Genomic DNA, 72,089 nt, shown 5'->3' on the forward strand with positions numbered 1-72,089 from the left:
ATAACACGACTACTCCTTAAGCACGCGTACTTCGTATATTTCCTTTTCTCTCTATTCCCATTCTTATTCCTTTTCATTCCTTTCCCCTAAATTCATCTTGTTTTTTCCCGTTTCATAATCAATTATTTATTCTTCGTATGAGGAACCCTATCCCTAACTGGGTACCGCTTTGTCCTTTAGAATATACTACCTTTGTACAATCCAATCTTTGCTTCCAAAACTTATTCTGTTCATTCTGATTATCCCCTCTCGCCCTTATTGTGTTGATCCTCTTCCTAATAATCGTCCTATTTCGTTATTCATCCTTCTGTAGTCTTGGTCCTTTACGTTCAGCTAAAGATATCACTCATACTTTTTTCTCCGATTTCTTCTTCAAGTTGACCTCCACCTTTTTGCCGGCTATCATTGCTGTCATTGAGGAATCCCTGTGCTGGACTTTCCCCTAACAAGGTCTTTTAAGCTTTCTCATCTACTACCCCATGGCTCGCTTGCTGGTTTCACTCTTGCATTCACTCTTTATTCATATAGAACATGTCACATCTTTAGTCGTTTCCTTGCTATACTTTACTTACTGTGTATCCCAGTTCTCGTTATGTCCTTATTATATCCTGATCATAATTAACTCTATAGAGTGACACTTCTTGGTCTCATTTGCAAATCTTGCTCATAAAATAGATTAAACCTTGTGAAGTGAGCATACTTAAACTGTTACTCTTTCTGATTATCCCTATTTCACTTACCACATACGTCATTTCACCAATGAATTCACACTCATTATAGCGCTTCATATTCGTATCTTTGTCTCCGTGATGCCGTTACTTTATTTTGCTAATAAACTTATCGTATCTTTCTCGTGCTTATCCCTCCAATCAATACTTCAGTATCAAACTTTATTGGAGTTACCCTTTCTCTCCTATGACATGCTTTAGTGCTACCTTATAACTATTGTTACTATCAATCCAATAGTATTTAACTCACCTCGTGTAGTTGTTAATGATACCCCTAACTTAATCTCGTCCTGCCATTACCTTGTTGCACAACATCTCTTCTTGCTAGAACATGTCACAAGCTTATATCTTATCTCCTTTAGATTCTAGGAAAATTTCGGCAGAGTTTCTCTTGTAAACATAACAATCCCGAACCTGCACATAGCCCAGAAAACACGTCTGATGTCTCAATAGGACATAGATCGGAACACGCATAATACGTAACTGAGCAACACAAGATCACTTTCTATTAAAGGATATAAATAATAGGGCTTGCCTCATAAATTGTGCCTGCACACTCGATCTAGAATTCCAATATCCATATACATACGCATATTATTTATATTAACTCACTGTCAATCAACTTACTCGTAAATCACGGTTCTAGCTATCACTAGGTTACTAACAATAATAGTCATTTCAAATTGTCGAATTGGATCAGATTTTCACCTCAACACAATCATCACAACGGGGCTGATACATGACAGCGTAGGATTCGAATCAATCGATGCACACATATATAAGAGGTTACTAACAATATACCTGGAATAATATCAGGGGAAAACTCAAAATCCTGTCGCTCAGCTAACGCATGGATATGATGTTGGGATCCACTTGGACTGGGCGTTCTTCTTTGGTCTCTATCACCACCTACTAACATCTGTGGCCTTGTCCTTGGAGGGTGTACCGATGACGAAGAGCCAGCTACCACTCTCATAGTCCGAACCTTATCTTTATCACGTAGAGATGGGAAGTCGCGCTTTAAATGGCCTGGCTGAGCACAGGCATAACAAACATCCGAGCCAAAGCGGCACGGTCCCCCATGTAACCTGCGACACTGAGTACATCGTGGTACCGAGGATCGCATCTGACTAGAACCACTCCAAATCCGAGAACTCGAAACTCTGAGACTCTGGGGTGACCTACAATAAGTAGACCCATCAAATCTGGGTCTAGGAAACTGCGGAGGAGCACCACTTGTTAAACGAACGGAGTGCCGAGAGAATTGTTGCCTCGGAGCACCCCTAAACTCATGATCAAACCCTGAAGAACTAGCTCCCTTTCTCCAACCCCTATTATCGTGGCCCACATCCTGCCACTGAGCTTGAGCGGCTACCAATTGAGTCAGTAAAAGAATGGCCTATCTCATCTCTTGGCCCGAGGCGTCTGGTGGAGGAACGGGGGGGTGCTGGAGCTAAAGTTTAGGCTCCCCTCTGATCCTCCAAAGTGGGTGAAGTGTGGGAAAACCGAGGTAGGGCCTTATTCTGGGGCTCGCCCTCCACCATATCAAGAGACGGCTCCCGTTCAAGCCCTTCGTCGACCACTATCTTGCCCTTCTAGGCTGTCGTAGCTTTTCTTTTCATCAATTTTGCTAAAATTATAACACACAATTAGGGAGGGAATAATCTTATAATACAGCTCTATCGCACGATCTCTTAAGATGAAAGATGGTCATTTTCTCCTAAATGCGTTGTAGCCTTGTGTTTATTGATGTGACAGGCAACACACCATAAACAAGACTCTACTAGACACGGCTCGTAGACACTTCCTAGGACTGAACTGCTCTGATACCACTTTTGTCACCACCCGGCTAGGGGCCGCGAAGGGTACCCGGGGCTAACCACCGAGCACCTCTCGTTCTACTACTCAACATGTTCATTAACTACTGTTTTATCGATTTTTATACTCACATCATAAGAAAGTCATGTTTCATTCGTGAACATAAATAGTTTAATATACATAAGCCCTTTAGGATATCAAAATAACATACATAATTATACCATATTGACCCTGTAAGACCACATAACCCATACTGTGTATCTACGAGCCTCTACTGGAGTGCTAGACATAGGACGGGACAAGACCCCGTCATGCCCAAAATACATATACATGAATTTACACAAAAGAATAATCATAAGCACCTCCGGAACAATGGAGTGCTCTCTAATCAGCTACTGGCTTCTATGAGTCCAGATCAAGCTCACCTCCCTGTCTACCTGTGGGCATGAACACAACGTCCAAAGAAAAACGGACGTTAGTAAGAACATTATACTGAGTATGTAAGACAGGAATAAAATAAATATAATAGAAGAATCATAAACCGCAGGAGAAAGATATAACTTGCATGAATTGTATAGGTGAATACATCTCATACATATATCGTACATTTATATAATCATAGTGCAGGTATCATCATAGCATATGTGTGTCATCGCATCATCATCAGGTGTCATCATAGCATCTATTTATATATATATAAATATATCGTCGCATCATCATCATCATCGTTAACCCACGTCCAGGTAACCATCATAAGCAGCCCGCATTAGCGGTGACATTTCCGGCCATTTAGGCATTGTGGAATCATAAGCAGCCCGCATTAGCAGTGACATGTCCGGCCATTTAGGCGCGGTGGAATCATATCGTCATATAATCAATCATAGCCCATCATTATTACACATCTCATGAACATATCACAATCTTATCATAGCTCGGCATTTTCATACTTAACATAAGCATTTTATAAGCTAGCATTATTAATCACCTTGTAGACATATCGTGACTTAGCATCACTTCACATTTATCATTAGGAGCATACATTAGACTTTGAAGGCAACCATGGCTATGTCGGGGTGACGTAAGGTCGTGAACCCCCGATTATATTATGAGCATTTAAGAGTATTCTGTCCCACCTTGAAGGAAATAATGTATAAGGTGAGTGTTAATAATAATGACATCATTAACGTTATAGGATCATCACATCATGAACCCTAGAATCTCTATACTTCAACTCATCATCATCGTTATCATGCTCGTATGTAGTTTGGTATATCTACGGACTCATAAGCTCCATCATACTGGAGAATCATGGAAAACTTGAAAGATTCATGCCTTTGAAGGAAGGGATTAGCCTTACATACCTTTGACTTTTAACTAAGCTATCGCTTGCTTGTTCTTCTTTAATGCACACGTTCTACCTTCAAGAGAATTTATATCGTCATTAGCTAAGAAATTATTAGAACGGGCTTTCTAAAGCTAGGGAAAATTGGGCAGCATTTCCTTTGTTTATACTACTTTTCCCATGTTCTATTTCAACTCCCAAACGCTCACAACAACATTCACAATATTGCAATCAACAATCATCATTTATATACATTGACCACAATCCATCGTTTCTCTTCAATTTCTCCACATTTATGGTTATAGCTTACTATCGCGTTTCCTCGTATATAATACTTTTTTCATGGTCTAAATGTCATTTATAATGTATTCATAATCACAACACCCCAACATTTATGATTCAATCCAACTACCATCCAAACATGACACTATTTACTCATTACTGACCCACTTCTTATGTCTTTCTACAATTCAAGTATCTTAACCTTCCAATAACTTAAACAACATGTTTTAGTCATGAAACTTACCTTAGATAATGGTTGAACAAGTTTTGAGGGGAGTTTCTCCTCTAGCACCAAAACCCTACTTCACCTCCCTTGGGTTTTTCTTGATTTGGATGACTTTAGTGTGATTCTTACACTTGATTTCGTGGGTCTCATGTAGTTGACCACTAATTTCCTTTGAATTCTTGTAGTTTAAGAGTAGAAAGGGTTCTAGATGTTTCTTGAGGTGTGGAGAGTGGAAGTGAATGGGAAATGAAATGAAAAAGGTCCTTTAAACTTAAACATAAAAAGCTGGCCGACCATGTTATACGGACCAACATACGGTCCGTACTATTTATACGAACCGTATGTGTGGCTGTATGTTTGGTCCAGCAGCTGCTTCCCTCCTTGGCCAATTATACGGTCCAACATACGGCTGGTACAATTTATACGGTCCGTAGATTGGGCCGTATAATGCCCAGTGGTTCCGTTTTCGTTCTCGTCGACTCGTTTGTTCTCTGATCCTTATGGAACCTTCTCAACACTCATTTAGCACCTCAATACAAATATAAGGGATGTTATCACATGTCTCTAAGACATCATTATGCCATCATTAACTCGTCGTCCAAAATTCCTACCCGATACATAACATATCCCTTACTTCCTTCGTCAAACTTCTTTCTTTGCGTCTATTATCTTCGAGTCTCGATTAAGATCATCAAATGCTATCTCTTACTTATCGAATAATCGTGACCCTTCACTAGCTTATTCACTGTACGCTAACGGGGAAAATTTCCAAGGTGTAACAATTAATTGATGAACCAAGTTCATAATTCTGACGCATTCTCAAATTTCAAACCAGTCATTGTGGCAAAAATAATCTATTGATTTTGTGAGACAATGAAACTATCATCGCATAAGGACATGCAACTTAATGTGTGAGACTAAATAGAATATTATTCAACTAATGCAACATGTATTGTTTAAACAAATGTTCTGGCTAATCATTGATGGATACTTATGTAATCTTAATTTCTATCATGTTCCTTTCATAGTTATCTATTCCCAGGGCTTTTATGAAAATGTCAGCAATTTGTTTTTAAGTTGCACAAAACTTTATCGAAATAAGACCTTTTTCAACATTATCTCTCTAGAAACAATGTCTTTTATAAATGTTTTTCGTTCGTTCAATATCAATGGTACTTGTAATATCTCAAAAAATGGGAACACATTCAATATCCATACCAAAATCTTTTAAATGTTTCTTGATCCATAATAGTTGAGCACAACATGAACCAGCTACCACATACTCAGCTTTCGCAGTAGATAGTGTAACGATCTGTTCGGTCACTATGATCCTTTTGACCATTTTACCCCTTCAACCCCGTTCCCTAAGTTATCGATCGAGTTTTAGTAAGATTTGAGAAATTAGAACATTTAAATGAAAGCTTTTGACTAATAGTTGACTTTTGGATAAATGGACTTTTTTGGAATTTCATCACATCCGTAAGGTTAAGATTGTATTTTATGACTTGGTGGGGCAATTGGTTCAATTTTCGAGGTACCCGAGAGCATTTTGGGTTCTTGGTTGGAAACTTGACTTGGGGCTTTGGGGGTTGACCGGGTCAAAATGACCTCCGTTTGGAATTCTTAGGCCACAATTGAGTTAGTAGCATGTTTTTACTTGTGTCTGCATGCTTGGTTTGTATCCAAGGGGTCTCGGATGGATGTTAGGATTTTGGGTTGAAATTTGTGAAAATCAGGATTTTCTAGTTTTCTGAAGTCCTGCTTCTGGGGCAGTCGGTTCGCTTCTGCGAGTCCGCCCATGCAGGACATGGCCCGCAGAAGTGAGAGGTGACATGTTTAAGTGGTTCCGTAGAGGCGAAGCCCTCTTCGCCTCAGCGAGTCCGCATCAACGGACAAGGTGTCCGCGGATGCAGAAATCGTTGAACCAAAACATCCTTTTATTCCAACTTTGAATTATTCACTCCATTTACTAAAATCTTAACCCTAAGGAATATTGTGGGCAATATTTGAAGAGTGTTGAGTGAAATCATCTTGGGGTAAGCTCTTATATTCTCTCTTATTATTTAATCATGCTTAAGAATGGTATCCATGGTAGTTTGATGAACCATTCAGGAAGATAGGTTTATGAACCCTAGGTTGTTGATTTTAAACCTCTTTTAAACTATTAGAGTATTGTTGAGTTATTTACTAATTTCTATCATCTAATCATTGGGAAATTAGCTTCTAGGCTTGAATCCTCCTTTATTCCAAGAATCATGTTATGGAAATTAGGGTTTACCTAAATTGGGGGTTTTCTTTTGTTGATAAAACTCCGGCTTATTGGGAACTAATTGGTATTGTTTATGAGTAATTAGACTTTGGATTGACATTTTCCAACCTATAATTTCCCATTTTACCCTTGTAAAGTCGTAGTCACCTTTGGGGTTATTTTGGGGTTTTCTAAAGTATAGCAATATTTACATCGTTGGATTCGTAGTCTAATGTAGAACGTTAAATTGTTAGACTTCGAGCTTTCCGAAGCACTCCGGAAGGGGAAGGCCTAAGTTTGACGATTTGAGGCTCGTGCTCGGCATCGAGGTAGGTTATGACTTAGTCTAGTTTGACTTTGATTAACGATTCGTATATGATTGGGTAGTATTGACGGGGAACGCATGATAGGTCTTCGGACATGATGTTGGGATGGATATCCAATTAGGTTTTGTATGATTTCTGATTATATGGGCTTTTAGCCAATATTTATGCATTGATTGACATGTGGTGTATTTCATTACGTGATTTGGAGTTGTGGGATATGTTATAGTCATATGTAGTAACTGAGACTCGATATTGATACGTTCCCATGACGACTGATGATTTATGCAAGAATTATTGGTTTATGGTTCTTTGTGATCTCCATAGTATATTCATTGGTATTGATTGCAGTGATTTTTCATTTTTGCATATATTAATTCATACATGATGGAAATATTGTGGAAAAAGAGTTGTGGCAAGGAATTGTGGATTAATTTAACGGAAAGAGTTTATGGAAACATTTGAAAAGAAAGAAAGAGAAATATGAAAGTTTATCGATATTGATATCGTTTCGAGGTAAATACGGACGAATAGTGGTAAGGTGTCACGACCCAACCGGAGGGCAGCGACGGGCAGCCGGTGCTAGCCCACCCGGGCACCCCTTAACGTACGTTTACACTTACATCTAGGTGAGCCACATATTTAAACATACATTTCTATTCATCCATCATGCTAGTCCCATTGGACGATAACACCTTTATATCAACATTGGCATCTATGCCATATCAATGTACATAAGCCGACAAGGCTAACAAAATGTTGTACAAAATATAAGACGACAAGGCCAAACATATCTAACCATATACACATGTCTACGAGCCTCTAAGGAGAGTATGTCATATCATATAGGCGGGACAGGACCCCGTTATGCCCATAATTATGTACACAAAAGAATAAGTACCCAAAAGCTATAGCTCTGAATGAAATGGAGCTCCGCTATGTAGTCCTTGAGAATGTAGCTATAGATCAAGTCTGTCTCCCTGTGCACCTGCGGGCATGACGCAGCGTCAACAACAAAAGGACGTCAGTACGAAGAATTTACTGAGTATTTAAAGCATGGTCAATATCAACATAGAGGCATAATATACAACATAAGGAATAGAATAGGATGGGAGATCATAATATCATCGTCATAAGCACTTACTTGCCTTTCATAGGAACTTTCCGTTTCTAATGCGTATTTGTGTACATACATCCTTATCTGTATCTGTACCCATATCTGTACCTATTTACGTTGCGTTCGTCGCCGTATTCATATACCTAATCTTATTCATATTTGTATTTATACTTATATCTATATCATACACATAATCATATCATATACATAGCATTTGCATAGCATACCCGACCATGAAGGATCGGTGTTTCATACTTACTTGGCCAACCAAGGCTCAAGGTTGCACATACCTGGCCCTACCAAGGCTTCAGGGTTACATCTACCAGGCCCTACCAAGGCTTCAGGGTTATCTGTACCATCTGCAGAGGTGTGCGCGCGTTCCGTAAATAGATACATATACTACCCGGCCTCATAAGTTTGGGGTTCCATAATAGTCATACATAGATACACATACAAAATATCTCATAAACATCTTACTATTATCATCACTATCATTATCATCATCGTTATCGTCATTGCCATTATCATCGTTATCACTATCATCGTCGTTCATTACATATATCCTTATAGGATCCCTCGTCATATGAGGAACTTAGTACAATCGTAATACATATCGAGAATTATAAGGTTAGTAGCTTTGAAGATAGAATCATTTGGAATACGTCATAGACTTATAGAGGATTTAGATGATTGGCCAAAGAACCATGCCTTATGAAAGAAGGGTTAGCCTTACATGCCTTTCCGTTCAACTATTCTATCACTTGCACGTTATCCTCTGAAGCTCACGTTTCTACCTTCATTAAAGTCATACTATCATTAGAAATCAATAGCTAGCGTATAGGACTTAAGCTAGAGAAAATCGGACAGCATCTCCTTTATTTATACGACATTCCTCCATACCGTAAATCAACTGTTACACCTTGGAAATCCTCCGTACATGTACAGTGAATGGGTGAGCGAAGGAGTAACATATGCGATGTTTTGACGAGAAAGGAATGATATAAATGGCCCTAATTAATATTCTCAAGACATTCGAGGTGAGGAAAGAAAGTTAGTAAGGAAAAGCAAACCATATGTTGTGTATCAGATGAAAATAATGGGAAACAATTCTGTGATGGCATAATGATGGTTAGAGACATGTTATAACGTCCCCAAGATTGGTATTGACGTGTTAAGCAAGTACTACGAAGGTTCCATAAGGATCGGAGATCAAACGAGTCGACGAGAACAAGTCTCGAAAAACTGGGCAAACATACGGCCAGACATACTGGCCGTATAAAATCCACGGACCGTATGTCCAACCGTGGATTTGACCCAGCACAATATAGCTCACTGGACCAAACATACGGTCCAACATACGGTCAGTAAAAATTATACGGACCGTATGTTGGTCCGTATAAAGTAGGTCGTCTAGATTTTAATTTTAAATATAAGGGACCCTTCCCATTTTATTTTCATTTCGACTCTTCATTTCAAGAACCCTCTAGAGAATACTCTAACATTCATCCATAAGAAAAATTCAAGGGGAATTAATGATCAACAACATGAAATTCATGGACAAAGCATATGAAACTCAAGTAGGATTCATCTTCTTCAAGAAAACCCTAAGGAGGCGAAGTGAAACTTTGGTGCAAGAGGAAGAATTCCATTCAAAGCTTGTGCCACCATAATCTAAGGTATGTTTCATGATTTTACTATGTTGCTTAAGGTATTGGAAGGCTAAGATGCTTGAATTGTAGAAAAACATGGAAAATGAGTTTTTAAAAGGATGAGTAGTGTCACAATTGAATGGTAGTTGGATGGAAATCATGAATGTTGATATGTTGTGGTCATGAATACATTATAAATAACGTTTAGACCATGGGATAAGTATGATGTATGAGGAGATTTGATGATAGGCTAAAACCACTAAATGTTGAGAAATTGGAGGAAATTGGTGGGTTTTGCTAAATGTATATAAACGATGATTGTTGGTTTCTATATTGTAATTATTGTTGTGAATGTTTGGGAGCTGAAATAGAATGTGGGAAACGTAGTAGAAACAAAGGAAATGCTGCCCAATTTTCCCTAGAAATAGAAGCCCGTTTTTATAATTGCTTAACTAACGACAGCATGAACTCTCTTAAAGGTATATACGAGTGCATCATAAGGGAAGCGAGCAAGCGATAAGAATGGTAAATGTCCAAGGTATGTGAGGCTAGTCCATCCTAGGACACGATTCTTCTTTCATACTCATGATTCTCCTACATTCCTAAAAGCTAAGAGTCTAAGATCATGAATAATTATACGAGATAAGATCAATGTTATGAGTTTAGTAGTGATATGATGTCATTCTTTGCTTATACGCACCTCATACATTAATCCCTTCGAGGTGAGGCAGAATGGTTATAAATGTTCATAATGGAATCGAGGGTTCACGACCTTCTGTCACCTCGATAAAGTATAGTTGTTCTAGAGTCTTCATGCATATATTACGATGAGCATATATGATGAGCATGTTATGATGAGAACGATTTTTATGTTTAAAGGTTCCAATGTTACGATTTCAAAGACGACATGAGAATGTTGAGCCATCTATTGACTTCTCGATTGTATTCATGAATGATGACTACATTTTCTCTAAGATACCAAAAACCTATGGATTGACTTCTTATAAGATTATAACCCTATCTTATGTTTCCCTCTTGATGTTATTATTCATATCTGTATTCTTCATTGATAGTCCCACCTTACAATAATTGTTCCTTCAAGGTGAGACATAACGATCATGATTAACCCATAATATAGTAGGAGGCTACCGACCTTATGTCACTCCGATAGAGCCATAGCTTTTTCTCGGGCTCTCATGCATGCTATGTATGTTATATAAGTATATGATATGTATATGTATTCACGGGATATGGGTAAAGGTGAGGCGCTATAGACACATAGCCACCTGGTCAGCTGGCATATTATGATCTCATCCCGGACGCGGGATATATGGGTGATGGATCGGGCCGTATGTTCCACGGCATTATATTGATATATGATGATATATGGATCGGGCTACTCGTTCCGCAGCAATATATGATACGATGTTTTATGAGTATGCATGCATGAATCCGCCTTAAGAGGCAACCAGTTACTGGTAATCTTCTTGCACCTACTTTATCTTCTTATTCTCTCCTTTATTTTTTTGATGTATGTCTTACATACTCATTACAATGTTCGTACTGACATCCTGTTCTCTTTGGATGCTGTGCTCATGCCCACAGGTAGACAGGGAGACGCTGCAGATCCGTAGGAGCCATCTACAGATTTACAGGAGCCCTCCATTATTCCGGAGGTGCTATTCGGTTGATCCTTTTGTGTATATTGGTACATGTCATCCAATAGAGGCTCGTAGATACTCGATGTAGGTTATGTGGTCCCACGACGTGGATAGTACGTATGTGTATAAGTATATTAAAATATGTTCTTGTATTAGAGCACTATATCCTGTAATGAAAACCAGATCCTTTTTTTTTTTAAGTAACAGGGAATCGATGAATGATTGTTAAATGGGTTAAGGAAATGATAGCACAAGCGGTGCTCGGTTGTTAGCCCCGTGTCACACCCCGACCTTACTAGGGTGTGATGGGCACCCGACCCCGTATTCGGAGCCGAACGAACCTGCTGACTCTTAATACATACACAATCCTTTGGACTTTTTAAATCAAATAAAGGTGAAATGCATAGTAAAATTTTCAGAAATATTCTTTTTCGTTACTTTCAAATCAAACAAAATCTGTGATCATATGAAACTTAGATCATAACATGAATGACGCATCGGCTAATAGAGCCGCTTACTGAACTGACAACCACTACCCACAACTCTGTCTGCAAAGTCTCTAACTTCGAACAAGACATCATAGCATAGTACGCTGACTCGGCTACACTCCAGGGCCAAATGGAGCTTGCCAACTTCGTTGGAACATCTTCTATAATAGCTTCAACTCATCTGGTGTACCTGCGCGGCATGAAATGCAGCCCCCGAAGAAAAGGGGTCAGTACGAGCAATGTACTGAGTATGTAAGGCATGAATAATACCATAAGATCATAGTAAAAGAAGTAAAGTACAACATAGAGTAAGGAAATAATATGTACCTCTGTTTGCCTCTTAAGGCGGATTTCTTACAAGCTAACTTTACTTTTTTGAAACAACATGTAGGTATTTACAAGTAAACTGCCCGACCATATAGGTACGGTGTGACGCTGCCTGAGCATTCATGAGATAAAAGAGTAATCTGTACATCTGAGTGCCCCTTAGGGCGGATGCCATGCATGCTAGCTTTCTTTAAAAAAAACATATAAATATCTGTAAGTAAACTGCCCGACCATATAGGTACAGTGTAATGCTGCCCGTCCAAGTAGGAACGGTGTGTAAACTGCCCGTCCATATAGGATCGGTGTGTAAGCCCGCGTCCGGGGTATAAACTGCCCACTATAGTGGTGTGTCTGCCCGGCCGCCCATTGGACGACACGGTGTTATACTGCCCGGCCATGTAGGCACGGTGTTGTAAAAAAAATACATACATGATTATAAAGCATGAATGAGAGCCCAAGTGAAAGCTACAACTCTATCGGAGTGACGTAAGGTCAGTAACCTCCGATTACATTATGGAATAATCATCATCGATATATCTCACCTCGAAGGAACAATTTATGAGATGAGACCAACAACCATGATCAATTCAAGGAAATCATGAAATAAACTCGATAATCTTATAATAGCATTAAAATCATAAGCTTTGGAACTTCTAGAATCAAAATCATCGTCATCATGTGCATCATAAAAAAAAACATCTCATCTTTCTTATTCTTATAAAACATACTTATCTTCAACGTCATAGGAAACTCTTGGAATTGTGAAACTTTAACTTTTGAGGATAAAAACATTATGGAAAATATCTCATCTTTAGCATCATAGGAAACTTTCAAGAATCATGATAAAACCTGTCCATCCTTGTTGTCATAAGAGCTCACAAAAACATAAACCTCTGTTTTGGAAAAAGTATAGGCATTTTGGAAAACATTTACAGGTTACTAGGAAGAGAATGATGCCAAAGATTCATAAACATCCAACTTTTGAGAATGAGGAAAATATGGAAACACTTATGAACTCATAACATCGGGATCATGCCTTTGAAAGAAAGGGACGAGCCTTAACATACCTGCTCCATATCCTATTGGCTACGCTTAATTGTCCAAGCTCGCTACCGCTAGTCTACATTCAAGAAGGTCGACGCGATCATTAGATTCATTACCATATACTTGTCTTAATTCTTCAAATAAATTCACTTATAACCTGCCGAAATTTCGGCAGCATCTCCCCTGTAAATACACCATCCCCGAGATTCTAACTCGGCCAACAATACCACAACAAACCCGAGAATTTAACTCGGCCAAGTCAACAACAATACCAACAATTATTCTAGCAATACTACAATATTCAAAATGACCCAATCAACATACAATGCCACCCGAACCTCTTCAACTTCAATAAAAGTATTAACCACACATTTTTCTTGTTCTAGATTCATAAACCATATCAACAACCATGCATTAACAACATCATTCATACAATGTAAGAATCCAAGCTAGTGTCGCATTAACTTTCTTCAACACTTCTATTACGATTACAACTTTATTTCTAAGTCATTAAACCTTCATTCTCTTATGGATTCCACAACAACAACAACTAATATATCACATAGAATCAATTCACCATAACTTGCCAAACCAACCCCTATTTGGCCACAATAACATCATACATGTTTTCATACATTTTGTCCATTTCTTTATATTACAACAACAACCAAAAGACTAAGTAAAATTAATCCATTCTTTCTACACAACACAACAATCAAACTACTAACTAAAATTAATTCATCACTTCTACACACACTACCATATTCGGCCATCACATCAACACATACATGTACCATAAATTTCATCCATTTCCACATTCACAATCATCTCCAACACATAGGAAAAGGAATTAAACCTTACCTTTCTCCACTTGTCTTCTCACTTGGCTAGAGTATCCAACTTGCACAACCAATGCTTTTCTTACTCCAACAACCACTCCATATTAATGAGGGGCTTCCATTTGGTTGAAATGCTAGAAGGAATTAATTTTTCTTGACCAATTTCCATGGCCCTATTTTTTTAAGCTATGGCCGAATGGCCCCTATTTCTTGCTTGGAATTGTTCTTGAATTTTCATGACATTTATGTCTTGCTTGGTGAGCTCTCTCTCTCATATATATAGGTCTTATGAGCATGTGAGGGGCACATGCCCTCTTCTTTTCTTTTTTTTCTACAAATTTCGTCCTTTTTCTTGAATTTTCTAAAATAAGCAAAGATGACTATTAGTCTTATTATGTAAGCTTGGTCTATATATTCATCACATGGCCATAAAAGAGTGGGTCACACACATACATATATATATACATGACTAATCCTCATTAAATAAAATTGTGGACATATACTTATGCCACACGGCCAACATGGCAATTTCAAGAATTTTCTTGAACATTTTGTGAAATTCCCATTTTGCCCCTAGCCTTCCACAATATTACCATCGACCATTTTGCGAATTTCTCTTTTTGCCCTTAACCTTTCTCAATATTTCCATACTACTAATGTTCATAAATAATATCCATAACCAACTTGTACATTAAAATAACTTTGGACAATGGTCTTGCCCTTCACTTACCACGACTTCCTTGAAATATCCGAACGTATAAAATACGGGATATAACACCCCGGGTACCCGTCGCGGCCCCCAGCTGGGTCGTGAAAGAAGTGGTATCAGAGAATTTCGTCCTAGGAAGTGTCTACGAGCCGTGTCTAGTAGAGTCTTGTTTATCGGTGTGCTGTGCACCACATCTATAAACAGGAGGCTACCGGGCATTTAGGAAAGATGACCATCTTTCTTCTTAATAGATCGTGCGATAGAGCTGTGTTATAAGACTATCCCTCCCCTAAAGGTGTGTTATAATTTCAGCAAAGCTGATGAGAGAAAAAGCTACGGCGGCCCAGAAGGGCAAGATGGTGGTTGAAGAAGGGCTTGATCGAGAGTCGTCTATAGATATGGAGGAGGGTGAACCCCAGGATAAGGCCCCACCTCGGTTTTCCCATACTTCGCCCATTTTTGAGGATCGGAGGGGAGCCTTGACCTTAGCTCCAGCACCCCCCGTTCCTTCGCAAGATACCACGGGCCAAGAGATGAGACAGGTTATTCTTTTATTGACTCAGTTGGTAGCCGCTCAGGCTCAGCGACCGGATGCGGGCCACGATAACAGGGGTTAGAGGAAGGGAGCTAATTCTTTAGAGACTGATCATGTGTTTAGAGGTGTTCCTTTGCAGTTTCCTAGACCCGGATTTGATGGACCTACTTATTCAAGGTCACCCCAGAGTCTCAGAGTTTCTAGTCCTCGGATTCGGAGTTGTTCTGGCCAGAAGAGATCCTCGGTGCCGCGATGTACTCAGTGTCGCAGGTTGCATCGGGGACTGTGTCGCTGGGGCACGGATTTTTGTTATGCCTGTGCTTGGCCAGACCATTTAAAGCGTAATTGTCCATCGCTACGTGATAAAGGTGAGGTTCGGACTGCGGGAGTGGTGATTGGCTCTGCATCATCGGCACGCCCTCCATGGTCAGGGTCACAGATGCTAGTAAGCAATGGTAGAGACCGAAGAACGCCCAGTCCAAGTGGATCCCAGCATCATATCCAGGCATTAGTCGAACGACCGGATCCTGAGTCTTCCCCTGATATTGCTCCAGGTATATTGTTAGCACCCTTTTTTTTATTAATGCGAGTATGTGGGCAAATAATCCATACGGTAAATGTAATGTGACGGACTAAAAAGGATAACAGGTTGAGTACGCCTGCTTCATGAGGCTATCCTATGTTATAAGCAGGTTTGCAAACGAGATCAAGAAGTGTTACTCCATAGGGTAGATTATGATTTGGATATAATAAGCACGTAACAAGAATTGTAATGTAAAGTATAGCGAAGAAACGCCTAAGGGTATGTTAAGCTTTATATGAATACAAGAGTGAAACCAGCAAGCGAACTAGGGAGCAGTAGATGAGATAGCTTGAAGGACCTTGTTGGGGAAAGTTTGGCGCAGGAATTTCTCAACGATCGAGATAATAGCCAGTAATAAGGTGGAAGTCAACCCGAAAAGGGGATCAGAGTAAAGTGATATAGCGGAGTAGCAGTAGCCGTGATTGGCATAATTAAGAGCATAGATGATATCTTTAGTTGGGCGTAAAAGATCAAGACTACGGTAAGGATAAATAATGAAAGTAGGACAATTAGTAGGAGGAGGGTCAACGTGATAGGGTGAGAGGGGATGATCAGAACGAACAGAGTCAGTTTTGGCACCAAGGGATGGATTGACAAAGGCGGTATATCCTAAAGGACGAAGCGGTACTAGGTTAAGAATATGGTTCCTCATACGAAGAGTCGAGGATTGAGTATAATACAGGAGGAAATGAGATAAGTCGAGCAGGAAGGAATAAGGGCGAAAATATAGCAAAAAGGAAATATACGAAGTATGCGTACCTGAGGAATAGTTATGTGGTAGTCAAAGGAGAAAGTATTTCCTACGAAGTTCTTATATTAAGCTAGAACGAGTGAAGTATATGAAGTAAAGAGTTGAAGAGGAAAGATGACCATGAGTCATGAGTTTACTGTATGACTATGAATCAATGGAGCAGAGTCATAGTCAATAACGATAGTGGTACAACATGGTTATGAAATCGGTGTCAAGAGTAAATCGGAGAAAAAGAATAAGGAGGCATGGGGCGCATTAGCGACGTAAGAGACCTAACCCCTAGAGAAATGAAGATGGCGATACAAGCAAATTTTGAGTGCCAAAGAAGAGGGCAAGTGACATTAGATGGGTGGCATGGATAGTTAGACCTACTACTAATGTAAGCATCCCTATGGGGCAGGAGGTTGCTAATTGGAGCGGATTTAGATATTTACTCATGATTACTGGATGAGCCAAGTAAAATACATGTTTGCTCGGATTACTATAACGGGTGCATTATTTGGTTACAAAATTGTAAGGTGAGTACGCTAAGGTTTCACACATGAACTATTATTGCCATAGATTGTGGGGACCGGTATGAGTAAGACGTAGTGTAGTCAGGAGTACGTGAACTCAAGATTTATAGGCACGAGTAAAACCCTTAAAGGGGGGAAGCGGATAGAGAGGATACCAGTGTGAAAGTTGAAATAATGAACCCTACGGGAGTGTATTGACTAAAGGCAGTAGAATAAGGTGACACCCAAAAGCAAGAAGAAGAAGAAGGGTCGTGAGTCGGCAAAGATGGTAAAGCATCGACGACAGGTGGGGGTGGACCCACAGTTCTTCAAGATTATACCACCTCCTCGTTCCTTTAAATTACAAATCTCAGATGAATTTTTAGAGAAATATAAGGCCGATCTGTGAGACGTTGTGTCCCTTATGGCCCTAAGTGGCGCCAAATGGGGAGTAAAACTATAAAACTCTGATTGTGTGGCATGGCTGAAGAAGAGCTGGGATCAGTTTAAGGAGTACTATTCAATTAGTTGTGGTTACTTTTACTCTTTCAGTATAATGGAAACTCTCATTTCTCTGTCCTCATATTTGATTTAATTGCTTCCAGGATTAAATACTCTTCTAGCCTAAATGAAGATATGACATCGGAGAAGGTTGTAAATATAGTGGATGATGGTAGTCACAAGAAGAAGGCATGCTGGCCTGAGACACAGAATAATTCATGAGATTAACATGTTTATTATGGGGTTACCCCATTCTTGAGACAAAGACATTGACGGGAAAGTCGTGGTGAATGATATTGATATCTATATAAACATAACCACGGATACATGTATATGGATAGACGTGTATGAATGCGAATCTCGCAAAGATTATGTAACTTGTAGATATTTACGCGTCGCCAATGAAGTCAAGTGAGTACTTAGATGAGGGGTAAGAGGTAAAACAGGGATAATGGAGTCATAATACTCCGGCCAGGAAAACATAAGTTGGAATACGTTGAGTGGGGATTATTGTTAAGGGCAAATAGGACAATCACTTGGAATACGACATCAGTATATGTTGTACGCTTACTACAATAGCCTGGGATATGACAACTTACGAAAGCGATAAGATCACGAGATGAAGAGGAAGCTTATTCCCCGGTATATTAGGTCTTACGAGATCGTATGCAATAGGCAAGGTAGCTTATGAATTAGATCTACCATTTATAACTTGATGCTTCCTAAAAATGTTAGAAATCCTACTAGAATCATGTCAATGAATGGTGCTCAAGAGATAGAGAAGGGGATCTATGAAAAGGTACCCATTACCACATTAGAAGGCAAGTGCGAAGACTTCGAAATAAGGAGGTAGTTTAAGACATGTTTGGTAGAAAAACAAAGACCAGGAAGAAACGACTTGGAGAGCAGAAGAGAATATAGACAGCCAAATACCCGCACCTACTGAAGTCTCCAGGAGGAGTTCATGAAGATACGCCAAGATCTTAAGGTATGCATGCTTACGTTTTGCTCTTTTGGTCGTGTGTGGCCATAGACATGTTGGTATGGTGTTGTAGCCCCGTGAGGCAATGATATTGTGGGCTGTTGGGACAGGTTGGTAGTGCCAGATTACAGGGAAAACTCTGACGAAATGTTTCTAGAATTCCCGAGTATTTTAACATTCGTGGACGAATGTTTTAAAAGGGGGGAGGAATGTTACACCATGGAAATCCTCCGTACATGTACAGTGAATGGGTAGGCAAAGGACGTAACATACGCGATGTTTTGACGAGCAAGGAATGATATAAATGGCCCTAATTAAGATTCTCAAGACATCCGAGGTGAGGAAAGAAAGTTAGTAAGGAAGAACAAACCATATGTTGTGTATTAGATGAAAATAATGGGTAACAATTCTGTGATGGCATAATGATGGTTAGAGACATGTTATAACGTCCCTAAGATTGGTATTGAGGTGTTAAGCAAGTACTAAGAAGGTTCCATAAGGATCGGAGATCAAACGAGTCGACGAGAACAAGTCTCGAAAAACTGGGCAAACATACGGCCAGACATACTGGCCGTATAAAATCCACGGACCGTATGTCAAACTGTGGATTTGACCCAGCACAATATAGCTCACTGGACCAAACATACGGTCTATAAGGGACCCTTCCCATTTTATTTTCATTTCATTTCGACTCTTCACTTCAAGAACCCTCTAGAGAATACTCTAACATTCATCCATAAGAAACATTCAAGGGGAATTAATGATCAACAAAGCATATGAAACTCAAGTAGGATTCATCTTCTTCAAGAAAACCCTAAGGAGGCGAAGTGAAACTTTGGTGCAAGAGGAAGAATTCCATTCAAAGCTTGTGCCACCATAATCTAAGGTATGTTTCATGATTTTACTATGTTGCTTAAGGTATTGGAAGGCTAAGATGCTTGAATTGTAGAAAAACATGGAAAATGAGTTTTTAAAAGGATGAGTAGTGTCACAATTGAATGGTAGTTGAATGGAAATCATGAATGTTGATATGTTGTGGTCATGAATAAATTATAAATAACGTTTAGACCATAGGATAAGTGTGATGTATGAGGAGATATGATGATAGGATAAAACCACTAAATGGTGAGAAATTGGAGGAAATTGGCGGGTTTTGCTAAATGTATATAAACGATGATTGTTTGTTTCTATATTGTGATTATTGTTGTGAATGTTTGGGAGCTGAAATAGAATGTGGGAAATGTAGTAGAAACAAAGGAAATGCTGCCCAATTTTCCCTAGAAATAGAATCCCGTTTTTATAATTGCTTAACTAACGACGACATGAACTCTCTTGAAGGTATATACGAGTGCATCATAAGGGAAGTGAGTAAGCGATAAGAATGGTAAACGTCCAAGGTATGTGAGGCTAGTCCTTTTCGTCCATGGCATGAATCCTAGGACACGATTCTTCTTTATCCTCATGATTCTCCTACATTCCTAAAGGCTAAGAGTCTAAGATCAACAACAACAACAACAACAACAACAACAACAACCCAGTGACCCTTGGCTCCTACCAAGGTAGGACGACTGTTTCCGAAAGACCCTCGGCTCAGCTAAGAGTCTAAGATCATGAATAATTATACGAGATAAGAGCAATGTTATGAGTTTAGTAGTGATATGATGTCATTCTTTGCTTATACTCACCTCATACATTAATCCCTTCGAGGTGAGGCAGAATGGTTATAAATGTTCATAATGGAATCGAGGGTTCACGACCTTCTGTCACCTCGATAAAGTATAGTCATTCTAGAGTCTTCATACATATATTACGATGAGCATATATGACGAGCATGTTACGATGAGAACGATTTTTATGTTTAAAGGTTCCAATGTTACGATTTCAAAGACGACATGAGAATGTTGAGCCATCTATTGACTTCTCGATTGTATTCATGAATGATGACTACATTTTCTCTAAGATTCCAAAAACCTATGGATTGACTTTGTCACGACCCAACCCCGTGGGCCGCGACCAGTGCCCTAGCTGGGCACCTATACGTACCCGATACCCAAATTAGCATATTATCAGAATAATAATATAATAATAACATTAGTGGATGCTACAGAATTTAGCAGAAGAGCAGACTTGGCACACAGAAGCCGATAAGACTGTCATATAACAAAACATCCCAAACATATGTACAGAACCCACACAGATGTATCCACAGACCTCTACAGAACATATCGCAATCATAAGACGGGACAGGGCCCCGTCATACCCTGAACAAAGTACATATCCAGATAGCAGTGACAGACTGTACCAAAAGATGGACTCTGTAGAAGAGAGCGCCCCAAAATAGCAGAAATGGGATCCTAAACGTGCGGATCAGCAAACCTGTCGTCCGTACCTGCGCGGCATGAAAACGCAGCCCCCGAAGAAAGGGGGTCAGTACGAAATATGTACTGAATATGTAAAGCGGAATCACAGAAGTCAAATCATAATGATTACAGAAAATGGGTACAAAATCCAGAGTGTCAAATGCATATTTCCAAATCAGACAGAATGTGTACAGAAACATATGTCATATCATATCATATCCGGTCCCTGCCACGGGACTCGGCAGACAGAATGTGGCCACCCTTCCGTCGCTGGTGCCACTATACAGAGGAATCAGAAAAAGGGGTGTGGCCCCGTATCATATAATGTCATATCAAAATGGCCATAACAGATCAGATCAGAATAGGCGGACATGGCACATCATACTCCACAGACCCATGTACGCGTATACCTGCCCCTCACATCGGGACGCGGCGAACAATGCAGAGAATTACGCTTGACAACATATCCTGGCCCGGGCTCAGTGTGGGAAACATTAGGACATCCACGAATGGAGTAGTGAGAGACTAATGCAATTTAAAAATATCATAAATGGTTTAAAAGACTCGATGAAGCGTATCAAAGCCAAACAAATCCAATGGAGTCGGACGGAATCAGAACTAATACAATTCGGATATCATAATAATTTACAGGAATATAACCTTCCTGAAGTCATTCCGAGTGTCAAAATAATTTATAAGATTTAATAGAATATTTAAAATAATATTCTTTAAGCGATTAGTAAGGTAATCAAAACATTTCTTTCAAAAATCGCTTAAAAAGTAAGCTTTAGCATATTAGGGGCAAAACCGGAAATAGTGGGCCCGCCTCGGGACAAATAAGGCGGCAGACTCAAATTATGCCCTCTAAGCTTATGGTATCACCTAAAAAGGTTATACAGACATTCTATGACTTTCCAAGTAATTTGGAGCAAAGTTGCATAATTTCAAGAAATAGCGTATCAAAGATGGTTCAATTCTACTGAAGGAAAAACTAAAATTTTATCTTGCGGATTCCGAGGGCCAAGAGGTCCTTCGAGGCCCGGATCCGACTCTAACACACTAAGGGAATGCCAAGGGAAGAATTGGGTTTGCTTTACATACCTTTCACGCTCCTTAAGCCTTTCCAAACTCACTTCCCGTTTCGTCGAAAAACTGCAATTGGTCAAGTTTACCAATTGTGAGTTATTAATGCCATTATTACAACTTTAATCATATTTGGCTACCGAAATTTCGGCAGCACTTCCCCTATACATATGGCACCCCGAGAATTCAACTCGGCTAGAAATCATCAACAACAACCCAAACGACGACATTAACATCAACAAAGAACATTAAGAACACAAATATCCTTCAACAAGACATTTTTCTCACAAGTTGACATAACCTTCATTTCAATCCAAACTTTCACTAATATCAATAATTTCACATTCATCAACAATCAAGATCATCACAATATAGTTCTAGATACATTTCATATCGATTGCCTTAAGATATACACTTGATATACATAATATACAATTATCCGCCAAAGTCTTAACTTATGCAAAACATCAAATCTTTGGCATGCAATTCCATAACAAGTTTCCAACTTCCAAATTCATCAATGATTATCACCATTAACAACCAAACAACTTCATTTCCTTAATGTCGGAAAATCATACTAAAACGACATAAGTTTCTACATTCCAATTCAATACAAACTTATATCATTCTAACTTCATTTCTATGCCAAGCATTACAACAACACTCCAATACACTAAACAAACTTAATCAATTCCACTCCATAGCCAACATACCACACGGCCATATGCTTATTTTTCCATATCAACTAAATTCATCCAACTTTCAATTCCCACATGCATTTCATCACAATCATAACTAGAATATAACATAAATTCAATACAATTTGGCTATACAACATGCATATACACACGGCTACAAGCCATATACCAAACCCACATTGCAAACTTCCATTTCTTCATACAATCAACACATTTCCATATACTACAACACAATCAAAACTTCACAACACAATAAAAAGGTAGAAATCCATACCTTTTCTTCAAGTTTCCTTCACTTGGAGATGTAGTCACTTTGATGATTCTAATGCTCCCCACTCCAATCCAACTATACCAAGTTACAAAGGAACCTTGACTTAGTAGGAAATCAACAAGAAATAAATTTTTGAAGCAAGATTTTTGGTACCTATTGTTTCCTAGCAAACCCGAAACCCTCTTCTTTCTCCTCTTCTATTTTTTTTTCTTGGTTATCTCCTTTCATACTTATCATAGTCTTCAATTATATAAGTATTGAAGTGCTTGGTCACATGACCAAGCACATGACCCATAAAATGGGCTTGGACCAAGCCAAAGTGGCCGGCCAAGCACCACATTTTGGGCCTCACTTTGCTTCAATTATTTTTTGAGCCCAATACTTATGGATCACATTTTGTAATTCCCGAAAATAATTTCCAAAATTCCAAAATTACCCTTAACCTTGTCCCACACTTTCATGACTCTATTCTTTCATGCATAACTCCTATGTTCAACAAAATATCAAATTGATCTTATATCTCAAGAATCCAATGTAATTCAAGTCTTTCCAAACGTGTGAAAACACGGGTCATAACAGACTTGTTGTTAGACCCCGTATTTTATACGTCGAGTTATTCGCAAAGGAATCGACGTGAGATAGAAATCTCGGATTTTTAATTTCTAAACTAGAACTAATCGGTTATAAATTTTACTTAGTCTAAGAATGTTGTTGGAAATTAGGAACTACTTAATTGTGGTGTTAAGTAAAAAAATTAGTTGCAACAATGAGCCAAAATGCACCATAACATGCCATGTCCAAAAGATGACTCAAAGCCATCTAAAATAAGGCTATTATGGAAGACAAACAAATATGCATTTAAATGTTGATTCATCCTCTATACTTTCATCATCTTTTGGACAACCAAATTAAAAGGAATAAAGGTGTGACTTTCGGCCAAGGTGGCTGAAAATAAGGCACTCATGTGAGGCATGCATTTGAATATTGAAGGCATCTATTACTTTATGAAAGCATGCATTATTTTATGAAGGCATACAAGTTGGATGAGTCATTGCACATTTAAATATTGACCATTCATCTTGTATGAAAACAATGGACAAAGGTTAGTGTATGAATCATCCACTACACATGCAATTTTCTTGTAAACAATTAAATGGAAGAAGAAGAAAGGAAACAAGGAGTGAGGGTCGGCCACACTTAGCCAAAAGTGAGGGAGAAAGAAATGAAATTTAATGCAAAGTTAATTGAGTGCTCAATGTCATGAGTGGAGCATGTGTTGTGTCCAAATTGTAGGCATCATAATTTAACCAAATAATGACTAAGGAATCAGTCATTACAATTCATTTCAACTTCACAACACAAAGAAAGAAAACTAGAAAACCCTAGAGAGGGAGAGAGAAAGCTCACGGCCAAAGGGCTGATTTTGGAGCTCTTTGTGTGTTGATCAAAAAATAATTTCTTCAAGCATTTTAACCCTTTATAATGTCCCTAGAAACGTGAAGATAATCATTGGAGAAACAAGAACCATTATCATTTCAATTCACAAACACTAGCCAAGTTGAGAAGTCAAGTTGTCAAGGTAAGATCTAACTTTCTTCTTCATGTATTAAGGGTGATGTAGATGAGTAAATATAAGTTGTATGCATGAAATGATGTGTGTTGATGTTGGAACATGATAGTAACCAAGTAGTTATATATGTTGATGTTTAAGTATGGTTGTAACTTGGTGAACATGAATTGCATGCATAAAATCATGAATGTTGGTGTTGGAATGTTGATGTGGCCGTAGGGACTGTTTTAGTGGAAATGGTGGACTGATTTTCTTTAGTAATTATGGTTGTTGCTATCATATATTGCATGGTAAAAAGAATGAAAAGAATTGGAAGGTTAAAGGTGAAGTTGTGTTAGTATGAAAATAATTGAATCCATGATTTTATGTGTGTGATGTTGAAGCATGATTAAGCCATGTAGTGGACTGTTTTGTGGGGAAGTTAGTGAACTGATTTTTCTTGATATTTTGATTGTTATTGTCATCAATTTTATGATGGAAATGAAGGTTTTTAATGGTTGGAGTTGGAACTAAAGTCGTTTGTGAGTTGTTGTAAGGATTATAGTGATAATAACGTAGCTTAGTTGCGTATGAATTGATGATGTAGTTGTCATGTGATTTCTGGTCATAACTTACTGAAATTATATGAAAAGAAGACATGAAATAATGTGTAATAATCATATGTGGTTTTCTTAGTATGTTCGTAAACGTTTGCAAGAATTCCGAACATTGTTATGTTGTCGGTTAGGGACTGTTTTGGACGTGTTGTTGGTAAGGGACTGTTTTGGACGTGTTGTTTTCATTAAGTTGGAAAAACATAATTATAGTTAAGAGTATACATCATGTTGTCATAATTGTTGGGCTGTTATAGAATCGTTTCGACGAAATATTATGACTATAGACTAACAAGAATAAATTGGATGTGTCATAATCGCATGTACAATATTATTTAGTGTTGTAAGGTACGGGCTGTTTTGACACGTTGTTGTTATTCTTATTGAGCTTGGAAGATTAATGATAATTAAGATTATGCATCGTGTTGTATGTTGGATGGGTTGTTATAAAGTTGTTACATGAAAACGTTAAGGCTACAAACTATTAGGAATAACTTGAGAATGTAGTAGCCGTATGTGAATCGTTATTTCATGTTGTGAATGTTGGATGTTTGGAATGTTGTGTGGGCTGTCCGTATTGGTGTTGAACATATAATTATTGATGTTGGATTGGTTGTATGTAGTTGGTTTGGATACAAGAGAAAACGTCGTCTAAACATCTAGAAAGGAGTTACTAACGTTAGAATACGTTTTGAATCTCCCCGTAGCTTAACCGTAGTTGTTGGCGTCATAATATAGGTTGAAGTATTATTGGGCAGCGTATACATATTGTGTGACAAATAAGCGCTAAAGGTATGTGAAGCTAACCCTTCTTTCTTTTTTGGTTATCTAATTATGTTACTACGTCTCAAAACGGGTTGAGTATGATATATGATACGGACATGCACGATTTATGTTTCAAAAGCAAGCATCTTGGTATTCTGGATATTGTACTCGTGTTCTGTACTCCTCATTTCAAATATGATCCTGTTTACTGTGTTTCATGCTTTACATGCTCAGTACATATTCCATACTGACCCCCTTTCTTCGGGGGGCTGCGTTTCACGCCCGCAGGTACAGATATGCGTTTTGGTGAACCGCCAGCTTAAGATTTCCTTCTGCTATCTTGGAGAGTTCCGTTGTTCCGGAGCCCAGACTTTGGTATAGATCCTTTTTTATCTAAATATATGGATATGTTGACTAAGGGTATGATGGGGCCCTGTCCCGTCATATTTCACTGTTGAAACTCTTAGAGATCTGTGGACATATGTGTGGGTTGTGTATGGGTTCTGTTCAACTGTGTCTATATGATGTGCTGTGGTATGATGTTCGTCTATAGTGGCAGCCTTGTCAGCTTGTTTATGATATTGATATGTGATGGCAGCCTTGTCGGCTTGTTTTTATATGTATAATTATGCGACAAATCTGAGACCATGGGTTGGTCGTTATGAATTCCATATGGTGTCTATTGTGGACTGAACATGTAGCTAATGGAAGTGTATATGAGTTCCCAATTCGGGTAATTAGTCACGGCCTACGGGGTTGGGTCGTGACACTTCTTATAAGATTATGACCCTATCTTATTGTTACATCCGGCATTTTGCATATTCGAAAAAATTCGAGATAACTTGGCTTGTAATGAAGGAGGCCAAGGGCAAAATAGGAATTTTGGAAATTGGTTTCAGAAATTACAAAACAATTGGTAGCCAATTGGGCTCAAAAAGAAAAAAAAATGAAAAATGAGGCCCAACAAGGGGAAGCCCAACCGGCCATAGGTTGGCCCAAACCCACAAATTATTATGTGGTTAATTAATTATATATGTGGATAAGCTTGCTAGAATCTTCAAGAAAAAAAAAAGAAAAATCAAGAACAAAAAAAAGAAAGAGGTCACGGCTAGAGAGGAGAAAAAGAGAAAGGAGAAAGATAAAATTCTTGGAGCCAAATCTTGGGTTCAAAAATTCATTTCTTGTGGGATTATTACCAAGCTCAAGATTCTCTACAACTTGGTATAATTATTTTTGCAAGAGGACAACTCTAGTGGCAAGTGAAGAATTTGAAGAAAAGGTAAGAATTTCATGCCTTTGTTATGTTATGGAAGGTGTATGCATGTTGTAGAGTGTGGAATTGAGTAAGGAGTATGAAACTTGTGTGTTATGTGTATGAATATGTGTTGGCCGTGTGGGAGGTTTTGACCGTGTGTGTGTGTGTGTTGTATACTTATGATGAGTCGAATTTATGTTATAATCTAGTTGTGGTGATGATGGAATTTGTATTGGAAATGAAAGTTGAATGAATTAATGAAAGTTGGAAATTTTAGTGCATGGCCGTGTGGATGTATAAATATGTGTGTGTGGCCGTGTAGTGCTATATGTTGGAGAGAACATGGATTTGTTATAATTAGTATGTTAATTGTGTGGTAATCTTGTGATGAAAATGAGAAAAAGTGTTGTTAATTGGTTGTCGGAAAGTAGATGATTTTAGTATAGTTTATGTGATTATGGGAATGAAATTGTAAGAATATGCTATGGATGTTTATGCTAAAGATTGGAGATTGCGGGTGAAATATGCCCTTAGTAGGAAACTTGTATATTGCGTATACCTTATGTATATTTGGTGAAAATGATATGATATGCCTCTGAATTATGTCGTAGTGACCTTGATAAGTGATGAATATGAAAATGGTAAGATTGGTGTGGAAGTGTAAGGTCGGAATGAAAGATATTGTGTTATGTCGGAAAGATGGCTAGTAATGCCATATTGCATATTTTGTAATACTTGTTGTTGTTATTGATGTTGTTGCTGGGTTGCTGTGTTGACATATTAAGCCGAGCTAAGTCTCGGGGATGTTATATGTATAGGGGAAATGCTGCCGAAATTTCGATAGGCAAATATGTGCTTAAGTTTGGCGTCTAAAGGCTTGAATTTACAATTGGCAAACTTGACCATTTGTAGATTTTGGACGAAATTGGAAGTGAAGCTAAGCGAGCATAAGGCGCAATTGAGGTATGTAAAGCCTTCCCCTTTATTCTTAGGCATGTTCTGAACATAATAGGCTCGGCCGCAAGCCTTAAATACTACTCCGTTCCTCGGAATTCGAGATGGAAATCCGCTCCAATTCCTTCAGTAAGATTGAATCATTTTCCTTATAACTTGTCCCCAAAGTGAACTTTTGTAGGCAATCTTCCCAAACGGAGTCGGAATACTTCCAAATGACTATGGATGACCTCATAAGGTCTATTATCAGTAATTTACGCATGTCGCCTCGAGTTGGTCCGAGGTGGGCCCACAGAGCCCCGATACCTATTGTATGACCTAAATTATCTTATTTCTGTTCGTTTTTTTCACAAACAACATGTGAACTATTATTCTGATCACGATATGACTACTTTTTATATAAATCTTTCAAAATGGTTTTGACATCTGAAAATCTGATTCTGGTTATAATCTGTCATGCCTTTCCAAGTAGGATATAGACGCGTATTATGAACGCTATCCGAATACTTTGATTTGACTCGCCATTTGGCCTACTTCAGTTTGATTGAGTCGGTATAACGATCCGTATGTATGTGGTTTCTCATTAATCTGTTCGTGGATGCCTCAAAGCTTCCTTTCACCGGATCCCGGGCCGGTTTATATCATGCAGATGGGCCGCCGAGTCCCTTTGTCGGGGGCCGGGTCCCATGTATGAATCCCGAAGTATGATGTGTCCGGTTCCGGGGTACTGTGGTATATGTCCGTCCCCGGTTACCGTGTATATGAATTACGAAGTATGATGTGTCTGGTTTCCCGGCGTATGATCTGTCCCCGGGTTACCGTGGTTATGATATGATGTGTTATGTGATGGAGATGTTCGAAGATATGAAATCTTCTGAAATACGAAGTACTGTGGCGCCAAAGGCAGGAGTGGCGACCACGTTTCTGTACCCTATGTATTATTCTGTTTGTCCGTCTGGATTCTGATTCTGTCTGTCCGTATGGATTCTGATTCTGTCTGTCTGTATGACTTATGATTCTGTTTGTCCGTTTGGATTATGATTCTGTCCGGTATACTTCCGTCTATCTGTCTGAATTATGACTCTGTCCGGTATACCTCTGTCTGTCTGTTGGATTATGATTCCGTACGCTATATTTCTGTGCTTCTGATTCAGACTATGATTATGTTATGATATTTTCGCTTTACATACTCGGTACATTTTTCGTAGTGAACCCCGGTTCTTCGGGGGCTGCGTTACATGCCCGCAGGTACAGACGCACCCGGTGATACGCCGCCAGTCTAGGGCACAAATTCTGCTATTTTGGAGAGCTCTTTTGATCCGGAGCGTGTTCTTTTGGTATATATATCTTCTGACATCTGTATATTCTGTACGTATGGTAACTCTGGGTACGGCGGGGCCCTGTCCCGTCATATGACTCTGTATGTCTGTTAGAGGCCTGTAGATATGTATGTGGGTTACAGGTTACATCTGTTCAGGTAGGTGTGTACGATTTTGCGACTCTGTCTGTTATGTTAGCCTCATCGGCTTATGCAAAAGTTTCAGTATGCATATATATATATATATATATTTTCGCGCGCGTCGTATCTGTATTGGCTTGAATCTGTAAACACCTATTTGAAATGTTCTGTCTGGTACGCCGATTCTGTCAGGTAGGTACGTATGGGTATCCAGTTAGGATACCAGTCGCGGCCCACGGGGTTGGGTCATGACAGAAGTGGTATCAGAGCGGTTAGTCCTCGGTATGTCTACAGGCCGTGTCTAGTAGAGTCTTGTTTATCGATGTGTTGTGCACCACATCTATAAACAGAAGGCTACAGGACATCTACGATGTTACCCTTCTTTGGATCTTAGATCGTGCGATATAACTGTATTAGTAGGATGATTCCCTCCTGACGATCTGTTATGTTTTCAGCGATGCCTCCGAGGAAAGCAACAGCTGCCCAGAAGGGAAAAGCGGGGGTTGAGATAGGAGAAACCAGCCAGGCCCAGAGAGTTACCAGGGCCAGTGCGCGGCTAGCGCTTGAGGATGAACCCCCGTCAGACGGATCTGTTACACCCCCCTTACCGGAGGAGATCGGAGCGGTAGAAGCTGCTGATCAGCGGACGGCTCCACCGCGAGCTCCCAGCGTTCCAGTGCCCGAGCCTCCAGCTCCACAGCCAGGGGCGGAGGACAAGGCTATGCGAGATGCGGTTCAGTTATTGACCACACTGATGACGGAGCAGGTTCGTAGGCATGGATTTGGGGGTGGTCGTTCGGACAGGTATGAAAGCTCCAGGGCTCGTGAGTTCTTGACATGTAATCCTCCAGAATTCTTCGGGACAAAACCCGAGGAGGACCCCAGGAGTTTATCAGAAAGATGGAGAGCACGATACGGTTGATTAAGGCTTCGCCGACTGAGTCCGTCGAGTTGGCTTCGTACCGGTTATATGAGGTAGCGGCGAACTAGTACGAGTCCTGGCAGCTATCCAGGGGTGACGGTGCTGCCCCAGCGGTATGGGCCGAGTTCACTCAGTCCTTTCTGGGTCATTTTCTACCTGCAGAGCTACGGAGAGCCAGGGTTGATCGATTCTTGCATCTGAAACAAAACGGTAGAAGTGTTCGAGAGTATAGCCTAGAGTTCGACTCACTGGCTAGGTATGTACCCGCTATATTAGCGGACATGGCCGATAGGGTGCACCGATATGTGATGGGGCTGGATGACTATTTGATCGATAGCTGCCTGGCGGTGGCTTCTTAGCCAGGGATGCATATTGCCCGGGTGCAGGCGCACGCCCAGGGCATGGAGGACCGACGTAGGGAACGTCGGCCTGATAGGGGCCACGACAGGGGCCGGCCTAAGAGAGCCAGATTGGCCGGGTATTCAGGGGGATTTCAGAGTGAGTTTTCTCAGCGGCAGGGTAACAGGTATTCGTCCCAGCCAGCACACAGTACGCCCCCACAGTTCTCGGGACAGAACTCCATGGCTTCGAGTTCGCAAGTGAATAGGAGTTTCAGTCAGATGGGGCCATCCATACCTCGGTGTCCTTATTGTAGGAGGCGTCACCTTGGTGAGTGTTATCGTGCCACTGGTGCCTGCTTTTCCTGTGGCCGACAAGGCCATACGATGAGAGAGTTTCCGTATAGGGGTGGTCCAGGTGGTTCAGCCCAGCTTACCGGGTCAGTTGCTGGCTCATCTTCTCCTTCGGCAGCCATACGCCCCACAGGGCGAGGAGCACCAGCACCAGCGAGTCGTGGCCGAGGTCGAGGTGCAGCTTCTGGTTACAGCGGTCCTTCGAACCGCGTATTTGCTTTGACCGGCCGGCAGGACCCAGGAGCGTCTTTAAGCGCACACCCAGGTATGTTAGTGATCTTTTCTTGAGGGATATGTGTATGAATGGGTCTATACTTTATCATATTATGTGATTTTCTTCTTCTGGGTATCAATAAGAGCAAGGTAATTGTTAACCTGATAGACATTGAGAATTCGGAAGAGCGATATGGTAATTGTATGGTTTAGCCCGAGGTGGGACCCACTATGAGAATTTTCCGAAAATTTATTAAGACCCCGATTTGCCCTGAATTATGTGACAAAGGTCGTGCGGGGCTGTCGACGAAATTATACCAGCCCTAACGCGTCAAAATGCATGAAAGTTTCGAGATTAAGCGTGCTAAGGCCAGGGCAATTCTGGGATGGGTGACCCCCTGGGAAGTAATACAAAATTTTTCACAAGTGTAAGTATGATATATATAAATGGAAATTTGGGGTAACCTAAAGGAAAAGAGAATGTGTGGAGTAACTAGTGCCCTTACAGGAGTCGCGCAGACCGAGGCGGACTAAATGGGCGAAAAGAAAAGGTGCAATACCGCTCGGGAAATTGAGCAAATTTGAATAACGATCGGAGACGTTCGCAAGTAAGATATTAGTAAATGTATATGTATGTGTATGATTTTCGTCTGGTGACCATATAGATCAAGAGCTGAGTCCCGGCGACTAATGTTGTGATAGACGAAAGGTTTTACTAAACCGAATGCATGAAGCGAAGCGGAGGTAAGGATATGAATGTTGTCAAAAAAAATGGATAAACCCTGATTACCTTATAAGTTAGTCTAGTGCGGCGATATCTGGAAAAGAAAATAAGTGTGGATATTAGAAAAGATGAAGGATAAGAGATGCGATTAAGCAAAACTTTCGAAAGAGTCGACAAGCGACACGTAAGACGATTTGTATAACAATCTGACTAACAAGTTTATGAATGAGTGAACAGATTTTGACGAGATAATCTGTGGTATAATTGTCAGGGTGAACAATGAAATATCGACAAATGGAAATTTTCGTAAATCACTGGAGCCTTAATAGGGGTGGTTTGATGCTAATCAAAACTCTATCTATTATATACTTCTGCACTTCTGACTTTGATAAGGTTCTGCCTAATACGCCCCTGTACTTCTGATTCCGATTACGTTTCTGTTTGATACACCTCTGTCCGATTGACTCTGGACATGAATCTGTCTGATATAACTCTGTATGTCTGACTTTGATTACGAATCTGTTCGATACATCTCTATATGTCTGATTCTGATTACGAATCTTTCTGATACATCTCTGTACGTCTGACTCTGATATCGGATCTGTCTGATACCCTCCCATACATCTGACTTTGACTACGAATCCGTCCGCCATAGTTTAGTACGTTTGCCTCCGATTAAGAATCCGTCCGATATTCTCCTGTGCGTCCGATCTCAGTTCTGAATCTGTTTGGTACGACGTGGAATAATGATGATGTGGTAAGGGACCGAGGAGTGTAACGAGAAGTGATATTAATTATGATGTCTGAAAAGCTTGGAAGGAAAGGAAGAAGGGACACAATGTCTGTGAAAGAGCAAAAAGCATTCATCTGTTACTAGAATACAATTCATGGCCCAGTGATTATATGGGATATAAGAAAACACGTTATGAGAGCATATGAGTCAGTAATGTGAAGAATTACTCCGCCATATTGGTAAAGAGTCTGTATCGAAAAATCGACAAAGGACGATTATAAAAAGGACCCTCCCAAAATAGTATGACGCCCCATGAGGTCAATTTAACATTCGAGGACGAATGCTTTAAAGGGGGGGAGGATGTTACATCCGACATTTTGCATATTCAAAAAAATTCGAGATAACTTGGCTTGTAATGAAGGAGGCCAAGGGCAAAATAGGAATTTTGGAAATTGGTTTCGGAAATTACAAAACAATTGGTAGCCAATTGGGCTCAAAAAGAAAAAAAAATGAAAAATGAGGCCCAACAAGGGGAAGCCCAACCGGCCATAGGTTGGCCCAAACCCACAAATTATTATGTGGTTAATTAATTATATATGTGGATAAGCTTGCTAGAAGCTTCAAGAAAAACAAAGAAAAATCAAGAACAAAAAAAAGAAAGAGGTCACGGCTAGAGAGGAGAAAAAGAGAAAGGAGAAAGATAAAATTCTTGGAGCCTAATCTTGGGTTCAAAAATTCATTTCTTGTGGGATTATTACCAAGCTCAAGATTCTCTACAACTTGGTATAATTATTTTGGCAAGAGGACAACTCTAGTGGCAAGTGAAGAATTTGAAGAAAAGGTAAGAATTTGATGCCTTTGTTATGTTATGGAAGGTGTGTGCATGTTGTAGAGTGTGGAATTGAGTAAGGAGTATGAAACTTGTGTGTTATGTGTATGAATATGTGTTGGCCGTGTGGGAGGTTTTGACCGTGTGTGTGTGTGTGTTGTATACTTATGATGAGTCGAATTTATGTTATAATCTAGTTGTGGTGATGATGGAATTTGTATTGGAAATGAAAGTTGAATGAATTAATGAAAGTTGGAAATTTTAGTGCATGGCCGTGTGGATGTATAAATATGTGTGTGTGGCCGTGTGGTGCTATATGTTGGAGAGAACATGGATTTGTTATAATTAGTATGTTAATTGTGTGGTAATCTTGTGATGAAAATGAGAAAAAGTGTTGTTAATTGGTTGTCGGAAAGTAGATGATTTTAGTATAGTTTATGTGATTATGGGAATAAAATTGTAAGAATATGCTATGGATGTTTATGCTAAAGATTGGAGGTTGCGGGTGAAATATGCCCTTAGTAGGAAACTTGTATATTGCGTATACCTTATGTATATTTTGTGAAAACGATATGATATGCCTCCGAATTATGTCGTAGTGACCTTGATAAGTGATGAATATGAAAATGGTAAGATTGGTGTGGAAGTGTAAGGTCGGAATGAAAGTTATTGTGTTATGTCGGAAAGATGGCTAGTAATGCCATATTGCATATTTTGTAATACTTGTTGTTGTTATTGATGTTGTTGCTGGGTTGCTGTGTTGACATATTAAGTCGAGCTAAGTCTCGGGGATGTTATATGTATAGGGGAAATGCTGCCGAAATTTCGGTAGGCAAATATGTGCTTAAGTTTGGCGTCTAAAGGCTTGAATTGACAATTGGTAAACTTGACCATTTGTAGATTTTGGACGAAATTGGAAGTGAAGCTAAGCAAGCATAAGGCGCAATTGAGGTATGTAAATCCTTCCCCTTAAATACGACTCCGTTCCTCGGAATTCGAGATGGAAATCCGCTCCAATTCCTTCAGTAAGATTGAATCATTTTCCTTATAACTTGTCCCCAAAGTGAACTTTTGTACGCAATCTTCCCAAACGGAGTCGGAATACTTCCAAATGACTATGGATGACCTCATAAGGTCTATTATCAGTAATTTACGCATGTCGCCTCGAGTTGGTCCGAGGTGAGCCCACGGAGCCCCGATACCTATTGTATGACCTAAATTATCTTATTTCTGTCCGTTTTTTTCACAAACAACATGTGAACTATTATTCTGATCACGATATGACTACTTTTTATATAAATCTTTCAAAATGGTTTTGACATCTAAAAATCTGATTCTGGTTATAATCTGTCATGCCTTTCCAAGTAGGATATAGACGCGTATTATGAACGCTATCCGAATACTCTGATTTGACTCGCCATTTGGCCTACTTCAGTTTGATTGAGTCGGTATAACGATCCGTATGTATGTGGTTTCTCATTAATCTATTCGTGGATGCCTCAAAGCTTCCTTTCACCGGATCCCGGGCCGGTTTATATCGTGCGGATGGGTCGCCGAGTCCCTTTGTCGGGGGCCGGGTCCCATGTATGAATCCCGAAGTATGATGTGTCCGGTTCCGGGGTACTGTGGTATATGTCCATCCCCGGTTACCGTGTATATGAATTACGAAGTATGATGTGTCCGGTTTCCCGGCGTGTGATCTGTCCCCGGGGTTACCGTGGTTATGATATGATGTGTTATGTGATGGAGATGTTCGAAGATATGAAATCTTCTAAAATACGATGTGCTGTGGCGCCAAAGGCAGGAGTGGCGACCACGTTTTTGTACCCTATGTATGATTCTGTTTGTCCGTCTGGATTCTGATTCTGTCTGTCCGTATGGATTCTGATTCTGTCTGTCTGTATGACTTATGATTCTGTTTGTCCGTTCGGATTATGATTCTGTCCGGTATACTTCCATCTGTCTGTCTGAATTATGACTCTGTCCGGTATACCTCTGTCTGTCTGTTGGATTATGATTCCGTTCGCTATATTTCTGTGCTTCTGATTCAGACTATGATTATGTTGTGATATTTTCGCTTTACATACTCGGTACATTTTTCGTACTGACCCCCGGTTCTTCGGGGGCTGCGTTACATGCCCGCAGGTACAGACGCACCCGGTGATACGCCGCCAGTCTAGGGCACAGATTTTGCTATTTTGGAGAGCTCCTTTGATCCGGAGCGTGTTCTTTTGGTATATATATCTTCTGACATCTGTATATATTCTGTACGTATGGTAACTCTGGGTACGGCGGGGCCCTGTCCCGTCATATGACTCTGTATGTCTGTTAGAGGCCTGTAGATATGTATGTGGGTTACGGGTTACATCTGTTCAGGTAGGTGCGTACGATTTTGCGACTCTGTCTGTTATGTTAGCCTCATCGGCTTATGCAAAAGTTTCAGTATGCATATATATATATATATATTTTCGCGCGCGCCGTATCTGTAAACACCTATTTGAAATGTTCTGTCTGGTACGCCGATTCTGTCAGGTAGGTACGTATGGGTATCCAGTTAGGATACCAGTCGCGGCCCACGGGGTTGGGTCGTGACACTTATGTTTCCCTCTTGATGTTATTATTCATATCTGTATTCTTCATTGATAGTCCCACCTTATAATAATTGTTCCTTCAAGGTGAGACATGATGATCATGATTAACCCATAATATAGTCGGAGGCTACCGATCTTACGTCACTCTGATAGAGCCATAGCTTTTTCTTGGGCTCTCATGCATGCTACGTATATTATATAAGTATATGATATGTATATGTATTCAAGGGATATGGGGAAAGGTGAGGCGCTATAGACGCATAGCCACCTGGTAAGCTGGCATATTATGATCTCATCCCGGACGCGGGATGCCCGGACGCGGGATATATGGGTGATGGATCGGGCAGTACGTTCCACGGCATTATATTGATATATGATGATATATGGATCGGGCTGCACGTTCCGCAGCAGTTTATGATACGATGTTTTATGAGTATGCATGCATGAATCCGCCGTAAGAGGCAAGCAGTTACTGGTTATCTTCTTGCACCTACTTTATCTTCTTATTCTCTCCTTTATTTTTTTGATGTATGCCTTACATACTCAGTACAATGTTCGTACTGACATCATTTTCTTTTTGGATGCTGTGCTCATGCCCACAGGTAGACAGAGAGACGCTGCAGATCTGTAGGAGCCATCTACAGATTTACAGGAGCCCTCCACTATTTCGGAGGTGTTATTCGGTTGATCCTTTTGTGTATATTGGTATATGTCATCCAAATAGAGGCTCGTAGATACTTGATGTGGGCTATGTGGTCCCACGACGTGGATAGTACGTTTGTGTATAAGAATATTGAAATATGTTCTTGTATTAGAGCACTATATCCTGTAATGAAAACCAGATCCTTTTTTTAAAGTTAACAGGGAATCGATGAATGATTGTTAAATGGGTTATGGAAATGATAGCACAAGCGATGCTCGGTGGTTAGCCCCGGGTACCCGTCGCGGCCCCCAGTTGGGTCGTGACATCAACTCCCAAACGTCATTAATACATTCACAATATCATAACAATAGTCTTTATTCATTCCCATTATCTATATTTCTCAATTCTTCCAATCACCCATATTCATGGTCATAACACACGACTTCGTTCGTTCATATACAATGTCTATCTCATTTCTTAACGTCATTTACAACATGATTATACTCCTAATGTATCAAGAATCATAACTCAATCCAAACATTTACTCAAAAGTGACATTGTTCCCACATTCATGACCCATTTCCTATTTCCTTATATAATCCAAGTGTTTCAACTTTCAAATACCTTAAACAACAAGGAAATATCATAAAACTTACCTTAGATGGTGAAGGAATGAACCTTGGGTGCAAACCCTTCACTTGAGAAAAACCCTAGTTTCACCTTCACTTGGATTTCTTACTTTGGATGAACTTTAATGGGCTTCTCACACTTGATTCACTTAGCTTGATGTAGATGATCACTAATATCTCTTGAATTTGCGTGAAATAAATATAGAGAGATGTTTTAGAGAGAAGGGGTGAAATATGGAAATGAAATAATGAACTTGGTCCCCTTTTTAATAACCCAAAAATTTTATTTGTCGTGACATTATACGGTCCATTATACGGGCCATATAAATTTATACGGTCCGTATAAGGGACCATGAAATATACCTTTCATCCACTCGTCTCTGTAAATATTATACGGGCCGTATAAATTTATACGGTCTGTATAATCCCACCAGTGAGTGATCTTCACTATGATGGTTCTGCGGTCCATTATACGGTCCGTATAACATTATACGGTCCATATACTGAGCCGTATAACCCATCAGTCCACTGAACTTGTTCTCGCTACTTCGTTTGATCTCCAATCCTTATGGAATCTTCTTAACACTTTTTGAACACTTCATTAACAATCTAAGGGACGTTATAACTCTTCCCCAACACATCATTAAGCCGTCATCAACTTGTTACGCATAATTCTCGTCTGATACCTATCGTATGCCTTGCCTTCTCTTGGCAACTTTCTTGTCTAACATCGAATGTCTTTGAAATCCTACTTAGGGTCGTCAAATGTCATTATTTACTTATTGAAATACCATACACTTCGTGCTCTTCGTTAGCCCATTCACTGTGCATCAACGAAAAATTTTCCGAGGTGTAGCATTCTTCCCCCCTTAAGAACATTCATCCTCGAATGTTAAGCACTCGGGAATTCTACGAAAATTTCGCCGAAGTTTCCCCTATAATATGGCACTACCATCCTGTAACAACAACTCACAATAACGATGCCTCACAGGGCCACAACATAATAGCAATGGAATTTTGCCACACACGACCCAAATGCATAAAAAGGAAAACATACATACCTTATGATCTCGATGTCTCATCTTGGCCCTCTTCCGGGGGCTGAAATAAGTGTGGGTACTTGGATTTCGTGATTTCTTCCGCTTTCCATGTCATCTCTTCTCGGTTATTATTTCTCCACAAAACTTTAATTGAGGCCACTTCTTTGTTTCTAAGCCTCCGTACTTTCCTATCTAGTATGGCAATGGGTATCTCTTCATAAGTCAACCTTTCTGTCACTTGAACATCATTTACTAGCACGATCCTAGCAGGATCTCCAACACATTTTCGAAGCATCGAGACATAGAAAACTGGATGGACTGACTCCAAATCCGGAGGTAGATCTAATTCATAGGCCACTTTGCCTACTTTTCTCACAATCTCATAAGGCCCAATGTACCGGGGACTAAGCTTCCCCTTTTTGTCAAATCTCATTACACCCTTCATTGGTGACACTTTCAAGAATACCCAATATTTCTCTTGGAACTCTAAGTCCCTTCGACGATTATCCGCATAGGACTTTTGACGACTTTGGGCTGCTAACAACCGATCTTGTATGAGCTTAACCTTCTCTATGGCTTGCTAGACCAAGTCTAGCCCTATCAATTTAGCCTCTCCTGTTTCAAAACACCCAATTGGGGATCTACACTTTCGCTCATATAACGCTTCATACGGTGCCATTTGGATGCTAGAATGATAAATATTATTGTAAGCTAACTCAATGAGTGGTAAGTGATCATCCCAGTTACCTCCAAAATCTAACATACATACTCGTAACATATCCTCAAGAGTCTGAATGGTACGTTCAGCTTGTCCATCGGTCTGTGGACGAAATGTCGTGCTAAGGCTCACATGAGTCCCCAAACCCTCTTGGAAGGACTTCTAGAAATTAGCCGTAAGCTGGGTTCCTCTGTCTGAGATATTAGATACTGGAACACCGTGAAGTCGCACTATCTCTTTAACATAGAGCTTTGCATAGTCTTCTGCCACATACGTCGTTCTGACTGGTAAGAAATGAGCTGACTTAGTGAGTCTATCCACAATCACCCATATGGAATCATACTTACGTCGAGAACGGGGTAAGCCTGAAATGAAGTCCATGTTAATCACTTCCACTTCCAAGTTGGGATTTCTATAGCTTGCAACAATCCGTCTGGCTTTTGGTGCTCGATTTTGACTTGTTGACAGTTGGGACATTAAGCTACAAATTCTGCTATATCCTTCTTCATCCCATTCCACCAATATATAGACTTAAGATCATGATACATTTTCGTTGCTCCAGGGTGGATAGAATAACGGGAACAATGGGCTTCTCTCAATATTTGGTGGCGTAGACCTGTCACATCGGGGACACATAATCTGCCTCGACATTGGAGAACTCCGTCTTCTGCAATCTCAAATGATGGCTCCTCTTTCTGAGGGAGTGTATCTCTGTAATGCATTAGCATAGGATCTTCGTATTTTCGTTCTTTTACTTCCACTACTAGAGACGAGACTGCTGAATCCTGAATGGTAGTTCCCCTGCTACCTGAGTTCACTACTCGAACTCCTAGGCTAGCTAACCGCTTAAGCTCACGAGCAATTTCTCTCTTCTCTGGTCATACATCATACACACTTCCTATAGATCTGCAGCTAAGAGCATCAGCCACAACATTTGCCTTTCCGGGGTGATACAAGATATCAACATCATAATCTTTTAGCAATTCCAACCATCGTCGTTGGCGCAAATTCAACTCTTTCTGCTTGAAGATATACTGAAGACTCTTATTATCTGTATAAATTTCCACATGGACACCATATAAATAATGTTTCCATATCTTTAATGCATGAACCACTGCAGCCAATTCTAGATCATGGGTTGGATAATTTTTCTCATGTTTCCGTAATTGTCTTGAAGCATACGCAATCACCTTTTCATGTTGCATCAATACATATCCTAGCCCAACGGCTGAAGCATCACAATAAACAACATATCCTTCTAATCCCTTTGGAAGTGTCAGGACTGGGGCAAAAGTCAATCTATCTTTCAACTCTTGGAAACTACGTTCACAAGCATCTGTCCATTGCAACTTTGCTGATTTCTGGGTCAACTTTGTGAGGGGTGCAGAAAAAGAAGAAAAACCTTCAACAAATCTCCTGTAATATCCTGCTAAGCCCATAAAACTACGAACCTCTGTAGGAGTTATGGGCTTTGGCCAAGTATTCACGGCCTCAATTTTTTGGCTATCTACCCGAATATCATCGGCTACAACAATGTGCCCCAGAAATGTCACTGAGTTCAACCAAAACTCACACTTGGAAATTTTTGCAAACAACTCTCGAGTTTGAAGAACTCTGAGGACAGTACGCAAATGTTCCGCATGTTCAGCCTCGGATCTAGAATACACCAAGATATCGTCGATGAATACAATCACAAACAGATCTAGGAAGGGTCTGAACACATTGTTCATCAATTCCATAAATACTACCGATGCGTTAGTTAGCCCAAATGACATTACCTGGAACTCAAAATGGCCATATCTTGTTCTGAAGGCTGTTTTAGGGATATCTTTCTCCCTAACTCTCACCTGATGATACCCGGACCTCAAATCGATCTTTGAAAACCATTTGGCACTTTGTAATTGATCAAACAAGTCATCAATCCTCAGAAGAGGATATTTGTTCTTAATCGTCACCTTATTCAATTGCCGATAATCAATGCACATTCTCAAGGAGCCATCTTTCTTTCAGACAAACAATACGGGTGCTCCCCACGGGGATGAACTAGGCCTAATAAAGCCTTTCTCAAGCAAGTCTTTCAATTGCTCCTTCAACTCTTTCAATTCTGCGGGAGCCATTCTATAAGGAGGAATAGATATAGGCTTAGTTTCTAGCAACACATCAATAGCAAAATCAATCTCCTGCTCGGGAGGAAGGCCTGGAAGCTCTTCCGGAAACACATCCGAAAATTCTTTCACCACAGGAACTGACTGAAGAGTTGGCCATTTAGCTTCTACATCGTGAACCCGAACTAGATGATAAATGCATCCTTTCATGATCATTTTCCTTGCCTTTAGATAGGAAATAAACCTACCTTTTGGTGACGCAGTGTTCCCTTTCCATTCTAGAACTGGTTCTCCCGGAAATTGGAAACGAACCACTTTCATTCTGCAATCGACCTTGGCATAGCAAGAAGCCAACCAATCCATGCCCATAATAACATCAAAGTCTACCATTTTTAGATCATGCAAGTCAACCATAGTACGACGGTCACAAATCACAACTATACAGTTTCTATATACTCGGCTAACTATTACCGATTCACCCACGAGTGTAGACACCTCAAAAGGTTTAATCGACTCCGGTTCGACTCTAAATCGACCCGCAATATACGGAGTAACATATGACAATGTGGAGCCCGGATCTATCAAAGCATATACATCATGAGAAGATACCAATAATATACCTGTGACCACATTAGGAGAAGACTCAAGATCTTGGCGTCCAGCCAAAGCATAAATACGGTGCTGAGGACCGCTAGAACTAGGAACTCTCCCTCTACCTCTACCATGGCCGACTAGCGCATATGAACCTGGCCCCATAGGGCATACAGATGCTGAAGATCCAGCTACCGACCCTGATGGCTGGGTCCTACCTCTACCATGAACTGAGGGGCAATCACGCATAATATGGCCTGGTCGACCACATGAATAACAAACCTCTGAACCCATTTAGCATTGACCCCAATGTAACTTCCCACACTGAGAACATCGTAGTACGAGTGGCCTCACTTAACCTGAATCAACTCTGAACTGAGACCCTGAAAAACCCTGACTCGGCCCGGAATGAGTAAATCTATCGAATCTCTGGCCTGAAAACCGTGGAGGTGCACTGGTCATAGAATAGCCTGAATGCCTAGAAGACTGCTGCCTATGCCCACCTCTAAACTCGCTCATCGGACCCGAATATCTAGCCCTCTTGCTATGTCCCCTATCATGCTCACGTTCAGTTCTTTGCTGTTGCAGAATTTCTTCTAAGTTCTGAGCATGAGCCTGTATGCGTGCAATATCCATATTGTCCTAAAGGGACGCAGTCAAGCACCTATCCATCAAATGTGGCCCTAGGCCTTTCACAAATCGGTGCACTCGGTCACCCATATCCGCTACCATGGCCGAAGCGTACCTAGCCAAAGAATTGAAGCAGAGACTATACTGTAAAGCGCTCATGCTACCTTGTTTCAAGTTCAAGAATTTATCGGCACTAGCTCGCCGAACTTTTGGAGGCATATAATGTCGGAGGAAAGCATCAACAAACTCTTGCCATACCGGGGGAGGTGCATTGGCTCCCCGTGAAGCCATCCAAACCGTGTACCAATTGATCGAGATATCTGTCAATCTATATGACGCTAACTCCACCGATTCGGTGTCCGAAGCATATATCAATCGAAGCGTCCTCAACATACCATCAATAAATTTTGAGGGTCCTCATCCGGCTTTGATCCAAAGAATTCCGGAGGATTTAAGCTAAAGAAGTCACGGGCCCTTGCACTAACAGCCCTATCACCTTGCCCTGCACTTTGCCGCTGAGTCTGAGCAGCAACAAATTGAGTAAGCAAATGTATGGCCTCTTTTACATCTTGGCCTGAAGCATCCGGTGGAGGAACTGGAGGTGCTGGAGCTGGGGCTGAGGCTCCCTCACGCTCCTCTAATATAGCCACTGAACGGGAGGACTGAGATTGAGCCGCACTCTGGGACTCACTTTCCTCTACTACAGGTGGCGGTGCTTTTTCAGCCCGCTTTTGTGCCACCGTCTTGCCCTTTTTGGGCTGCTGTAGCCTTTCTCATTACAGGCATTTCTGAAATACACAACACACGGTTAAGGAACAAGAAGTTATAATATCATAGCTCTATCGCACGATTCTTATGAAGAAAGAAGATCATTTATTCCTAAAATGCCTGCAGCTTCTTTTTTATAAGTGTGGCGTGCAACACACCTATAACCAAGACTCTACTAGACACGGCTCGTAGACACACCCTAGGACTGCACTGCTCTGTTATCACTTTTGTCACGACCCAACCGGAGGCCCGCGACGGGCACCCAGTCCTAGCCTACCCGGGAACCCCTTAACGTACCTTTACACTTACATTTAGGTGAGCCACATATTTAAACATACATTTCTATTCATCCATCATGCTAGTCCCATTGGACGATAACACCTTTATATCAACATTGGCATCTATGCCATATCAATGTACATAAGCCGACAAGGCTAACAAAATGATGTACAAAATATAAGACGACAAGGCCAAACATATTTAACCATATACACATGTCTACGAGCCTCTAAGGAGAGTATGTCATATCATATAGGCGGGACAGGACCCCGTTATGCCCATAATTATGTACACAAAAGAATAAGTACCCAAAAGCTATAGCTCCGAATAAAATGGAGCGCCGCTATGTAGTCCTTGAGAATGGTAGCTATAGATCACCTGCGAGCATGACGCAGCGTCAACAACAAAAGGACGTCAGTACGAAGAATGTACTGAGTATGTAAAGCATGATCAATATCAACATAGAAGCATAATATACAACATAAGGATAGCATAGGATGGGAGATCGTAATATCATCGTCATAAGTACTTACTTGCCTTTCATAGGAACTTTACGTTTCTAATGCGTATTTGTGTACATACATCCTTATCCGTATCCGTACCCATTTACGTTGCGTTCATCGCCGTATTCATATACATAATCTTATTCATATTCGTATCATATTCGTATTCATACTCATATCTATATCATAGACATAATCATATCATATACATAGCATTTGCATAGCATACCCGACCATGAAGGATCGGTGTTTCATACTTACTTGGCCAACTAAGGCTCAAGGTTGCACATACCTGGACCTACCAAGGCTTCAGGGTTACATCTACCTGGCCCTACCAAGGCTTCAGGGTTACATCTACCTGGCCCTACCAAGGCTTCAGGGTTATCCGTACCATCTGCAAACGTGTGCGCGCGTTACGTAAATAGATACATATACTACCCGGCCGCAGAAGCTCGGTGTTAAATAATAGTCATACATAGATACAAATACATAATAGCTCATAAGCATCTTACTATTATCATCACTATCATTATCATCATCGTTAGCGTCATTGCCATTATCATCGTTATCACTATCATCGTCGTTCATTACATATATCTTTATAGGATCCCTCGTCATATGAGGAACATAATACAATCGTAATACATATCGAGAATTATAAGCTTAGTATCTTTGAAGATAGAATCATTCGGAATACGTCACAGACTTATAGAGGATTTAGATGATTGGCCAAAGAACCATGCCTTATGAAAGAAGGGTTAGCCTTACATACCTTTCCGTTCAACTATTCTATCACTTGCACGTTCTCCTCTGAATCTCACGTTTCTACCTTCATTAAAGTCATACCATCATTAGAAATCGATAGCTAGCATATAGGACTTAAGCTAGAGAAAATCGGACAGCATCTCCTTTATTTATACAACATTCCTCCATACCGTAAATCAACTCCCAAACTTCATTAATACATTCACAATATCATAACAACAGTCTTTATTCATTCCCATTATCTATATTTCTCAATTCTTTCAATCACCCATATTCATGGTCATAACACACGACTTCGTTCGTTCATATACAATGTCTATCTCATGTTCTTAACGTCATTTACAACATAATTATACTCCTAATGTATCAAGAATCATATCTCAATCCAAACATTTACTCAAAAGTGACACTATTCCCACATTCATGACCCATTTCCTATTTCCTTATATAATCCAAGTGTTTCAACTTTCAAATACCTAAAACAACAAGGAAATGTCATAAAACTTACCTTAGATGGTGTAGGAATGAACCTTGGGAGCAAACCCTTCACTTGAGAAAAACCCTAGTTTCACCTTCACTTGGATTTCTTACTTTGGATGAACTTTAATGGGCTTCTCACACTTGATTCACTTAGCTTGATGTAGATGATCAGTAATATCTCTTGAATTTGCGTGAAATAAATGTAGAGAGATGTTTTAGAGAGAAGGGGTGAAATGTGGAAATGAAATAATGAACTTGGTCCCCTTTTTAATAACCCAAAAATTTGATCTGTCGGGACATTATACGGTCCATTTAGACGGGCTGTATAAATTTATACGATCCGTATAAGGGACCGTGAAATGGATCTTTCATCCACTCGTCTCTATGACAATTATACGGTCCATTATACGGGCCGTATAACTGTCACACCCTAATCCTGCTAGGGTGTGATGTGCACCCGACCCTTATTTAGGGCCGAGCGAACCCGCTGACTCTTATTACATACATAATCCTTTGGACTCCTTGAATCAAACATGAACGAAATACATAGTAAAGCTTTCAGAAACTTTCTTTTCATCATTCTCAAATCAAGTAAAAGATGTAATCATATGGAATTTATAACATAAGACAAAGTGACACATCGGCTGACGGAGCCGCTCACAAAACTGACACTCTATACTCACGACTCTATCTGCAAAGTCTCTAACATTAATCTGAAATCATAACATATGTACTCTGACTCGGCAACACTCCGAAAGGAAGTGGAGTTCGCCAATCCAGCTGAAGAACCTTCTAGCAATGTCCTTTACTCATCTGGGTGTACCTACGTGGATTGAAATACAGCCCCGAAGAAAGGGGGTCAGTACGGAATATGTACTGAGTATGTAAGGCATGGAACACAGAAAACAGAACCATAATCGAAACAAACATTTCAAAAGTAAGTACATTATCCAGAATGCTTAAAATGCATATTTTCAAAACACAAATCATGTATGCCGATGTCATATGTCAGAATTAGTACCGAAAATAAGCAAATCATCCACAATACAAAAATTTTTATTTTCAAGACACAAATCATGCATGCCATATCCGGCCTATTGTAGGACTCGGTGAACAGAACATGGTCGCCACCCCATCACTGGCGCCATAACACATCATACTTCGGAATAGGGAATATCTCCGTCACACATAATACTCCAGAACACATCATACTTCAGAACACATAATACTTCAGAATGCATAGACCACATCATACTTCAAACGTATATGCATATAACAGATCCCGGCCCTCTAACTAGGGACGCGGTGAAAAATGCAGTGAAGAGCGCACGATAACAAACCCGGCCCGGGACTCGGTGAAAGACATATTGAGGCGTGCACGAGCAGATTAGTGAGAAACTATATGCATATAAATCAAGACTCGATAGATAGGTGCGCAAATCGACACTTAAGGATCACAAACACGTTTCGAGTCAATCTGAGTTAGTATGAAAAAGTTATGGACATTTTAGTGCAGAACCTTCTACGAACGGTTCAGAAACCATTTTTAGAAAATCAAAGCAACAATCATGTTAGGTACCTTTCTAATATCATTATGGGTCAAATCAAATAGAGCTTTTGGAACCATATGTACGTATCAAAATATATCAAAGACTCAATGGAATAATCAAACGTGCTATCATTTGAAAATCAAGACATTAGTCATATCAATTATCTCTCGAATGCCATTCGGAAACATATCAAACAGAACTTCGGACATCATAGATACGTATCAAAACCATATGAAACAGCTTATGGAAATCAAGAACGTTAGCCATCCTAGTGGCTCTAAGAATGGGAGTTTCTTTGGAATCATATACATATCGTCTTGTTCGTTTCACAAGGATCATGCCAAAAGAAAGAAAGGGTAAGCCTTACATACCTGTTCCACGTCCTATTAGCTATGCTTATTTATCCAAGCTTGCTAGTCTATATTCAAAAGGATTCACACAATCATTAGATTCGTCGTCATACACTTGCCTTAGTTTCTCAAATAACTTCACTTATAATCTACCGAAATTTCGGCAGCATTTCCCCTTTAAATACATCCATCCCCGAGAATCCAACTCGGCCAAATTATCAATCAACAATCCGAGAATTCAACTCGGCCAATTTGTCAACAACCATCCCAACAATCATACTAACAACTTCAACAATCAATCCAAAATATATTCTAACATTAACAATCTTTGTCACACAATTCAACGACATTTCATTTATATTCAATTCAATCACATATAGTCAAGCTAACATCAATGATCTCACATTCAAGTGTTAATCCGAAATCATTCTAACGTGATTCAAGAATACTTCAAACAATTTACATAATATTCAAAACAACCCATCCAACATACCACTTCACCTGAAACCTTCCAAATTCAACAAAAACAATAACAACACATTTCTTCTCTTCCAAGTTCATGAACTACACCAACATCTACACGCTAACAACTTCATCAATTAATCCAAAATACATTCTAACGTTAGTAACTTCTTTTACATAATCCAACGACATTTTTCTTATATTCAATACAATCACAACAACCCAACTTACAATCTTCCAAACACATCTCTTGCTTCCAAATTCATGAGTTACATCCACAACCCACACATTAACAAATTCATTCATACAAATATAAGGAATCATACTAATATCACATTAACTTCTTCAATATTCCACAAACGATTTCCACTTCATTTCAAACCATTAAATCTTCATTTAACGTCATAGAATCCACAACACAACAACCAAGATACTAAGTAAATTTAATTCATTCCTTCTACACAAAACATCCCTCTCACGGCTTCAACATCAACACACCTAGTTTCAAGAATTTCATCCATTTCTACACCCAACAACATGCATAAACCATCCATAACATATAAATGAGGAATAAACCTTACCTTTTCCACTTAGCTCTTCAACTTGGCTAGAGTTGTGCCTTGCAAGAATGAATGGTTTGCTTGCTCCAACTACTACTCCACGTTATAGAGGACCATCCAATTGGTAGAAAAGCTAGAAGAAAATATTTTTCTTGATAGCTCTCCATGGCCCTAGGTTCGGCCAAGCCATGGTCGAACCGCTCTTTCTCTCTTCCTTTTTTTTTCTTTCTTTTCTCTAAGTGTTTCTCAAGTTAAAATGATGACTAAGTCTTGCTTAGTCATCTCTTGCCCACATATATATACATGGCTCCTCCAAATGATAAGTGGACACATGCCCCCTTCTCCAAGCTTCTCTAATTTTCTTAAATTAAAAGGATGAATTAATCTTGGTTAGTCATCACTTTTTCTTTTTTTGTTGTATATATATATATATAGCTACTACAAACACAAAAAGAACACATGCCACACGACCACATAGAACTTTCAAGACCACTTGCGAAATTTCCTTTTTGCCCTTAGCCTTCCTCAATATTACCATGAACCACCTTGTAAACTTTCCTTTTTACCCTTAGCCTTTCTCAATATTTCCATACTAATAAACAACTTGTATATTATAATAACTTTGGAAAATATTCTTGCCCTTAACTTCTCGCAATTATATTGAATTATCTGAACGTACAAAATACGGGCTATAACATCCTCCCCCCCCCCCCCCTTTAGAATATTCATTCTCGAATGTTCAACTGATCTTATGGGGTCTTTTAACACCTCGGGAGGGTCATTCTTATAGTTGTCCTTTTCTTCATGCCCATTCCTTATCTTTTACCCTATTTCCTTTATAATCGAACTCCTCGGTCTTTACATGAGTTCTCATTCTGTGTCATGGGTTTTTCTAATCCATTGCGCCAATTTATTATCCTTGTCCTTCCCAAGTCATTTCTTGACAAAAGTATACTTGTCTTCGATTTCTTTGTATTGGCGCTCGTTTCGTCCATCGTTATTCTTTGTTGACTCTCCAGTGTGGATTCTTTGCAAATATGATCGAGCATCGCTTCACGTCGATGATTCATATAATTTAATAGCGTATATTCTCATATTCCGTACAATTAATGGTCCGTGAACTACTTTCTAGTATCCGGTGACCTTTTTTATTTCATTCACAGGCGCTGCGTTCTTTCTTTCTTTCAAAAATTTCCAAACTACCAATTGTTGATACTTTTATTATAATAGCCGTTGTTGTCCGAAATATCCTTTGGAGCTTATCATTTTCTCCCTTATCCTTTGTGCACTTAGCTCGTAGCCTCTTTCTTACTCTTTTTATTACTCTTTACAACATGTCGCTGCGTGCTTAGATACGACGCAAATTTGCCCGATATGAGGGACTCAAATCATGTCCTAAACATATCATAATTCATGTTAGCATGAAGCATTCTCTTAAGGTGTCTTCCATCCTTTCCCTTCATGTCGGCCTCACGGTACACTTATTGTCAATTCCTTTCTACTTTTTTCATGTATTCTCCTGATATGCCGATATGTTTTGAACTCTGGCCCTAAGCTAATAAATTTTCCTCCTCTGGAGCCTGACAATGTTGCGATTCCTTTTAATTCCAATATAATATGTTCTCCCCCCCTTTTTAAGGGGCTCCTTATACGCCAACGGTCTCCGAGTATCCTTGTCTACGATAATCATCTGCCGCCCTTCACATTCTTCTTAAAGCCAAGTTCCATTATCGTATAGTCTGGCCTGTCTATCTTCTTGCTACTTACACTCTCGTATTTAACTAGAATACTGATAAGAGTATCCAATTCTGATGCCTTCTTTTTCGTCTTTCCGTACCTTTGTCTTTTATGACTAACGGTGCCCTGGTCTCACAAGTTCATGGGGACGTCGAGATTCACTATGTCCTTTTATGAAGTCTTCGATTATACCTTACCCCTCGTCTTTCTTTCTAACTCTGCGTATAGCATATCGAAAACTTCTTACCATAAGTTTTTCTTTCATTTGCACCTATATCGTCATTCTTGTCAATATTCCCATGTCTTTCCATCTACTATTAGTCCTTTTACCCATTTATTTCACTTACTCGTAATTCTTCTTAACTACGTGGTTGCGTTGCAGCTGTGCATCCATGTTTTTCGAGCGTCCTGCTACTTCTGATACCACCCCCTCTCTATCCTCGCTCATTGAACCTTTAGCTATATTTATGATGCTATGATCGAGAGGTCTCCCATGCACGTTCCTTGTATTTCATTCCATTACCTCTAAGATCAAATCTCTCAAACCTCACATGAATTCTCATTCCATACCATTAATTTCCCAATCAACAGTGTCGAGCCATCATCCTTGTTCTTTCCTTGATGCGTAATGGGGTTCCTACCGCTAACTCGTTACAGTATTCTTTCCTACTCTCATCCTTAACCCTTCTTGGGTTTCCTTCCTTCTCGGGCACTTTTCTTCTCTTGTTATTTGTGGCACCAGCTATGAAGTTCGTGAAATATTCCTTTAGACACGCAAATCCGTCCTATTCTTAAGTCATCCTCTCAGGAAAGCTCCTTTATACCCGCGGTGACCATATTAATATGGCTGCACATTTATCCCTTTCTATACCTTTCAAGGGCCGAAACCTCCTAACATCGTCACAAGGCTTAATCATTCTTTTTCTTACTTCACGTTCCTTATCGTAGTCACTATTCCTTCAGCCCCACTTACTGGAATCGGTTCTCGAGCCCCGCACATTCCTCTTTTGTTCCATATTACTGCACTTTATCCTTTTCACATACCTACCTTTGAATGTTTTTTCCCAAGTAGTCTCGTGCTTTGCCGGTAATTTCCCTCGGGGACTTCACTCACTGAGGTTTCTCACTTTTCACCTTCTTCCGACATTTTGGCCTCCTTGTCTTCCATTTACTCACTCTCTTTCTTTTCCAACTATCGTTGTATTAGAACTTTCCCATCTTAACCGGTAGTGAAAATAATAGCAGCTCACCTTGTAACACGTGTACCATTTATTTTTGCTGTCGCTTGAACTTTGGTACCCTTACTCGATTGATGCTTTCCATACCGTAGCACCGGTTGCTGGGACTCACATTCCCACCGATACAATCACATGTGGGATATCATACGCATTCGTATATATGTATATAATTATTATCAACTAGCCCACAAAATACTTCCAAACGCAATTCAAGCCTATCCTAATTCCAGAGTTGTGATGCACTTTCTGTCTCTCCACCAGTCTAGTCTGCCTCGTCCTACGCGTCCTTTTATGGTCTCCAACCATCTCGTATACTTTAATTTCCCTTAGGCTACTCTAACTTCTCATTTGCCTCTTATGCCTACATTTATGGAACTTTTAGTACACTTCCCAGGGGGTCACCCATCCTAATATTTCTCTCACCTTAGCACGCTTAACCTTGAAACTTCGATGAAATCCGGTGCCTTAGCATCGATATAATCGCATTCACCTCATCACATGACCTTCGTTACATGATCTGGAGCAAGTCGAAGTCTTACAGATTCCGAGACATTTTCGTAACACGTCCTTCCCTTTACAATTACTATTTTACCCTTTTCAATCCTCAATATTCACCTTTCACTTATGTGTATAACTACCCTTCGTCCTGGATTTCCAGATTCCCGATGGTAACGAATATACCTTCGTCACCGTTACTTATGAACTAAAACTCGGTTATCAGGTTCTTTAGACTTCTGCTCGCCGCTCCTATATAATAATCTACAACAGAACTCATTTGGTCAACTTTCCTTGAATTGCCCAATAGACCTTGCTCCTGCTAAACCTCGAATGAAACCCACTTTAATCCTTCATACTGCTAATCGTTTTTCTTGCAATCATTTTTTTTTCACGCCATGCCCAAATCCGTAGCTCTTCTAAAATACCACATCCCACTTATTGTCTACTTACGATATTTCCTTTCCACACTTCTTCCTGTTACGTGTACCTAGTTAAATGACCTGATTTTGAAAATTTCTGACCGCGTCTCCTTTACAATTATTACTATTCCGAATCTGCACGAAGCAAATATCAACAATGTCCCACAGAGAATACGGCTATATAACACATTCCAGCCATCCAGAGCTTCCAATTTCAAGTAAAAGAACAAAATCTCAATACTTACCCCTGTGACTTTCCATATCACCACTCACCTTCTTCCGCCGTATGTGAGGCTTATATAAGGAATCTCATTCCCTATGACTTGGCTCTATCGCACGATCTAACACAGAAAGAAGGTCAACAATCCCTAGATGCCCTGCAGCCTCCTGTTTATAAATGTGGCCGGCTTCACACCCATAAACAGGACTCTACTGGACACGACTTTGCAGACAACCCCTAGAACGATCTGCTCTGATACCACTTTGTCACACCCTAATCCTGCTAGGGTGTGATGGGCACCCGACCCTTATTTAGGGCCGAGCGAACCCGCTGACTCTTATTACATACATAATCCTTTGGACTCCTTGAATCAAACAAGAACGAAATACATAGTAAAGCTTTCAGAAACTTTCTTTTCATCATTCTCAAATCAAGCAAAAGCTGTAATCATATGGAATTTATAACATAAGACAAAGTGACACATCGGCTGATGGAGCCGCTCACAAAACTGACACTCTATACCCACGACTCTGTCTGCAAAGTCTCTAACATTAATCAGAAACCATAACATATGTACTCTGACTCGGCAACACTCCGAAAGGAAGTGGAGTTCGCCAATCCAGCTGAAGCATCTTTTAGCAATGTCCTTTACTCATCTGGGTGTACCTGCGTGACATGAAACGCAGCCCCCGAAGAAAGGGGGTCAGTACGGAATATGTACTGAGTATGTAAGGCATGGAACACAGAAAACAGAACCATAATCGAAACAAACATTTCAAAAGTAAGTACATTATCCAGAATGCTTAAAATGCTTATTTTCAAAACACAAATCATATATGCCGATGTCATATGTCAGAATTAGTACAGAAAATAAGCAAATCATCCAGAATACCAAAATGTTTATTTTCAAGACACAAATCATGCATGCCATATCCGGCCCATTGTAGGACTCGGTGAACAGAACATGGTCGCAACCCCATCACTGGCGGCATAACACATCATACTTCGGAATAGGGAATATCTCCGTCACACATCATACTTCAGAACACATCATACTTCGAATGCATATACCACATAATACTTCAAACGTATATGCATATAACAGATCCCGACCCTCTAACTAGGGACGCGGTGAACAATGCAGTGAAGAGCGTACGATAACATACCCGGCTCGGGACTCGGTGAAAGACATATTGAGGCGTGCACGAGCACAGTAGTGAGAAACTATATGCATATAAATCAAGACTGGATAGATAGGTGCGCAAATCGACACTTGAGGATCACAAACACGTTTCGAGTCAATCCGAGTTAGTATGAAAAAGTTATGGACGTTTTACAATGTCTATCTCATGTTCTTAACGTCATTTACAACATAATTATACTCCTAATGTATCAAGAATCATATCTCAATCCAAACATTTACTCAAAAGTGACACTATTCCCACATTCATGACCCATTTCCTATTTCCTTATATAATCCAAGTGTTTCAACTTTCAAATACCTAAAACAACAAGGAAATGTCACAAAACTTACCTTAGATGGTGTAGGAATGAACCTTGGGAGCAAACCCTTCACTTGAGAAAAACCCTAGTTTCACCTTCACTTGGATTTCTTACTTTGGATGAACTTTAATGGGCTTCTCACACTTGATTCACTTAGCTTGATGTAGATGATCAGTAATATCTCTTGAATTTGCGTGAAATAAATGTAGAGAGATGTTTTAGAGAGAAGGGGTGAAATGTGGAAATGAAATAATGAACTTGGTCCCCTTTTTAATAACCCAAAAATTTGATCTGTCGGGACATTATACGGTCCATTTAGACGGGCTGTATAAATTTATACGATCCGTATAAGGGACCGTGAAATGGATCTTTCATCCACTCGTCTCTATGACAATTATACGGTCCATTATACGGGCCGTATAACTGTCACACCCTAATCCTGCTAGGGTGTGATGTGCACCCGACCCTTATTTAGGGCCGAGCGAACCCGCTGACTCTTATTACATACATAATCCTTTGGACTCCTTGAATCAAACATGAACGAAATACATAGTAAAGCTTTCAGAAACTTTCTTTTCATCATTCTCAAATCAAGTAAAAGATGTAATCATATGGAATTTATAACATAAGACAAAGTGACACATCGGCTGACGGAGCCGCTCACAAAACTGACACTCTATACTCACGACTCTATCTGCAAAGTCTCTAACATTAATCTGAAATCATAACATATGTACTCTGACTCGGCAACACTCCGAAAGGAAGTGGAGTTCGCCAATCCAGCTGAAGAACCTTCTAGCAATGTCCTTTACTCATCTGGGTGTACCTACGTGGATTGAAATACAGCCCCGAAGAAAGGGGGTCAGTACGGAATATGTACTGAGTATGTAAGGCATGGAACACAGAAAACAGAACCATAATCGAAACAAACATTTCAAAAGTAAGTACATTATCCAGAATGCTTAAAATGCATATTTTCAAAACACAAATCATGTATGCCGATGTCATATGTCAGAATTAGTACCGAAAATAAGCAAATCATCCACAATACAAAAATTTTTATTTTCAAGACACAAATCATGCATGCCATATCCGGCCTATTGTAGGACTCGGTGAACAGAACATGGTCGCCACCCCATCACTGGCGCCATAACACATCATACTTCGGAATAGGGAATATCTCCGTCACACATAATACTCCAGAACACATCATACTTCAGAACACATAATACTTCAGAATGCATAGACCACATCATACTTCAAACGTATATGCATATAACAGATCCCGGCCCTCTAGTAGGGACGCGGTGAAAAATGCAGTGAAGAGCGCACGATAACAAACCCGGCCCGGGACTCGGTGAAAGACATATTGAGGCGTGCACGAGCAGATTAGTGAGAAACTATATGCATATAAATCAAGACTCGATAGATAGGTGCGCAAATCGACACTTGAGGATCACAAACACGTTTCGAGTCAATCTGAGTTAGTATGAAAAAGTTATGGACATTTTAGTGCAGAACCTTCTACGAACGGTTCAGAAACCATTTTTAGAAAATCAAAGCAACAATCATGTTAGGTACCTTTCTAATATCATTATGGGTCAAATCAAATAGAGCTTTTGGAACCATATGTACGTATCAAAATATATCAAAGACTCAATGGAATAATCAAACGTGCTATCATTTGAAAATCAAGACATTAGTCATATCAATTATCTCTCGAATGCCATTCGGAAACATATCAAACAGAACTTCGGACATCATAGATACGTATCAAAACCATATGAAACAGCTTATGGAAATCAAAAACGTTAGCCATCCTAGTGGCTCTAAGAATGGGAGTTTCTTTGGAATCATATACATATCGTCTTGTTCGTTTCACAAGGATCATGCCAAAAGAAAGAAAGGGTAAGCCTTACATACTTATTCCACGTCCAATTAGCTATGCTTATTTATCCAAGCTTGCTAGTCTACATTCAAAAGGATTCACACAATCATTAGATTCGTCGTCATACACTTGCCTTAGTTTCTCAAATAAATTCACTTATAATCTACCGAAATTTTGGCAGCATTTCCCCTGTAAATACATCCATCCCCGAGAATCCAACTCGGCCAAATTATCAATCAACAATCCGAGAATTCAACTCGGCTAATTATCAACAACAATCCCAACAATCATACTAACAACTTCAACAATCAATCTAAAATATATTCTAACATTAACAATCTTTGTCACACAATTCAACGACATTTCATTTATATTCAATTCAATGACATATAGTCAAGCTAACACCAATGATCTCACATTCAACTGTTAATCCGAAATCATTCTAACGTGATTCAAGAATACTTCAAACAATTTACATAATATTCAAAACAACCCATCCAACATACCACTTCACCCGAAACCTTCAAAATTCAACAAAAACAATAACAACACATTTCTTCTCTTCCAAGTTCATGAACTACACCAACATCTACACGCTAACAACTTTATCAATTAATCCAAAATACATTCTAACGTTAGTAACTTCTTTTACATAATCCAACGACATTTTTCTTATATTCAATACAATCACAACAACCCAACTTACAATCTTCCAAACACATCTCTTGCTTCCAAATTCATGAGTTACATCCACAACCCACACATTAACAAATTCATTCATACAAATATAAGGAATCATACTAATATCACATTAACTTCTTCAATATTCCACAAACGATTTCCACTTCATTTCAAACCATTAAATCTTCATTTAACGTCATAGAATCCACAACACAACAACCAAGATACTAAGTAAATTTAATTCATTCCTTCTACACAAAACATCCCTCTCACGGCTTCAACATCAACACACCTAGTTTCAAGAATTTCATCCATTTCTACACCCAACAACATGCATAAACCATCCATAACATATAAAAGAGGATTAAACCTTACCTTTTTCACTTAGCTCTTCAACTGGGCTAGAGTTGTGCCGTTCAAGAATGAATGGTTTGCTTGCTCCAACTACTACTCCACGTGATAGAGGATCTTCCAATTGGTAGAAAATCTAGGAGAAAATATTTTTCTTGATAGCTCTCCATGGCCCTAGGTTCAGCCAAGCCATGGTCGAACCCCTCTTTCTCTCTTCCTTTTTTTCTTTCTTTTCTCCAAGTCTTTCTCAAGTTAAAATGATGACTAAGTCTTGCTTAGTCATCTCTTGCCCACATATATATACATGGCTCCTGCAAATGATAAGTGGACACATGCCCCTTCTCCAAGCTTCTCTAATTTTCTTAAATTAAAAGGATGAATTAATCTTGGTTAGTCATCACTCTTTTTTTTTTTTTTTTGTATATATATATAGCTACTACAAAGACAAAAAGAACACATTCCACACGGCCACATAGAACTTTCAAGACCACTTGCGAAATTCCCTTTTTGCCCCTAGCCTTCCTCAATATTACCATGAACCACCTTGTAAATTTTCCTTTTTACCCTTAGCCTTTCTCAATATTTCCATACTAATAAACAACTTGTATATTAGAATAACTTTGGAAAATAGTATTGCCCTTAACTTCTCGCAATTATATTGAATTATCCGAACGTACAAAATACGGGATATAACAATAACTGACCGTATAATCCAACCAGTGTGTGATCTTCACTGTGATGGTTCTGCGGTCCATTATACGGTCCGTATAACATTAAACGATCCGTATAATGAGCCGTATAACCCATCAGTCCACTGAACTTGTTCTCGTTACTTCGATTGATCTCCAATCCTTATGGAATCTTCTTAACACTTTTTGAACACTTCATTAACAATCTAAGGGACGTTATAACTCTTCCCCAACACATCATTAAGTCGTCATCAACTTGTTACTCAAAATTCTCGTCCGATACCCATCATCTGCCTTGCCTTCTCTTGGAAACTTTCTTGTCTAACATCGAATGTCTTTGAAATCCTACTTAGGGTCATCAAATGTCATTATTTACTTATTGAAATACCATACACTTCGTGCTCTTCGTTAGCCCATTCACTGTACATCAACGGAAAATTAGTGCAGTGCATAATCAAAATGAAATAATGGAGCTCTCTGTAATATCACGAAATAGCCATATGCATATATTATACTCATGGCATGCAAAGGAGTTCAAATGAAAACTATCGCTTTATCCCACCTTGGAGGAACAATTTATAAGGGGAGATTGACAGCAATGAAATAAATCGAGAAAATCATGAAATAGCTTAACATTTTCATATCATCGTTGAAATCATATTTGAGACCTTTAAGCATAAAATCATCCTCAACGTAATCCTCATAAAAACGTCCATCATTCTTAACATCATAAGAAACTTTAAGAGTCATAAACTTCTAGCTATGAAATCAAAGAGGTTATGAAAACACTTAAGGAATCATACCATAGGAATCATGCCTTTGAAAGCAAAGGGATGATCCTTAACATACCTGTTCAACTTCCTAGTAGCTACGCTTATGTGTCCGAGCTCGCAAGTCTACATTTAAGAGGATTTACACTAACGTTATCCTCTTCATCGCACACTTGTACCAAGTTTCAAATTATACTATTCTATATTCTGCCGAAAATCGGGCAGCACCTCCCCTGTTTATATGCCTAGCCCGAATACTCAATTCAACAACCAACAACAACAATAACAATAATAACATCCATAACATCATTTCCAACACCAATATGTACCATAAAACAGCCCACACGCTGTTTTCCAACTTCCATAACTAACAAACTTACTACATGATTGTTTAGCGACTTTATCTCCGTAAATAAGCCTTAAATAATAGCAGAAGAGAAAGATTCATACCGTTTTTCTTGTTAAGACAGAAATATCGTCTATATCCACGCTAAAATCCACCGCAAAACAATACTAGAATCACAACCATGGGTTACTCGGACCTAAACCACTACTCCGATACTTGAAAATTGCTCACTTTTTGATTTCCTCACTCTCTCTTCAATTTCTGAAATTTTCCAGCAAAATCCGGTGAAAAAATGGGTTCTTACCCTTTTTATAAGGGTCAAATTCGAGTACTGTAGCACGCTTTCTGCTCTGTCAGCTGAACTTGTAACGTCCATAATTCTCTACTCCGATGTCCTACAGATGAGAGGTTTGTTGCGTTGGAAACTAGACTCGACGAATTTCATTTTAGGTTTTTGTTTCACCTTAAAACACTTCATATGCTCAGAGATATTCATCCCTCAATTTGGACAAAACTTTTCACACGAAACTTTACCCATCCTTTCTCCAAAGTCGTACTACTCCATTTCTTCCACTCATTTCCTTATAAAACTTTCCGGTATAGCTTATATACATCCTTCACTCATTAAATGTACTTTATAATGCTTGCTTACATTTCAAACTTGTTTTACTTAGCCGTAACTCAACGTACTTACGTTTCAGATTTGATAAATGTTTCTTCGAAGATACGGGGTGTAACATCCTTCCCCCCTTAAAAACATTCGTCCTCGAATGTTTTAGTTCGCCGATCCTCAAGATCCTCATTGAATTTTTGTTCCATTAACATATACTTATACTATAATTTGGTCGGTTTCGTCCTGTTCTCTCTTAGCTCTTCATCAAATTCATTTGTGAGTCGTACAGTCCTCAATCCTCATGTATACAAGTGAGCTAGTATTGCGTTCTCATTCTGTCTTCCTTCCTGTAGTTTAACTAGCCAAGCCACGGCTACTCGCTGTCCTGTGAGCATCCTTCCTCTTCGTTCCTCATTTCTTTATTAACGGATAACTTCCTTACTCGAATACAACACTTTCCTTTGTTGACTCCTCCGATGCTATCTTGGCTATCCCTACTTGTACTTGTTGAGCTTAGATACGTGCTAGATTATCCCTTCATAATTCATCAGCCAAGCTTTCCAATTCATCATAGATTTTCTTAAACTAATGTCCCATTGCTTGTTCAACGTTACTCTGCTACTGACAAATCCTTACTTTTAACGGTTGCGTTTCTTCAACTATCCGGTTTCATTCCTTTCCATGATCAATTATAACCATATCCTCAATACGATTTCTTAAATATGTACATTCCTAATGTTTCATCACCATCTCTATTATTCCTCGCAGCAGGATTATATATTGCGATGAACCAATAATCATAGTTCGAACGGGTCTATAGCTCACAATATCTTCGAGTTCTTGTCAAAACTCTCCCTTTAATTCCTTTGCCTCAAATCTTACAATATAACTTATAATTATATAGTTAGGGAAATTCTCACTTTACCACAACTTCTTTTCGAACATCGGTATGGTATACTTACCATTGACTTCCTCATTCCATTGATCACTTAGTTAGCTGTCATTCCTGTTGGCTTTCCGGTATGCCCATTCCCATCTGTGGGGCATAACCTTATGCTGATGGTTCATGTCATTCTATAATACATACCCTTATGCTCAGTATAATTAGTGACCCGTGATATACTTTCTAATTTCTTGTGATACTGCTGCCTTTCTATCTGCTCCCCCATCGTTCTTCCACTTTTTAGAGATCGCCACACCGTTTATCGTTACTCCCTTGTTAAGATTCTCATATTCTTCCTTCAATATCAAGATTTTCTTCCGTTGTAACCCGAAGTGTCCTTTGTACTCATCATCCATTTCGTCATTCTCTTTCTAGTTAGCTTGCAGAGCTTTCCTACTCTCTTTATTACTCTTTAGGATACGTCGCTGCCTATTTAGGTGCAACACAAATTTACCTAGTCTAGAAATAACATATCTCACGTCCGCATGAAGTATTCTCTTGATCCATTTTAATTCGTTTTCATACCTGCTTTGTGGTATGCTTATCTTTAATTCGTTCCTGCTCCCTCTTAATGCATTCTTGGTATGCCACTACGTCCCGAATTTTTGCCTCCTTAAGCTAACCTCTTTCTTTCCTTGGACTTTTGACTATGCCATACCTCGTTTCAGGACTAGATCTGCCCTTCCCCCCTTTTTAAGGGTGTTCTTATACACTAGTAACTCCTGAGTATCAGTAGTCATCGTCCTACCCTAACGATCCTTCGACTCTTTTAGTCTCTTATAATACCGGAATTCTCTCATCGTATAGCTTGACTTATTTTATTTTCTGCTAATCGAGGGCTTTGCATTTGAATGAAGCTCTTATGCATTACAGATCCATTCTCGCTGCCCTTTTTTTTTAGGCCTTTCTACGTCTACCTTTTATGACTAAACATTTCCCGAACCAACGGGTTAACGGAAACATTGGAATCCATCAAAACATTTTACAGAACATTTGGTCACACTTTGCCCTTTTATCCCTCGTCTTCCTCCACAACTTTTATCACTGAAATTCTTCATACTCCGAGTTTCCGGTTTCACTCTACGTCTAAAATATATCATTGAGGGTTAATGTGCTGCACTCTTCCACTTCCACTATCAATCCTTTTATTCACTTAGCTCACTTATCCAATATTTTCCTTGACTACTTATTTGCATCCCACCTATGCGTTGTAGTTCTTCCAATGTTCTGCCACTTCTTATTCGTGTCGTGAATTCCTTTTAAATATACTCTCTTCTTGCTTCTCCTTCTTGCCGCCAAGCCTAGTCCATACTCATGAATATTTCCCTTACATCCTTCTATTTCCCTTATAATTAAATCTCGGTATTCCTTATCCTTATCCCATGTCATTGATATACTACCTCCCGATTAGCTTTGTTAGCTCATTATCCTCTCGCTTGTCCTTGGTGATTGCTCAATTTTTTTCTTTTCTTCCCTTCTCCTTCTCTCCTCTCCTTCTGACCAACCCATTAGTGTACCTTTCCTGCTTTCATCTTCAAACCTTCCTTGAGTTCCTTCCTCCTCGAGTGCCCTTCTCCACTTGTTATTTTATAGTATTGACCCTGAAGTTCGTGAAATATTCCTTTAAACGTGCAAATCCATTCTATTCTTAAATCATCTTTTGGGAAAGCTTCTCCATTTCCGAGGCAACCGTGTTGGTATGACTACACGTTTATCCCTTTAGACACCTCTCGAGAGTTGGAAATCTCTTAGTATCATTGCAAGGCCTGATCATTCTCTCTCTTACTTCACATCCGTATTTGTGATTACTATCCTTTAATCCCACTTATCAAAGTCTGTTTTCTGAACCCACACATTCATCTTTTGTTTCACACTACCATACTTTATCCCTTTCACATGCCTACCTTCGAATTTTATCCAAATAGTCCCTTGCCTTACCCATTGTCCCTCTTGGAAGCTTCACTTACCCTTGTTTCTTACACTTTTTTTTTCAAGGCATTCTAATCTCTTTACTTTCCATATATTCACTTTCTTCCTTTCCCTGATGTTGTTGCATTAGGACTTTCCAACTCTAGCCTGTGGTGACAATATCATCAACTTACCTTGTAACATCTATCACTTGAAGTTCACTACCCTGTTCGATTGATGCCTTCAGTATACCGCAACGTCGGTTGCTGGGACACATATACCGGTTGGCGCAGCCACATATGGGATGTCCTACACACACACACACACGGATATATATATATATGTTTACTAACGACTCGCTTACAAAGTACTTCCCAATACTATTCGAACTCACCCTAATTCTAGAGGTGTGATGCACCTTCTTTCTCTTTGTCGGTCTGGTCCACCTCATGCTTCGCAATCTTTCAGGGTTTCCAACCACTCCGCATACTCCAATTTCCCTTAGGCTACTCTAGCTTCTCATCTGTCTCTTATGTCTGAATTTGTAGGACTCTTATTATACTTCCCAGGGGGTCACCCATCCTAGTATTTCTCTCAACCCAACACGCTTAACCTTGGAGTGCTAATGGGATTCGGTGCGCTAGTGCTGGTATAATCGCATACACCTTATTGCGTGACCTTTCTCACATAAATTAAAGCAAGTTGATGTTTTAACAGATTCCAAAATATTCTCGCAATGCATCTCCCTCCGAATTAGAAAGGATCTCTTACTCGTCCGACTAAGAAAATGCTATTTTGGCCTTTGAAATCCTCAATAATCACCTTCAATCTGCATGTATGACTACTTTTCATCCTAGCTTTCTAGATTCCCAATGGTGGCGAAGGCATCTTGATCGCAGTTACTTCCAAATACTTAAGTCACTGATCCCCTTTAGGATTTCCGCTCATCACTATTCAGTATTACCCTGAAGTAAATACATAGGCACATAGGAAGTTCCAATAAGAACTCGTATACCTGAAGCCAATCGGTCCTTAGCCGGATCTGGTGGGCTATAGAGTAAAGTGTGCTCTTCATCCTTGTCTTCCCACCGTCTACTAGTCTGGCCTAACATAATGCTGAAACATAAGGAAAATCTAGATGTGCCAAACTCTGTACTTCCTCAATTACGTCTTCGTCCACAGGAGTCTCATGAACCCTTAAACGGGTCTTTGTCATATGATTTCTCAGTCGGGTCTACTCCTACTGGAGCCACATCCTCTAATGGGTCCATCTCAATGGAATAGCCGATGCTCTTTCTTATACCTCTTGACATCCTCGATCCTGAGTCGATGGCGATACGGGTCTCATGTCCCCCTTCGGAGCCCCACTTACGCTCCCATTACCTGAACTTGTCCTCTCCTCTAATACAATCCTGCAATTTAACAAAAATTGTACCAAGAAGAGCTTTCCTATCATTGGCTCTACTGCACGATCTATGATCAGAAAGAAAGATGACATCCTAAATGTCCTGTAGCTTCCTGTTTATAGATGTGGTGCACAACACACCGATAAACAAGACTCTACTAGACACGGTCTGTAGACACTCCGAGGATGAACTGCTCTGATACCACTTTTTTCACGACCCAAACCGATGGGCCATGACTAGTGCCCGAGCTGGGCACCCGTATACGACCCGCTAGATATAATCAGACTGAAACTGAAAACAATATGACACTCTGTAAAAGCATGCTGTGAACTTATCATATCATACATCAGAAAGAACCTGTCTGCTGAGAAGTCACAGTTAACCAAAACATAACAAATATGTAAGCCGACAAGGCTGCCGCTATACACGGGGACGCCCAAGACAAACTACATCGATATAGCTGACCAAACCGTATATACACAACCCACATATGTCTACAGACCTTTAAGAGTATAACAAATCCTATGTTAAAGGATCTGTACCAAAATGACTCAAGCTCCGGAACAATAGAGCTCTCCAAGCAGCTGAGCATAAGTCCTAAGCCGGAGGATAACCAAGCTGAGTGTCTGTACCTGCGGGCATGAAACGCAGCCCCCGAAGAAAGGGGGTCAGTACGAATAGTGTACTGAGTATGTAAGGCACGAAATCAACATATACATAAAATCCTGGAAAACATTTGAGGCATGTCAATGAATGCCAAAATAAATGCATCAGCATAGCTATATCAAGAAACACATATATTCATAGAAATATCATAACAAAGGCCACAGCGTCACCCCTATCAACTGTGCCATACATATACACATCACAACAAAGGCCACAGCACACCCCCTGTCAACTGTGCCATATGTATACACATCACAACAAAGGCCACAGCACACCCCCTGTCAACTGTGCCATATATATACACATCACAACAAAGGCCACAACACACCCCCTGTCAACTGTGCCATATATATATACAACAAAGGCCACAGCACACCCCCTGTCAACTGTGCCTTACATATACATGAAGAATGAAAATGAGTGCAGTGCATAATCAAAATGAAATAATGGAGCTCTCTGTAATATCACGAAATAGCCATATGCATATATTATACTCATGGCATGCAAAGGAGTTCAAATGAAAACTATCGCTTTATCCCACCTTGGAGGAACAATTTATAAGGGGAGATTGACAGCAATGAAATAAATCGAGAAAATCATGAAATAGCTTAACGTTTTCATATCATCGTTGAAATCATATTTGAGACCTTTAAGCATAAAATCGTCCATCATTCTTAACATCATAAGAAACTTTAAGAGTCATAAACTTCTAGCTATGAAATCAAAGAGGTTATGAAAACACTTAAGGAATCATACCATAGGAATCATGCCTTTGAAAGCAAAGGGATGATCCTTAACATACCTGTTCAACTTCCTAGTAGCTACGCTTATGTGTCCGAGCTCGCAAGTCTACATTTAATAGGATTTGCACAAACGTTATCCTCTTCATCACACACTTGTACCAAGTTTCAAATTATACCATTCTATATTCTGCCGAAAATCGGGCAACATCTCCCCTGTTTATATGCCGAGCCCGAATTCTCAATTCAACAACCAACAACAACAATAACAATACCAACATCCATAACATCATTTCCAACATCAATATGTACCATAAAACAGCCCACGCGTTATTTTCCAACTTCCATAACTAACAAACTTACTACATGATTGTATAACGACTTTATCTCCGTAAATAAGCCTTAAATAATACCAAAAGAGAAAGATTCATACCTTTTGTCTTGTTAAGACATCAATATCCTCAATATCCATGCTAAAATCCACCGCAAAACAATACTAGAATCACAACCATGCGTTACCCGGACCTAAACCACTACTCCGATACTTGAAAATTGCTCACTTTTTGATTTCCTCACTCTCTCTCTCTTCAATTTCAGGAAATTTCCAGCAAAATCTGGTGAAAAAAAGTGTTCTTACCCTTTTTATAAGGGTCAAATTCAGGTCGGGTTCACTGTAGCATTTTACTGTAGCAGCATTGTAACAGGTCTGATACTGTAGTAGTACTGTAGCACGCGTTTCAGCTTTGTTAGCTGAACTTGTAACGTCCATAATTCTCTACTCCAATGTCCTATCGATGAGAGGTTTGTTGCGATGGAAACTATAATCGACGAACTTCATTTTAGGCTTTTGTTTCACCTTAAAACACTTCATATTCTAAGAGATATTCGTCCCTCAATTTGGACCAAAATATTCACACGAAACTTTACCCATCCTTTCTCCAAAGTCGTACTACTGCATTTCTTCCACTCATTTCCTTATAAAACCTTCCGGTATACCTTATATACATCCTTCACTCATTAAATATACTTGATAATGCTTGCTTACATTTCGAACTGGTTTTACTTAACCATAACTCAACGTACTTACGTTTCAGATTTCATAAATGTTTCTTCGAAGATACGGGGTGTAACAGGATAGTTGGCTATGTTCATGTTGTGGTTACTTGAGGAGTTATTGAGAACTTGGCAGACTTGTGGTGTGGGAGCTTAACCTTAGGTTTGACTTAACTTTGTGATATTTGTAACTTTTGCTGGTTATTGTTTGGCTATTTGTTGACTTGTTGAGTCTGTGTTTTCGTGTGTATGAACTAATCTTAGTCGGCCTATGATGCTTACCAGTACGTGTGTGTATTGATACTACTCTGGCTTCACTTTTTTGGAGTGTGGAAATTGAGCCAGGATCCTCTTCGAGACCCCGCTTCTGTCACGACCCGACTAGGGGCCATGACGGGTACCCGGGGTTAACCACCGAGCACCACTCATTCTATTACTCATCATACTCATTAAGCGATTCTTCATTATTCTAGTGCTCATACTCATAGGAAAACCATTTTTCATTTGGAAACATAATTACTTTTATATACATAAGCCCCTCGGCTATCAAAATAATAATATATCTATATACAATAGTAACATCGTGAGACCATACTACCCACACATGCGTATCTACGAGCCTCTACTAGAATACTAGACATATGGACGGGACAGGACCCCGTCGTGCCCAAAATACATATATGTACACAAAAGAATAAACCACATAGCACCTCCGGAATAATGGAGTGCTCCTGTAAATCTGGTGACAGCTCCTATGGATCTACACTGTCTCCCTGCCTACCTGTGGGTATGAACACAACGTCCAAGAAGAAAGGACGTCAGTATGAACATTGTACTGAGTATGTAAGGTATCAACAACAATAATACATCAATGAAGTAAGGAGGCGTCCAATGAGGAGCAACCTGTAACTGACTATCAATTATAAAAGAAATAATGCAGGCTAGCTTACTCCATAATCATCATCAAATCATGTATGCATATATGTATAAGCTGCCCGACCATATAGGTACGATGTGAAAATCATTAGCCTGCGTCCAGTCCTCCCGTGTCCGGGGTATCATCTCATGCCGCCCACTAGTGGTGTCTGCCAATGCCATCTAGACATGGTGTATACGCTGCCCGCTTTAGCGGTGTCTGCCCGGCCATGTAGGCACAGTGTGATTTCATCATGTACATCTAATAGACTTAGCATATTCTCATCATACTATTATCCTAAAGCATGATTGCGAACTCAGGAGAACTATACTCCATCGGGGTGACTTAAGGTCGTGAACCCCCGATTCCGTTATGGAGCATTCAAAAGCATTCTGCCTCACCTTGAAGGAATTAGCATATAAGGTGAGTGTTTACAATGAACAACATCAATGGATCATAATAAGAATCATTAGCTTTGTAGAAACATAATATCATGGGCCTTAGACTCATCATTATCATGCTCGTAACATATCTCTCATCTTATCTCATATGAAGCTCTTTACTAAGATTGACTCGTAATTTTCGGGATGTAGGAAATTCATGAAGAGATAGGGAATATCATGTCATAAGAATCATTCTTTAGAAAGAAGAGACTAGCCTCACATACCTTTTTGTTTAGCTACTCTATCGCTTGAACGTTCCTCTCCAATAGTTACGTCTCTACCTTCAAGATAGTTTATACTCATATTAGATAATCGATAACATAATCGTGTTTGAACTAATGCTATAGAAAATTGAGCAGCATCTCCTTTGTTTCTACTACTTTCTCCATATCACATATCAACTCTCAAACGTCAATAACAACATTCATAATATCATCATCAATAACTTTTATCCAATTCATTGTTATCCAATCCCCACAATTTCCTCTCAAGGTCATCCATAATCATGATCATAGCACAACATTACTTTCATTCTCATCTAATGTTTCTATCATGCTCTTAACATCATTCATAACGTAATTACAATCACAACATATCAATATCCATGATTCATATAAATCTACTACTCACAATTGCCACTAATCTCATATTTTGTAACCTATTTTCCATCTTCTTCCATAATCCAAGTGTTTCAACTTTTCAATACCTTAAACAACATGGAATCATCATAAAACTCACCTTTGAATGTGTAGGAACGGGTTTTGGTTGGCAATACTTCACTTGAAGAAAACCCTAGCTTCAACTTCCAAGGGATTTCTTGACTTTAGCAACCCTAAAGAGCTTCCTTGCACTCTATTCACTAGAATTTATGGTATGAACCATTGATTTCCCCTTGTATTCTTGAAAATAAGATGTATGCAATATTCTAGAACCTTGGAGAGAAGTGGAGAAATGAAAATAATGAGAAAATAAAGTGGGAATATGTATTTATAGTTGCAACTTAATCAGTCCGTCGGGCATTAGACAGACCACTTATACGGTCTGTATAACATTATATGGTCTGTATAAGTGTCCGTGGTTCACCACAATGGAAAACATTATTGTTGTTTGATTATACGGACCCTTATACGGTCCGTATAAAGTTCCACGGTCCGTATAATGTGGTCGTGTAACTCACAGTTTTTCCGACGTTGTCCTCGTCGTTTCGTTTGATCTCCAATCCTTATACAACCTTCTTAACACTTGTTTAATACTTCATTAATGATCTAAACATCCCTATAACTCGCCCTCAAGGCCTTACCAAACAATTCTTGACGCAATAATTTACGGAACCTTTCCTAAACGCCACTTATACTCCACTTGTCCTTATCAATCCTTATTTCATCAATTCATATGGCGTCAAAATCTTAAAGTATGCATTCTAGGACTACTAAATATCCGTCTTGTAGTCTTAAGAACTTCCTGTTACCCTTAAGCACGCATTGTTTCATTCACTACGCAACGACATGAAATTTCCAAGGTGTAACACTTACCTTTGTCACGACCCGACTAGGGGCCTTGACGGGTACCAGGGGCTAACCACCGAGCACCGCTCATTCTATTACTCATCATACTTATTAAGCGATTCTTCATTATTCTAGTGCTCATAATTATAGGAAAACCATTTTTCATTTGGAAACATAATTACTTTTATATATATAAGCCCCTCAGCTATCAAAACAATAATATATTTATATACAGTAGTAACATCGTGAGACCATACTACCACACACATGTATATCTACGAGCCTCTACTAGAATACTAGACATATGAACGGGACAGGACCCCATCGTGCCCAAAATACGTGTATGTACACAAAAGAATAAACCACATAGCACCTCCGGAATAATGGAGTGCTCCTGTAAATCTGATGAGAGCTCCTACGGATCTGCACCGTCTCCCTGTCTACCTGTGGGCATGAACACAGCGTCCAAGAATAAAGGACGTCAGTACGAACATTGTACTGAGTATGTAAGGCATCAACAACAATAATACATCAATGAAGTAAGGAGGCGTCAAATGAGGAGCTACCTGTAACTGACTATCAATTATAAAAGAAATAATGCATGCTGGCTTACTCCATAATCATCATCATATCATGTATGCATATATGTATAAGCTGCCCAACCATTTAGGTACGGTGTGATAATCATGAGCCTGCGTCCAGCCCTCCCGCATCTGAGGTATCATCTCATGCCGCCCACTAGTGGTGTCTGCCCATGCCATCTAGACAAGGTGTATACGCTGCCCGCTTTAGCGGTGTCTGCCCGGCCATGTAAGCGCGGTGTGATTTCATCATGTACATCTCATAGACTTAGCATATTCTCATCATACAATTATCATAAGGCATGACTGGGAACGCAGGACAACTATACTCTTTCAGGGTGACTTAAGGTCGTGAACCCCCAATTCCGTTATGGAGCATTCATAAGCATTCTGTCTCACCTTGAAGGAATTAGCATATAAGGTGAGTGTATACAATGAACAACATCAATAGATCATAATAAGAATCATTAGCTTTGAAGAAACATAATATCGTGGGCCTTAGACTCTTTAGACTTAGACTCATCATTATCATGCTCATAACATATCTCTCATCTTATCTCATATGAAGCTCTTTACTAAGATTAACTCGTAATTTTCGAGATGTAGGAAAGTCATGAAGAGATAGGGAATATCATGTCATAAGAATCATGCTTTAGAAAGAAGGGACTAGCCTCACATACCTTTTTGTTTAGCTACTCTATCGCTTGAACGTTCCTCTCCAATATTCACGTCTCTACCGTCAAGAGAGTTTATACTCATATTAGATAATCGATAACATAAGCGTGTTTGAACTAAGGCAATAGAAAATTGATTTGCATCTCCTTTGTCCATATCACATATCAACTCCCAAACGTCAATAACAACATTCATAATATCATCATCAATAACTTTTATCCAATTCTTCGTTATCCAATCCCCACAATTTTCTCTCAAGGTCATGCATAATTATGATTATAGCACAACATTACATTCATTCTCATATACTGTTTCTATCATGCTCTTAACATCATTCATAACGTAATTACAATCACAACATATCAATATCCATGATTCATATCAATCTACTACTCACAATTGCCACTAATCTCATATTTTGTAACCTATTTTCCCTCTTCTTCCATAATCCAAGTGTTTCAACTTTTCAATACCTTATACAACATGGAATAATAAAAAAACTCACCTTTGAATGTGTAGGAATGGGTTTTGGTTGGCAATACTTCACTTCAAGAAAACCCTAGCTTCAACTTCCAAGGGATTTCTTGACTTTAGCAACCCCAAAGAGCTTTCTTGCACTCTATTCACTTGAATTTATGGTATGAACCTTTGATTTCCCCTTGTATTCTTGAAAATGAGATGTATGGAATATTCTAGAAGCTTGGAAAGAAGTGGAGAAATGAAAAGAATGAGAAAATAAAGTGGGAATATGTATTTATAGTTGCAACTTAATTAGTCCATCGGGCATTATACGGACCACTTATACGGTCCATATAACATTATATGGTCTGTATAAGTGTCCGTGGTTTACCACCATGGAAAACATTGTTGCTGTTTCGTTATACGGACCCTTATACGGCCCGTATAAAGTTCCCCGGTCCGTATAATGTGGTCGTGTAACTCACAGTTTTTCTGACATTTTCCTCGTCATTTCGTTTGATCTCCAATCCTTATACAACCTTCTTAGCACTTGTTTAATACTTCATTAATGATCTAAACATCCCTATAACTCGCCCTCAAGGCCTTACCAAACAATTCTTAACGCAATAATTTACGGAACCTTTCCTAAACCCCACTTATACTCCACTTGTCCTTATCAATCCTTATTTCGTCAATTCATATGGCGTCAAAATCTTAACGTATGCATTCTTGGACTACGAAATATCCGTCTTGTAGTCTTAAGAACTTCCTATTACCCTTAAGCTCGCATTGGTTCATTCACTACGTGACAATACGAAATTTCCAAGGTGTAACAGCTTCTAGCCTTGAGGCTATTCCTGCCGAGATTTTGAGGGTGAGCTACCTGCCTGCCTACAGCCTTGTAGTCAATCTTATTTTTTATCTCTCCTTTCTTTTGATAGTGTTCTCATGGCATGGATGAAGAAACTACTACTGCCATGGCATGGATCTCGTTTCCAAATCTATTGCCTACTTTCTTTGTGAGGGAGTCTTTGTTCTCACTTGCTTCTGCTGTGGGAAAAACATTGCATCTTGACTTGGCTACTGTTAATAAGACAAGGCCAAATTGTGCAAGGGTGAAAGTCCAGGTGGATTTATTATCAGATTTCCCAAAGTTTGTTATGATGGAGATTGAAGATGATGTTACAAAAGAGACTAGGAATGTTAAGGTTAAGATTCACTATGATTATCTTCCAATGTATTGCACGGAGTGCATGATGCAAGGACATGCAAATGAGGGGTGTAGAGTACTGCATCCTGAACCAGAAAAGGAGTTAAATGTAAAAAATCCAACTGTTACTTCAGATTAGAAGGTTGCTGACCCTGTAGATAAGATTGAGGAGCCAAAGAGAGTTGTAAATCAATGAAAT

The 72,089-nt window shown here is 39.6% G+C and overlaps 1 protein-coding gene across 1 annotated transcript; it reads left to right on the top strand.

The window, feature by feature from the left end:
• The first annotated feature begins 71,633 nt into the window (after positions 1 to 71,633).
• On the top strand, positions 71,634 to 72,029 carry LOC132607775 (uncharacterized). The gene has a single exon (XM_060321855.1). It carries the CDS (start codon positions 71,634 to 71,636, stop codon positions 72,027 to 72,029), a length of 396 nt encoding a protein of 131 aa, XP_060177838.1.
• Positions 72,030 to 72,089: the final 60 nt, after the last annotated feature.

This window comes from Lycium barbarum, chromosome 8 (assembly GCF_019175385.1).
Source record: "Lycium barbarum isolate Lr01 chromosome 8, ASM1917538v2, whole genome shotgun sequence".
Lineage (NCBI taxonomy): Eukaryota > Viridiplantae > Streptophyta > Magnoliopsida > Solanales > Solanaceae > Lycium > Lycium barbarum.

Coding starts and splice junctions, on each gene's coding strand:
- LOC132607775 (XM_060321855.1), top strand. CDS start 71,634: ATGGATGAAGAAACTACTACTGCCATGGCATGGATCTCGTTTCCAAAT.